Source organism: Aegilops tauschii, chromosome 7 (genome assembly GCF_002575655.3).
Source record: "Aegilops tauschii subsp. strangulata cultivar AL8/78 chromosome 7, Aet v6.0, whole genome shotgun sequence".
In the NCBI taxonomy this organism is placed as follows: domain Eukaryota; kingdom Viridiplantae; phylum Streptophyta; class Magnoliopsida; order Poales; family Poaceae; genus Aegilops; species Aegilops tauschii.
Window position 1 is genome coordinate 613,794,808 of NC_053041.3, and position 72,089 is coordinate 613,866,896.

Genomic DNA, 72,089 nt, shown 5'->3' on the forward strand with positions numbered 1-72,089 from the left:
AGGTGCCGTGCGTTCGGTACTTGATCGGTCGGATCGTGAAGACGTACGACTACATCAACCGCGTTGCGATAAACGCTTCCGCTTTCGGTCTACGAGGGTACGTGGACATACTCTCCCCTCTCGTTGCTATGCATCACCATGATCTTGCGTGTGCGTAGGAATTTTTTTGAAATTACTACGTTCCCCAACACACATCACTATAAGCCTTGCAAGCAATGTGACTAATGAGTTAGTTATGGGATGATGCACTACGGAACGAGTAAAGAGACTTGCCGGTAACAAGATTGAACTAGGTATTGAGATACCGACGATCGAATCTCGGGCAAGTAACATACCGATGACAAAGGGAACAACATATGTTGTTATGCGGTTCGACCGATAAAGATCTTCGTAGAATATGTAGGAGCCAATATGGGCATCCAGGTTCCGCTATTGGTTATTGACCAGAGAAGTGTCTCGGTCATGTCTACATAGTTCTCGAACCCGTAGGGTCCACACGCTTAACGTTCGTTGACGATATAGTATTATATGAGTTATGTATGTTGGTGACCGAATGTTGTTCGGAGTTCCGGATAAGATCACGGACATGACGAGGAATTCCGGAATGGTCCGGAGATAAAGATTGATATATGGGATAATAGTGTTTGGTCTCCGGAAGGGTTCCGGATGTTTCCCGAAATGTTTGGGTACGAGAACACTTTATTTGGGCCAAAGGGGAAAGCCCACAAGGTTTTTGGAAAGCGCAAAAGGAAGTTTTGCGGAGTCCAGGGGCCAGACGCCAGGGTCCCTGGCGTCTGGGTCCAGACGCCAGGAACCCTTGCGTCTGGGTCCAGACGCCAGGAACCCTTGCGTCTGGGTCCAGACGCCAGGAACCCTTGCGTCTGGTCCTGGAGTCTGAGAAGGACTCTTGCCTTTCGGGTGAAACCGACTTTGTGGAGGCTTTTACTCCAAGTTTCAATCCCAAGGCTCAACATATAAATAGAGGGGCAGGGCTAGCACCAAAGATACATCAATAAACACCAAGCCGTGTGCCAGCAACCCCGTCCCCTCTAGTTTATCCTCCGTCATAGTTTTCTTAGTGCTTAGGCGAAACCCTGCGGAGATTGTTCTTCACCAACACCGTCACCACGCCGTTGTGCTGCCGGAACTCATCTACTACTTCGCCCCTCTTGCTGGATTGAGAAGGCGAGGACGTCATCGAGCTGAACGTGTGCTGAACGCGGAGGTGCCGTATGTTCGGTATTGATCGGGACGGATCGTGAAGGTGTACGACTACATCAACCGCGTTGATAAACGCTTCCGATTACGGTCTACAAGGGTACGTAGACAACACTCCCCTCTCTCGTTGCTATGCATCACCATGATCCTGCGTGTGCGTAGGAATTTTTTTGAAATTACTATGTTCCCCAACAATCGCAACACCTCTTATGCGTGAGTTTGCAGAAATAATATGGATCAGCCCAGCTTGGGGCGCTGCAGGCGCCCGTTTGCAAAATACACAGTAAGGGGCGCCTGCAGCGCCAAATAGGATTCGCCCACATCACCCTGCACGCAGCAGGTCGTGTGCTCGAATCCCCTAGGGCTCCATTTTTGTACATAAATTTTGGGTCGTTGACAGATGGACCGACTCACGTTAGGTGCTTTTTTGAAACAAAAAAAAATCAAGGGGTTTTCGACAAAATAACAGACCAAACGCCCTATCTCTTTCATTTCGTGGCTGAGAGCAGGGTCCCGCACTACGCGGCGTGCCTAGTCAGCATCATGCATGTATACAAATGTGTTGTGCACCATATATGCACGTTAAAGCCAAGTTGTAGCACCAGTTCAATGTATGCCGCAAGTTTTGAAACTAAAGTGATTTTTCGTGCCAAGTTCTAGCACCAGTGGTGTAATTGAGTCATATTATTAACTGAAATGTATGGGGAATTTCATTGTGACAAGAACTATAAAACATGGGAATAGTTTCGAACTCTCCATGTTCAACACAATCTGCCTGGGTGGTGATTCGGGATTTTAATGAAATCTGGTATAATCATGAGAAAGAAGAAGAAAATCCTATACCTCAATCATATTTGAATGCTTTTGGAGATACTTTGGGTTTTTGTGATTTACATTATCTCGGTTATGAAGGAGAAGCGTTTACATGTCCGCGGGGGAAAAACGGAGAGTGACTTGATAGAGCAGTGGCAAATTCGCAATGGACACATGATGACTTGATGCTGCTCACACTAATCTCCCGATAGCCATTCGAATCATCGGCCAATGCTGCTGATGTTGGAGAACGTAGTATTTCAAAAATATTTCCTACGATCACGCAAGATCTATCTAGGAGAAGCATAGCAACAAGCGGGGAGAGTGTGTCCACGTACCCTCGTAGACCGAAAGCGGAAGCGTTAAGTAACGCGGTTGATGTAGTCGAACGTCTTTGCGATCCAATCGATCAAGTACCGAACGCACGGTACCTCCGCGATCTGCACACGTTCAGCAAGGGGACGTCCCTCGAACTCTAGATCCAACTGAGACCGAGGAAGAGTTACGTCAGCACGACGGCATGGTGACGGTGATGATGAAGTTACTGGCGCAGGGCTTCGCCTAAGCACTACGACGATATGACCGAGGTGGAAAACTATGGAGGGGGGCACCGCACACGGCTAAAGATCAACTTGTGTGTCTATGGGGTGCCCCCTGCCCCCGTATATAAAGGATCAAGGGGGAGGCCGGCCGTCCCTCATAGGGCGCGCCCAAGGGGGGCAATCCTACTCCAAGTAGGAGTTGGACCCCCCCCCCCCCCCGTTTCCTAGTCCAACTAGGAGAAGAAGGAAGGAGAGGGGAAAGAGAAGGAAGGAGGGGGCGCCGCCCCTCCCTGAAGGAAATATGCCCTAGAGGCAATAATAAAGTTATTATTTATTTCCTTATATCATGATAAATGTTTATTATTCATGCTAGAATTGTATTAACCGGAAACATAATACATGTGTGAATACATAGACAAACAGAGTGTCACTAGTATGCCTCTACTTGACTAGCTCGTTGATCAAAGATGGTTATGTTTCCTAGCCATAGACATGAGTTGTCATTTGATCAACGGGATCACATCATTAGGAGAATGATGTGATTGACTTGACCCATTCTGTTAGCTTAGCACTCGATCGTTTAGTATGTTGCTATTTCTTTCTTCATGACTTATACATGTTCCTATGACTATGAGATTATGCAACTCCCGTTTACCGGAGGAACACTTTGTGTGCTACCAAACGTCACAACGTAACTGGGTGATTATAAAGGTGCTCTACAGGTGTCTCCAAAGGTACTTGTTGGGTTGGCGTATTTTGAGATTAGGATTTGTCACTCCGATTGTCGGAGAGGTATCTCTGGGCCCACTCAGTAATACACATCACTATAAGCCTTGCAAGCATTGTGACTAATGAGTTAGTTGCAGGATGATGTATTACGGAACGAGTAAAGAGACTTGCCGGTAACGAGATTGAACTAGGTATCGAGATACCGACGATCGAATCTCGGGCAAGTAACATACCGATGACAAAGGGAACAACGTATGTTGTTATGCGGTCTGACCGATAAAGATCTTCGTAGAATATGTGGGAACCAATATGAGCATCCAGGTTCCGCTATTGGTTATTGACCGGAGAGGTGTCTCGGTCATGTCTACATAGTTCTCGAACCCGTAGGGTCCGCACGCTTAACGTTACGATGACAGTTATATTATGAGTTTATATGTTTTGATGTACCAAAGGTTTTTCGGAGTCCCGGAGGACGTGACGAGGAGTCTCGAAATGGTCGAGACATAAAGATTGATATATTGGAAGCTTATGTTTGGACATCGGAAGTGTTCCGGGTGAAATCGGGATTTTTCCGGAGTACCGGGAGGTTACCGGAACCCCCCGGTAACTTAATGGGCCTTATTGGGCCTAGATGGAAGAGAGGAGACGAGGCCATGGCAGGGCCGCGCGCCCCTTGCCCCCCAGTCCGAATAGGACAAGGAGAGGGGGGCGGCGCCCCCCTTTCCTTCCTCCCCTCCACCTCTTCCCCCTTCCTCTCCTAGTCCAACATGGAAAGGGGGGAGTCCTACTCCCGGTAGGAGTAGGACTCCTCCTGGCGCGCCGCTCCTCCCTTGGCCGCCGGCCTCTCCCTTGCTCCTTTATATACGGGGGCAGGGGGGCACCTCTCGACACACAATTGATCAACGATCTTTTAGCCGTGTGCGGTGCCCCCCTCCACCATATTACACCTTGATAATATCGTAGCGGTGCTTAGGCGAAGCCCTGCGTCGGTAGAACATCATCATCGTCACCACGCCGTCGTGCTGACGAAACTCTCCCTCAACACTCGGCTGGATCGGAGTTCGAGGGACGTCATCGAGCTGAACGTGTGCTGAACTCGGAGGTGAAGTGCGTTCGGTACTTGATCGGTCGGATCGTGAAGACGTACGACTACATCAACCGCGTTGTTATAACGCTTCCGCTGTCGGTCTACGAGGGTACGTGGATAACACTCTTCCCTCTCGTTGCTATGCATCACCATGATCTTGCGTGTGCGTAGGAATTTTTTTGAAATTACTACGTTCCCCAACAGTGGTATCAGAGCCTGGTTTTATGCGTTGATGCTATGCACGAGTAGAACACAAGTGAGTTGTGGGCGATATAAGTCATACTGCTTACCAGCATGTCATACTTTGGTTCGGCGGTATTGTGAGATGAAGCGGCCCGGACCGACATTACGCGTACGCTTACACGAGACTGGTTTCATCGTTGCGAGCACTCGTTGCTTAAAGGTGACTGGCGGGTGTCTGTCTCTCTCACTTTAGTTGAACCGAGTATGGCTACGCCCGGTCCTTGCGAAGGTTAAAACAGCACCAACTTGACAAACTATCGTTGTGGTTTTGATGCGTAGGTAAGAACGGTTCTTGCTAAGCCCGTAGCAGCCACGTAAAACTTGCAAACAAAGTAGAGGACGTCTAACTTGTTTTTGCAGGGCATGTTGTGATGTGATATGGTCAAAACGTGATGCTATATTTTATTGTATGAGATGATCATGTTTTGTAACCGAGTTATCGGCAACTGGCAGGAGCCATATGGTTGTCGCTTTATTGTATGCAATGCAATCGCCATGTAATTGTTTTACTTTATCACTAAGCGGTAGCGATAGTCGTAAAAGCAATAATTGGCGAGACGACAACGATGCTACGATGGAGATCAAGGTGTCGCGCCGGTGACGATGGTGATCATGACGGTGCTTCGGAGATGGAGATCACAAGCACAAGATGATGATGGCCATACCATATCACTTATATTGATTGCATGTGATGTTTATCTTTTATGCATCTTATCTTGCTTTGATTGACGGTAGCATTATAAGATGATCTCTCACTAAAATTTCAAGATAAAAAGTGTTCTCCCTGAGTATGCACCGTTGCGAAAGTTCTTCGTGCTAAGACACCACGTGATGATCGGGTGTGATAGGCTCTACGTTCAAATACAACGGGTGCAAAACAGTTGCACACGCGGAATACTCAGGTTAAACTTGACGAGCCTAGCATATGCAGATATGGCCTCGGAACACTGAGACCGAAAGGTCGAGCGTGAATCATATAGTAGATATGATCAACATAGTGATGTTCACCGTTGAAACTACTCCATCTCACGTGATGATCGGACATGGTTTAGTTGATATGGATCACGTGATCACTTAGAGGATTAGAGGGATGTCTATCTAAGTGGGAGTTCTTAAGTAATTTGATTAATTGAACTTAAATTTATCATGAACTTAGTCCTGATAGTATTTTGCAAATTATGTTGTAGATCAATAGCTCGCGTTGTTGCTTCCCTCTGTTTATTTTGATATGTTCCTAGAGAAAAATTATGTTGAAAGATGATAGTAGCAATGATGTGGATTGGATCCATGATCTGAGGATTATCCTCATTGCTGCACAGAAGAATTATGTCCTTGATGCACCGCTAGGTGACAGACCTATTGCAGGAGCAGATGCAGACGTTATGAACGTTTGGCTAGCTCAATATGATGACTACTTGATAGTTTAGTGCACCATGCTTAACGGCTTAGAATCGGGACTTCAAAGACGTTTTGAATGTCATGGACCATATGAGATGTTCCAGGAGTTGAAGTTAATATTTCAAGAAAATACCCGAGTTGAGAGATATGAAGTCTCCAACAAGTTCTATAGCTAAAAGATGGAGGAGAATAGCTCAAGCAGTGAGCATGTGCTCAGATTGTCTGGGTACTACAATCGCTTGAATCAAGTGGGAGTTAATCTTCCAGATAAAATAGTGATTGACAGAATTCTCTAGTCACCATCACCAAGTTAGTAGAACTTCGTGATGAACTATAGTATGCAAGGGATGACGAAGGTAATTCCCGAGCTCTTCGTGATGCTGAAATCGACGAAGGTAGAAATCAAGAAAAACATCAAGTGTTGATGGTTGACGAGACCACTAGTTTCAAGAAAAGGGCAAAGGGAAGAAGGGGAACTTCAAGAAGAACGGCAACCAAGTTGCTGCTCAAGTGAAGAAGCCTAAGTCTGGTCGTAAGCCTGAGACTAAGTGTTTCTACTGCAAAGGGACTGGTCACTGGAAGTGGAACTACCCCAAGTATTTGGTGGATAAGAAGGATGGCAAAGTGAACAAAGGTATATTGGATATACATGTTATTGATGTGTACTTTACTAGTGTTTATAGCAACCCCTCAGCATTTGATACTGGTTCAGTTACTAAGAGTAGTAACTCGAAACGGGAGCTGCAGAATAAACAGAGACTAGTAAAAGGCGAGGTGACGATGTGTTGGAAGTAGTTCCAAGATTGATATGATCATCATCGCACACTCCCTATACTTTCGGGATTAGTGTTGAAACTAAATAAGTGTTATTTGGTGTTTGCGTTGAGCATGAATATGATTTGATCATGTTTGTTGCAATATGTTTATTCATTTAAATTAGAGAATAATTGTTGTTCTGTTTACATGAATAAAACCTTCTATGGTCATACACCCAATAAAATGGTTTGTTGGATCTCGATCGTAGTGATACACATATTCATAATAATGAAGCCAAAGGATGCAAAGTTAATAATGGTAGTGCAACTTATTTGTGGCACTGCCGTTTAGGTCATATTGGTGTAAAGCGCATGAAGAAACTCCATACTGATGGGATTTTGGAATCACTTGATTATGAATCACTTGATGCTTGCGAACCGTGCCTCATGGGCAAGATGACTAAAACGCCGTTCTCCGGAACTATGGAGAGAGCAACAGATTTGTTGGAAATCATACATACAGATGTATGTGGTCCGATGAATATTGAGGCTCGTAGCAGGTATCATTATTTTCTGACCTTCATAGATGATTTGAGCAGATATGGGTATATCTACTTAATGAAACAGAAGTCTGAAACATTTGAAAAGTTCATATAATTTCATAGTGAAGTGGAAAATCATCGTAACAAGAAAATAAAGTTTCTACGATCTGATCGTGGAGAAGAGTATTTGAGTTACGAGTTTGGCCTTCAGTTAAAACAATGTGAAATAGTTTCGCTACTCACGCCACCTGGAACACCACAGTGTAATGGTGTGTCCGAACATCGTAACCGTACTTTATTAGATATGGTGCGATATATGATGTCTCTTACCGATCTACCACTATCGTTTTGGGGTTATGCATTAGAGACAGCTGCATTCACGTTAAATAGGGTACCATCTAAATCAGTTGAGACGACATCTTATGAACTGTGGTTTGGCAATAAACCAAAGTTGTCGTTTCTTAAAGTTTGGGGTTGCGATGCTTATGTGAAAAGGTTTCATCCTGATAAAGCTCAAACCCAAATCGGAGAAATGTGTATTCATAGGATACCCAAAGGAGACAGTTGGGTACACCTTCTATCATAGATCCGAAGGCAAGACATTCGTTGCTAAGAATGGATCCTTTCTAGAGAAGGAGTTTCTCTCGAAAGAAGTGAGTGGGAGGAAAGTAGAACTTGATGAGGTAACTGTACCTCATCACTTATTGGAAAGTAGTTCATCACAGAAATCGGTTCTTGTGACACCTACACCAATTAGTGAGGAAGTTAATGATGATGATCATGAAACTTCAGATCAAGTTGTTACTGAACCTTGTAGGTCAACCAGAGTAAGATCCGCACCAGAGTGGTACGGTAATCCTATTCTGGAAGTTATGTTACTAGACCATGACGAACCTACGAACTATGAAGAAGCGATGGTGAGCCCAGATTCCGCAAAATGGCTTGAGGCCATGAAATCTGAGATGGGATCCATGTATGAGAACAAAGTATGGACTTTGATTGACTTGCCCAATGATCGGCGAGCCATAAAAAATAAATGGATCTTCAAGAGGAAGACGGACGCTGATAGTAGTGTTACTATCTACAAAGCTACACTTGTCAGAATAAGGTTTTTGACAAAGTTCAAAGTGTTGAATACGATGAGATTTTCTCACTCGCAACGATGCTTAAGTCTGTCCGAATCATGTTAGCAATTGCCGCATTTTATGAAATCTGGCAAATGGATAAACAAAACTGCATTCCTTAATGGTTTCATTAAAGAAGAGTTGTATATGATGCAACCAGAAGGTTTTGTCAATCCTAAAGGTGCTAACAAAATATGCAAAATCCAGCGATCCATCTATGGACTGGTGCAAGCATCTCGGAGTTGGAATATACGCTTTGATAAGTTGATCAAAGCATATAGTTTTATACTGACTTGCGGTGAAGCCTGTATTTACAAGAAAGTGAGTGGGAGCACTACAACATTTCTGATAAGTATATGTGAATAACATATTGTTGATCGAAAATAATGTAGAATTATTCTGCAAAGCATAAAGGAGTGTTTGAAAGGAGTTTTTTCAAAGAAAGACCTCGGAGAAGCTGCTTACATATTGAGCATCAAGATCTATAGAGATAGATCAAGACGCTTGATAAGTTTTTTCAATGAGTACATACCTTAACAAGATTTTGAAGTAGTTCAAAATGGAACAGTCAAAGAAAGAGTTTCTTGCCTGTGTTACAAGGTGTGAAATTGAGTAAGACTCAAAGCCCGACCACGGCAGAAGATAGAAAGAGAATGAAAGTCATTCCCTATGCCTTGGCCATAGGTTCTATAAAGTATGCCATGCTGTGTACCAGATCTATTGTATACCCTACACTGATGTTGGCAAGGGAGTACAATAGTGATCTAGGAGTAGATCACTGGACAGCAGTCAAAATTATCCTTAGTGGAATAAGGATATGTTTCTCGATTATGGAAGTGACAAAAGGTTAGTCGTAAAGGGTTACGTCGATGCAAGTTTTGACACTAAAACTAGATGACTCTAAGTCTCGGTCTAGATACATATTGAAAGAGGGAGCAATTAGCTAGAGTAGCTCCGTGCAGAGCATTGTAGACTTAGAAATTTGCAAAATACTTACGGATCTGAATGTGACAGACCCGTTGACTAAAATTATCTCACAAGCAAAACATGATCACACCTTAGTACTCTTTGGGTGTTAATCACATAGCAATGTGAACTAGATTATTGACTCTAGTAAAACCCTTTGAGTGTTGGTCACATAGAGATGTGAACTATGGGTGTTAATCACATGGTGATGTGAATTATTGATGTTAAATCACATGGCGATGTGAACTAGATTATTGACTCTAGTGCAAGTGGGAGACTGAAGGAAATATGCCCTAGAGGCAATAATAAAGTTATTATTTATTTCCTTATATCATGATAAATGTTTATTATTTGCTAGAATTGTATTAACCGGAAACATAATACATGTGTGAATACATAGACAAACAGAGTGTCACTAGTATGCCTCTACTTAACTAGCTCGTTAATCAAAGATGGTTATGTTTCCTAGCCATAGACATGAGTTGCCATGTGACCAACACCCAAAGGGTTTACTAGAGTCAATAATCTAGTTCACATCGCTATGTGATTAACACCCAAAGAGTACTTAGGTGTGATCATGTTTTGCTTGTGAGAGAAGTATAGTTAATGGGTCTGCCATATTCAGATCTGTATGTATTTCGCAAATTTATATGTCTACAATGCTATGCACAGAGCTACTCTAGCTAATTGCTCCCTCTTTCAATATGTATCCAGATTGAGACTTAGAGTCATCCGGATCAGTGTCAAAGCTTGCATCGACGTAACCCTTTACGACGAACCTTTTTGTCACTTCCATAACCGAGAAACATATCCTTATTCCACTGAGGATAATTTTGACCGCTGTCCAGTGATCCACTCCTGGATTACTATTGTACCCTCTTGCCAAACTCATGATGAGGTACACAATAGGTCTAGTACACGACATAGCATACTTTATACAACCTATGATTGAGGAATAGGGAATGACTTTCATTCTCTTTCTATTTTCTGCCGTGGTCAAGTTTTGAGTCTTACTCAACTTCACACCTTGCAACACAGGCAAGAACTCCTTCTTTCACTGTTCCATTTTGAACTACTTCAAAATCTTGTCAAGGCATGTACTCATTGAAAAATCTTATCAAGCGTCTTAATCTATCTCTATAGATCTTGATACTCAATGTGTAAGCAGCTTCGCCGAGGTCTTTCTTTGAAAAACTCCTTTCAAACACTCCTTTATGCTTTCCAGAAAATTCTACATCATTTCCGATCTACAATATGTCACTCACATATACTTATCAGAAAGGCTGTAGTGCTCCCACTCACTTTCTTGTAAATACAGGCTTCATCGCAAGTCTGTATAAAACTATATGCTTTGGTCAACTCATCAAAGTGTATATTCCAACTCCGAGATGCTTGCACCAGTCCATAGATGGATCGCTGGAGCTTGCACACTTTGTTAGCACCTTTAGGATTAACAAAAACTTCTTGTTGTATCATATACAACTCTTCTTTAAGAAATCCATTAAGGAATGCAGTTTTGACATCCATTTGCCAGATTTCATCAAATGTGGCAATTGCTAACATGATTCGGACAGACTTTAAGCATTGATACGAGTGAGAAAATCTTATCGTAGTCAACACCTTGAACTTGTCGAAAACATTTTGCGACATTCGAGCTTTGTAGATAGTAACACTACTATCAGCGTCCATCTTCCTCTTGAAGATCCATTTATTCTCAATGGCTTGCCGATCATCGGGCAAGTCAACCAAAGTCCATACTTTGTTCTCATACATGGATCCCATCTCAGATTTCATGGCGTCAAGCCATTTTGAGGAATCTGGGCTCATCATCACTTCCTCATAGTTCGTAGGTTCATCATGGTCTATTAACATGACTTCCAGAACATGATTACCGTACCACTCTGGTGCGGATCGTACTCTGGTTAACCTACGAGGTTCGGTAGTAACTTGATCTGAAGTTTCATGATCATCATCATTAACTTCCTCACTAATTGGTGTAGGCATCACTGGAACTGATTTCAGTGATGAGCTACTTTCCAATTTGAGAGAAGGTACAATTACCTCATCAAGTTCTACTTTCCTCCAAATCACTTCTTTTGAGAGAAACTTCTTCTCTAGAAAGGATCCATTCTTAGCAACAAAGATCTTGCCTTCGAATCTGTGATAGAAGGTGTACCCAACAGTTTCTTTTGGGTATCCTATGAACACGCACTTCTCCGATTTGGGTTTGAGCTTATCAGGATGGAACTTTTTCACATAAGCATCGCAACCCCAAACTTTAAGAAACGACAACTTTGGTTTATTGCCAAACCACAGTTCATAAGATGTCGTCTCAACGGATTTAGATGGTACCCTATTTAACGTGAATGCAGCTGTCTCTAATGCATAACCCCAAAACGATAGTGGTAGATCGGTAAGAGATGTCATAGATTGCACCATATCTAATAAAGTACGGTTATGACGTTCGGACACACCATTACGCTGTGATGTTCCAGGTGGCGTGAGTTGTGAAACTATTCCACATTGTTTTAAATGAAGACCAAACTCATAACTCAAATATTCACCTCTACGATCAGATCGTAGAAACTTTTTTTCTTGTTACGATGATTTTCTACTTCACTCTGAAATTCTTTGAACTTTTCAAATGTTTCAGACTTATGTTTCATCAAGTAGATATACCCATATTAGCTCAAATCATCTGTGAAGTTCAGAAATTAACGATACATGCCGCAAGCCTTAACACTCATCGGATCGTATACATCAATATGTATTATTTCCAACAAGTCTGTTGCTTGCTCCATTGTTCTAGAGAACGAAGTCTTAGTCATCTTGCCCATGAGGCATGATTCACAAGCATCAAGTGATTCATAATCAAGTGATTCCAAAAACCCATCAGCATGGAGTTTCTTCACGCGCTTTACACCAATATGACCTAAATGGTAGTGCCACAAATAAGTTGCACTATCATTATTAACTTTGCATCTTTTGGCTTCAATATTATGAATATGTGTATCACTACGATCGAGATCCAACAAACCATTTTCATTGGGTGTATGACCATCGAAGGTTTTATTCATGTAAACAGAACAACAATTATTCTCTGACTTTAAATAAATGAACGTTTTGCAATAAACATGATCAAATCATATTCATGCTCAACGCAAACACCAAATAACATTTATTTAGGTTCAACACTAATCCTGAAAGTATAGGGAGTGTGCGATGATGATCATATCAATCTTGGAACCACTTCCAACACACATCATCACTTCACCCTTAACTAGTCTTTGTTCATTCTGCAACTCCCGTTTCGAGTTACTACTCTTAGCAACTGAACCAGTATCAAATACCAAGGGGTTGCTATAAACACTAGTAAAGTACACATCAATGTATATCAAATATAGCTTTGTTCACTTTTCCATCCTTCTTATCCACCAAGTATCTAGGGTAGTTCCACTTCCAGCGACCATTTCCTTTGCAGTAGAAGGACTCAGTTTCAGGCTTGGGTCTAGCTTTGGGTTTCTTCATGGGAGTGCCAACTTGCTTGCCATTCTTCTTGAAGTTCCCTTTCTTTTCCTTTGCCCTTTTTCTTGAAACTAGTGGTCTTGTCAACCATCAACACTTGATGCTTTTTCTTGATTTCTACCTTCGTCGATTTCAGCATCGCGAAGAGCTCGGGAATTACTTTCGTCATCCCTTGCATACTATAGTTCATCACGAAGTTCTAGTAACTTGGAGATAGTGACTAGAGAACTTTGTCAATTACTATCTTATCTGGAAGATTAACTCCCACTTGATTCAAGCAATTGTAGTACCCAGACAATCTGAGCACATGCTCACTGGTTGAGCTATTCTCCTCCATCTTGTAAGCAAAGTACTGTCAGAGGTCTCATACCTATTGATACGGGCATGAGTATGAAATACCAATTTCAACTCTTGGAACATCTTATATGCTCTGTGGCGTTCAAAACATTTTTGAAGTCCCGGTTCTAAGCCGTAAAGCATGGTGCACTAAACTATCAAGTAGTCATCATACCGAGCTTTTGTCAAAACGTTCATAACGTCGGCATCTGCTCCTGCAATAGGTCTGTCACCTAGCGGTGCATCAAGGACATAATTCTTCTGTGTAGCAATGAGGAAAATCCTCAGATCACGGACCAAGTCCGCATCATTGCTACTATCATCTTTCAACTTATATTTCTCTAGGAACATATAAAAATAAACGGGGAGCTACATCGCGAGCTATTGATCTACAACATAGATATGCTAACACTACCAGGACTAAGTTCATGATAAATTAAAGTTCAATTAATCATATTACTTAAGAACTCCCACTTAGATAGACATCCCTCTAATCATCTAAGTGATCACGTGATCCATATCAACTAAACCATGTGCGATCATCACGTGAAATGGAGTAGTTTTCAATGGTGAACATCACTATGTTGATCATATCTACTATATGATTCACGCTCGACCTTTCGGTCTCAGTGTTCCGAGGCCATATCTACATATGCTAGGCTCGTCAAGTTTAACCCGAGTATTCTGCGTGTGCAAAACTGGCTTGCACCCATTGTATGTGAACGTAGAGCTTATCACACCCGATCATCACGTGGTGTCTCGGCACGACGAACTGTAGCAACGATGCATACTCAGGGAGAACACTTGTACCTTGAAATTTAGTGAGAGATCATCTTATAATGCTACCGCCGTACTAAGCAAAATAAGATGTATAAAGGATAAACATCACATGCAATCAATATAAGTGATATGATATGGCCATCATCATCTTGTGCCTTTGATCTCCATCTCCAAACCACCGTCATGATCACCATCGTCACCGGCTTGACACCTTGATCTCCATCGAAGCATCGTTGTCGTCTCGCCAACTATTGCTTCCGCTTAGTGATAAAGTAAAGCAATTACATGGCGATTGCATTTCATACAATAAAGCGACAACCATATGGCTCCTCCAGTTGCCAATAAATTTTACAAAACATGATCATCTCATACAACAATTTATATATAATCACGTCTTGACCATATCACATCACAGCAAGCCTTGCAAAAACAAGTTAGACGTCCTCTACTTTGTTGTTGCAAGTTTTACGTGGCTGCTATGGGCTTTGCAAGAACCGTTCTTACCTACGCATCAAAACCACAACGATTTTTCGTCAAGTGTGTTGTTTTAACCTTCAACAAGGACCGGGCGTAGTCACACTCGATTCAACTAAAGCTGGAGAAACAGACACCCACTAGCCACCTGTGCGAAGCACGTCGGTAGAACCAGTCTCATGAACACGGTCATGTAATGTCGGTCTGGGCCGCTTCATCCAACAATACCGCCGAATCAAAATATGACATGCTGGTAAGCAGTATGACTATTATCGCCCACAACTCTTTGTGTTCTACTCATGCATATAACATCTACGCATAGACCTGGCTCTGATACCACTGTTGGGGAACGTAGTATTTCAAAAAAAATTCTACGATCACGCAAGATCTATCTAGGAGAAGCATAGCAACGAGCGGGAAGAGTGTGTCCATGTACCCTCGTAGACCGAAAGGAGAAGTGTTAAGTAACGCGGTTGATGTAGTCGAACGTCTTCGCGATCCAACCGATCAAGTACCAAACTCACGGTACCTCTGCGATCTGCACACGTTCAGCTTGGTGACGTCCCTCGAACTCTAGATCCAGCTGAGGCCGAGGGAGAGTTCCGTCAGCACGACGGCGTGGTGACAGTGATGATGAAGTTACCGGCGCAGGGCTTCGCCTAAGCACTACGACGATATGACCGAGGTGGAAAACTGTGGAGGGGGGCACCGCACACGGCTAAAGATCAACTTGTGTGTCTATGGGGTGCCCCCTGCCCCCGTATATAAAGGAGCAAGGGGGAGGCCGGCCAGCCCTCATAGGGCGCGCCCAAGGGGGGGCAATCCTACTCCAAGTAGGAGTTGGACCCCCCCTTTCTTAGTCCAACTAGGAGAAGAAGGAAGGAGAGGGGAAAGAGAAGGAAGGAGGGGGCGCCACACCTCCCCCTAGTCCAATTCGGACTATGCCCATGGGGGGCGCGCGGCCAGCCCTTGGCTGCCCCTCTCTCTCTCCCCTAGGCCCAATAAGGCCCATTACTTCTCCGGTGGTTCCGATAACTCTTTCGCCACTCCGATATTTATCCGGTGACCCCCGGAACTCATCCGGTGTCCGAATAACATCGTCCAATGTATCATTCTTTATGTCTCGACCATTTCGAGACTCCTCGTCATGTCTGTGATCTCATCCGAGACTCCGAACAACCTGCAGTACATCAAATCACATAAACTCATAATACCAATCGTCATCGAACGTTAAGCGTGCGGACCCTACGGGTTCGAGAACTATGTAGACATGACCGAGACTCATCTCCGGTCAATAACCAATAGCGGAACCTGGATGCTCGTATTGGCTCCTACATATTCTACGAAGATCTTTATCGGTCAAACCGCATAACAACATACATTGTTCCCTTTGTCATCGGTATGTTACTTGCCCGAGATTCGACCGTTGGTATCATCATACCTAGTTCAATATCGTTACTGGCAAGTCTCTTTACTCATTCCGTAATGCATCATCCCATGACTAACTCATTAGTCACATTGCTTGCAAGGCTTATAGTGATGTGCATTACCGAGAGGGCCCAGAGATACCTCTCCGAAACACTGAGTGACAAATCCTAATCTCGATCTATGACAACCCAACAAACACCATCAGAGACACTTGTAGATCATCTTTATAATCACCCAGTTACGTTGTGACGTTTGATAGCACACTAATTAAGCGTTCCTCCGCTATTCGGGAGTTGCATAATCTCATAGTCATAGGAACATGTATAAGTCATGAAGAAAGCAATAGCAATAAAACTGTAACGATCATAATACTAAGCTAACGAATGGGTCTTGTCCATCACATCATTCTCCTAATGATGTGATCATGTTCATCAAATGACAACACATGTCTATGGTTAGGAAACATAACCATCTTTGATAAACGAGCTAGTTAAGTAGAGGCATACTAGGGACACTTATGTTTTGTCTATGTATTCACACATGTACTAAGTTTCCGGTTAATACAATTCTAGCATGAATAATAAACATTTATCATGAAGTAAGGAAATAAATAATAACTTTATTATTGCCTATAGGGCATATTTCCTTCAGCTGAGTACCGATCAAGCTAGCCAGATTAATCAAAATACCCAACGGATGAAATGGTTTGAGGCGAGCTGGCATGTTGAGAAGAACTTCAACGATGTGGTATGTGATATATGGCAAGATGTGTTGGCACATGCTGTTGGGGAACGTAGTAATTTCAAAAAAAATTCTACGCACACGCAAGATCATGGTGATGCATAGCAACGAGATGGGAGAGTGTTGTCCACGTACCCTCGTAGACCGACAGCGGAAGCGTTATAACAACGCGGTTGATGTAGTCGTACGTCTTCACGATCCGACCGATCAAGTACCGAACGCACGGCACCTCCGAGTTCTACACACGTTCAGCTCGATGACGTCCCTCGAACTCCGATCCAGCCGAGTGTTGAGGGAGAGTTTCGTCAGCACGACGGCGTGGTGACGATGATGATGTTCCACCGACGCAGGGCTTCGCCTAAGCTCCGCAACGGTATTATCGAGGTGTAATATGGTGGAGGGGGGCACCGCACACGGCTAAGAGATCAATAGATCAATTGTTGTGTCTCTGGGGTGCCCCCCTGCCCCCGTATATAAAGGAGCAAGGGGGAGAGGGCCGGCCAAGGGGAGATGGCGCGCCCAAGGGGGGAGTCCTACTCCCACCGGGAGTAGGACTCCTCCTTTCCTTGTGCGAGTAGGAGAAGGGAAGGGGGAAGGAGAAAGAAGGAACGGGGCGCCCCTCCTCCCTAGTCCAATTCGGACTAGCCCATGGGGAGGGGTACGGCCACCCTTTGGGGTCTTTCCCTCCTTTCCCGTATGGCCCATTAAGGCCCAATACGAATTCCCGTAACTCTCCGGTACTCCGAAAAATACCCGAATCACTCGGAACCTTTCCGAAGTCCGAATATAGTCGTCCAATATATCAATCTTTACGTCTCGGCCATTTTGAGACTCCTCGTCATGTCCCCGATCTCATCCGGGACTCCGAACTCCTTCGGTACATCAAAACTCAATAAAACTGTCATCGTAACGTTAAGCGTGCGGACCCTTCGGGTTCGAGAACTATGTAGACATGACCGAGACACCTCTCCGGTCAATAACCAATAGCGGGACCTGGATGCCCATATTGGCTCCCACATATTCTACGAAGATCTTTATCGGTCAGACCGCATAACAACATACGTTGTTCCCTTTGTCATTGGTATGTTACTTGCCCGAGATTCGATCGTCGGTATCTCGATACCTAGTTCAATCTCGTTACCGGCAAGTCTCTTTACTCGTTCCGTAATACATCATTCCGCAACTAACTCATTAGTCACAATGCTTGCAAGGCTTATAGTGATGTCCATTACCGAGTGGGCCCAGAGATACCTCTCCGACAATCGGAGTGACAAATCCTAATCTCGAAATACGCCAACCCAACAAGTACCTTTGGAGACACCTGTAGAGCACCTTTATAATCACCCATTTACGTTGTGACGTTTGGTAGCACACATAGTGTTCCTCCGGTAAACGGGAGTTGCATAATCTCATAGTCATAGGAACATGTATAAGTCATGAAGAAAGCAATAGCAACATACTAAACGATCGGGTGCTAAGCTAACGGAATGGGTCAAGTCAATCACGTCATTCTCCTAATGAGGTGATCTCGTTAATCAAATGACAACTCATGTCTATGGCTAGGAAACATAACCATCTTTGATTAACGAGCTAGTCAAGTAGAGGCATACTAGTGACACTCTGTTTGTCTATGTATTCACACATGTATTATGTTCCCGGTTAATACAATTCTAGCATGAATAATAATCATTTATCATGATATAAGGAAATATATAATACTTTATTATTGCCTCTAGGGCATATTTCCTTCAGTCTCCCACTTGCACTAGAGTCAATAATCTAGTTCACATCGCCATGTGATTTAACATCAATAATTCACATCACCATGTGATTAACACCCATAGTTCACATCTCTATGTGACCAACACTCAAAGGGTTTTACTAGAGTCAATAATCTAGTTCACATCGCTATGTGATTAACACCCAAAGAGTACTAAGGTGTGATCATGTTTTGATTGTGAGATAATTTTAGTCAACGGGTCTGTCACATTCAGATCCGTAAGTATTTTGCAAATTTCTATGTCTACAATACTCTGCACGGAGCTACTCTAGCTAATTGCTCCCACTTTCAATATGTATCTAGACCGAGACTTAGAGTCATCTAGTTTTAGTGTCAAAACTTGCATCGACGTAACCCTTTACGACGAACCTTTTGTCACTTCCATAATCGAGAAACATATCCTTATTCCACTAAGGATAATTTTGACCGCTGTCCAGTGATCTACTCCTAGATCACTATTGTACTCCCTTGCCAACATCAGTGTAGGGTATACAATAGATCTGGTACACAGCATGGCATACTTTATAGAACCTATGGCCAAGGCATAGGGAATGACTTTCATTCTCTTTCTATCTTCTGCCGTGGTCGGGCTTTGAGTCTTACTCAATTTCACACCTTGTAACACAGGCAAGAACTCTTTCTTTGACTGTTCTATTTTGAACTACTTCAAATTCTTGTTAAGGTATGTACTCATTGAAAAAACTTATCAAGCGTCTTGATCTATCTCTATAGATCTTGATGCTCAATATGTAAGCAGCTTCTCTGAGGTCTTTCTTTGAAAAAACTCCTTTCAAACACTCCTTTATGCTTTGCAGAATAATTCTACATTATTTTCGATCAACAATATGTCATTCACATATACTTATCAGAAATGTTGTAGTGCTCCCACTCACTTTCTTGTAAATACAGGCTTCACCGCAAGTCTGTATAACTTCTATATCCTTTGATCAACTTATCAAAGTGTATATTCCAACTCCGAGATGCTTGCACCAGTCCATAGATGGATCGCTGGAGCTTGCATATTTTGTTAGCACTTTTAGGATTGACAAAATCTCCTGGTTGCATCATATACAACTCTTCTTTAATAAATCCATTAAGGAATGTAGTTTTGTTTATCCATTTGCCAGATTTCATAAAATGCGGCAATTGCTAACATGATTCAGACAGACTTAAGCATAGATACGAGTGAGAAACTCTCGTCGTAGTCAACATCTTGAACTTGTCGAAAACCTTTTTGCGACAATTCTAGCTTTGTAGATAGTGACACTACTATCAGCGTCCGTCTTCCTCTTGAAGATCCATTTAATCTCAATGGCTCGCCGATCATTGGGCAAGTCAATCAAAGTCCATACTTTGTTCTCATACATGGATCTCATCTCAGATTTCATGGCCTCAAGCCATTTTGCGGAATCTGGGCTCACCATCGCTTCTTCATAGTTCGTAGGTTCGTCATGGTCTAGTAACATAACCTCCAGAACAGGATTACCGTACCACTCTGGTGCGGATCTAACTCTGGTTTACCTACGAGGTTTGGTAGTAACTTGATCTGAAGTTACATGATCATCATCATTAACTTCCTCACTAATTGGTGTAGGATTCACAGGAACAGATTTCTGTGATGAACTTCTTTCCAATAAGGGAGCAGGTACAGTTACCTCATCAAGTTCTACTTTCCTCCCACTCACTTCTTTCGAGAGAAACTCCTTCTCTAGAAAGGATCCATTTTTAGCAACGAATGTCTTGCCTTCGGATCTGTGATAGAAGGTGTACCCAACTGTCTCCTTTGGATATCCTATGAAGACACATTTCTCCGATTTGGGTTTGAGCTTATCAGGATGAAACTTTTTCACATAAGCATCGCAACCCCAAATTTTTTAAGAAACGACAACTTTGGTTTCTTGCTAAACCTCAGTTCATAAGGCGTCGTCTCAACGGATTTTGATGGTGCCCTATTTAACGTGAATGCAGTTGTCTCTAATGCATAACCCCAAAACGATAGTGGTAGATCGGTAAGATACATCATATATCGCACCATATCTAATAAAGCACGATTATGACATTCGGACACACCATTACACCGTGGTGTTCCAGGTGGCGTGAGTAGTGAAACTATTTCACATTGTTTTAACTGAAGGCCAAACTCGTAACTTAAATACTCTTCTCTACGATCAGATCGTAGAAACTTTATTTTTCTTGTTACGATGATTTTCCACTTCACTCTGAAATTATATGAACTTTTCAAATGTTTCAGACTTATGTTTCATTAAGTAGATATACCCATATCTGCTCAAATCATCTGTGAAGGTCAGAAAATAATGATACCTGCTACGAGCCTCAATATTCATCGGACCACATACATCTGTATGTATGATTTTCAACAAATCTGTTGCTCTTTCCATAGTTCCGGAGAACGGCGTTTTAGTCATCTTGCCCATGAGGCACGGTTCGCAAGCATCAAGTGATTCATAATCAAGTGATTCCAAAATCCCATCAATATGGAGTTTCTTCATGCGCTTTACACCAATATGACCTAAACGGCAGTGCCACAAATAAGTTGCACTATCATTATTAACTTTGCATCTTTTGGCTTCATTATTATGAATATGTGTATCACTACGATCGAGATCCAACAAACCATTTTCGTTGGTGTGTATGACCATAGAAGGTTTTTATTCATGTAAACAGAACAACAATTGTTCTCTAACTTAAATGAATAACCGTATTGCAAAAAACATGATCAAATCATATTCATGCTCAACGCAAACACCAAATAACACTTATTTAGTTTCAACACTAATCCCGAAAGTACAGGGAGTGTGCGATGATGATCATATCAATCTTGGAACTATTTCCAACACACATCGTCACCTCGCCTTTTACTAGTCTCTGTTTATTCTGCAACTCCCGTTTCGAGTTACTACTCTTAGCAACTGAACCAGTATCAAATACCGAGGGGTTGCTATAAACACTAGTAAAGTACACATCAATAACATGTATATCCAATATACCTTTGTTCACTTTGCCATCCTTCTTATCCACCAAATACTTGGGGTAGTTCCGCTTCCAGTGACCAGTCCCTTTGCAGTAGAAGCACTTAGTCTCAGGCTTAGGTACAGACTTGGGCTTCTTCACTTGAGTAGCAACTTGCTTGCCGTTCTTTTTGAAGTTCCCCTTCTTCCCTTTGCCCTTTTCTTGAAACTAGTGGTCTCGTCAACCATCAACACTTGATGTTTTTCTTGATTTCGACCTTCGTCGATTTCAGCATCACGAAGAGCTCGGGAATTACTTTCGTCATCCCTTGCATACTATAGTTCATCACGAAGTTCTACTAACTTGGTGATGGTGACTAGAGAATTCTGTCAATCACTATTTTATCTGGAAGATAAACTCCCACTTGATTCAAGCGATTGTAGTACCCAGACAATCTGAGCACATGCTCACTAGTTGAGCGATTCTCCTCCATCTTTTAGCTATAGAACTTGTTGGAGACTTCATATCTCTCAACTTGGGTATTTGCTTGAAATATTAACTTCAACTCCTGGAACATCTCATATGGTCCATGACGTTCAAAACGTCTTTGAAGTCCCGATTCTAAGCCGTTAAGCATGGTGCACTAAACTATCAAGTAGTCATCATATTGAGCTAGCCAAACGTTCATAACGTCTGCATCTGCTCCTGCAATAGGTCTGTCACCTAGTGGTGCATCAAGGACATAATTCTTCTGTGCAGCAATGAGGATAATCCTCAGATCATGGATCCAATCCACATCATTGCTACTATCATCTTTCAACATAATTTTTCTCTAGGAACATATCAAAATAAACAGAGGGAAGCAACAACGCGAGCTATTGATCTACAACATAATTTGCAAAATACTATCAGGACTAAGTTCATGATAAATTTAAGTTCAATTAATCAAATTACTTAAGAACTCCCACTTAGATAGACATCCCTCTAATCCTCTAAGTGATCACGTGATCCATATCAACTAAACCATGTCCGATCATCACGTGAGATGGAGTAGTTTCAACGGTGAACATCACTATGTTGATCATATCTACTATATGATTCACGCTCGACCTTTCGGTCTCAGTGTTCCGAGGCCATATCTGCATATGCTAGGCTCGTCAAGTTTAACCTGAGTATTCCGCGTGTGCAACTGTTTTGCACCCGTTGTATTTGAACGTAGAGCCTATCACACCCGATCATCACGTGGTGTCTTAGCACGAAGAACTTTCGCAACGGTGCATACTCAGGGAGAACACTTTTTATCTTGAAATTTTAGTGAGAGATCATCTTATAATGCTACCGTCAATCAAAGCAAGATAAGATGCATAAAAGATAAACATCACATGCAATCAATATAAGTGATATGATATGGCCATCATCATCTTGTGCTTGTGATCTCCATCTCCGAAGCACCGTGCTCGTGATCTCCATCTCCGAAGCACCGTCATGATCACCATCGTCACCGGCTCGACACCTTGATCTCCATCGTAGTATCGTTGTCGTCTCGCCAACTTATTGCTTTTACGACTATCGCTACCGCTTAGTGATAAAGTAAAACTATTACATGGCGATTGCATCTCATACAATAAAGCGACAACCATATGGCTCCTGCCAGTTGCCGATAACTCGGTTACAAAACATGATCATCTCATACAACACATTATATCACATCATGTCTTGACCATATCACATCACAACATGCCCTGCAAAAACAAGTTAGACGTCCTCTACTTTGTTGTTGCATGTTTTACGTGGCTGCTACGGGCTTAGCAAGAACCGTTCTTACCTACGCATCAAAACCACAACGATAGTTTGTCAAGTTGGTGCTGTTTTAACCTTCGCAAGGACCGGGCATAGCCACACTCGGTTCAACTAAAGTGAGAGAGACAGACACCCGCCGGTCACCTTTAAGCAACGAGTGCTTGCAACGGTGAAACCAGTCTCGCGTAAGCGTACGCGTAATGTCGGTCCGGGCCGCTTCATCTCACAATACCGCTGAACCAAAGTATGACATGCTGGTAAGCAGTATGACTTATATCGCCCACAACTCACTTGTGTTCTACTCGTGAATAGCATCAACGCATAAAACCAGGCTCGGATGCCACTGTTGGGGAACGTAGTAATTTCAAAAAAATTCCTACGCACACGCAAGATCATGGTGATGCATAACAACGAGATGGGAGAGTGTTGTCCACGTACCCTCGTAGACCGACAGCGGAAGCGTTATAACAACGCGGTTGATGTAGTCGTACGTCTTCACGATCCGACCGATCAAGTACCGAACGCACGGCACCTCCGAGTTCTACACACGTTCAGCTCGATGACGTCCCTCGAACTCCGATCCAGCCGAGTGTTGAGGGAGAGTTTCGTCAGCACGACGGCGTGGTGACGATGATGATGTTCCACCGACGCAGGGCTTCGCCTAAGCTCCGCAACGGTATTATCGAGGTGTAATATGGTGGAGGGGGGCACCGCACACGGCTAAGAGATCAATAGATCAATTGTGTGTCTCTGGGGTGCCCCCTGCCCCCGTATATAAAGGAGCAAGGGGGAGAGGGCCGGCCAAGGGGAGATGGCGCGCCCAAGGGGGGAGTCCTACTCCCACCGGGAGTAGGACTCCTCCTTTCCTTGTGCGAGTAGGAGAAGGGAAGGGGGAAGGAGAAAGAAGGAAGGGGGCACCCCCCCTCCCTAGTCCAATTCGGACTAGCCCATGGGGAGGGGTACGGCCACCCTTTGGGGTCTTTCCCTCCTTTCCCGTATGGCCCATTAAGGCCCAATACGAATTCCCGTAACTCTCCGGTACTCCGAAAAATACCCGAATCACTCGGAACCTTTCCGAAGTCCGAATATAGTCGTCCAATATATCGATCTTTACGTCTCGGCCATTTCGAGACTCCTCGTCATGTCCCCGATCTCATCCGGGACTCCGAACTCCTTCGGTACATCAAAACTCAATAAAACTGTCATCGTAACGTTAAGCGTGCGGACCCTTCGGGTTCGAGAACTATGTAGACATGACCGAGACACCTCTCCGGTCAATAACCAATAGCGGGACCTGATGCCCATATTGGATCCCACATATTCTACGAAGATCTTTATCGGTCAGACCGCATAACAACATACGTTGTTCCCTTTGTCATTGGTATGTTACTTGCCCGAGATTCGATCGTCGGTATCTCGATACCTAGTTCAATCTCGTTACTGGCAAGTCTCTTTACTCGTTCCGTAATACATCATTCCGCAACTAACTCATTAGTCACAATGCTTGCAAGGCTTATAGTGATGTGCATTACCGAGTGGGCTCAGAGATACCTCTCCGACAATCGGAGTGACAAATCCTAATCTCGAAATACGCCAACCCAACAAGTACCTTTGGAGACACCTGTAGAGCACCTTTATAATCACCCATTTACGTTGTGACGTTTGGTAGCACACATAGTGTTCCTCCGGTAAACGGGAGTTGCATAATCTCATAGTCATAGGAACATGTATAAGTCATGAAGAAAGCAATAGCAACATACTAAACGATCGGGTGCTAAGCTAACGGAATGGGTCAAGTCAATCACGTCATTCTCCTAATGAGGTGATCTCGTTAATCAAATGACAACTCATGTCTATGGCTAGGAAACATAACCATCTTTGATTAACGAGCTAGTCAAGTAGAGGCATACTAGTGACACTCTGTTTGTCTATGTATTCACACATGTATTATGTTTCCGGTTAATACAATTCTAGCATGAATAATAATCATTTATCATGATATAAGGAAATATATAATACTTTATTATTGCCTCTAGGGCATATTTCCTTCACATGCACCAGCAACAGATGTTAAAAGCAGGTTAGTCTACATGCATGCAAAGCTTGGTGAGTGGCATAGCAAACACGAAGTATTAGAAAAACAAATAACGGGCTGAGAAAAGCACATCGTGAACTTGACCAGGTGATGTCAGGCCCCATGATCGATTTGCAGCCGACAAAGTACACAGGAAGAGCTTTCCATGTCTTTGTCGAGCAGCTTTGGGAGCAAGAGGAAGCACATTGGGTGCAGAGGGCTAGAGCCAACTGGCTTCGCATGGAGAGAGGCACATTGAATTTCTTTAGGCTCATAGTTTGTAATATAGGATTTTAGTGGACCCAAGATCCAAATTGAGTTTAAAGGCAACCCCCACTATCCAAAGGGGCACATACAAAATAGAGTGATGAACTATATCTCAAGATCCGCAGTCAAATCCCCAGGCTTTCTTAGTTTTCCATCCTTTGATTCTTGTGAGAGGGAGATCCTACAGGTTCTTAGGAGAGTTGATCGAATATCTTTTGAGGAGTTCATCCAAGTGACTTTTGCTTTGCTTCTTACTATTGGAGGTTGTGCGTCTCCTATGCGGTTAGGAGTCAATTGAGAGCCTTTAGGAAGGTAAACCTTGATTTCACCTTTGCGGTATGAAGGCATGGTGAGATAGGTGGCCAATAGGCTTAGTGGGCTACTTTTGGGTGACCTTGCCGAGACCTCTGTGACTTAGGACTTTATGCCTGAACCTTCACCATGAGGAGTATCATTGCACCAATTATCTGAATACCGGGAAAACATCGTCGCATTTGTGATGTTTCGCTCCCACACTCTCTTTACCCTCTCTTTTACTTACTTGCAAGTTTCGCTTCTAGACTCTATTTTGTTGTTGATTTGCATGCGTAGGTTTCTTTTAGGGAACCATGGTAGAAGATCTTAAAACTTTGCCACTAATAATGGAGTAGACTTTAATTAATTCTATCCACTCCCACTAGACCATAACATGGTCCCATTCATCCTCACATTATGATTACCATTACTACGCTTTAAGTGTTACGGCTTCATGTGCTCTGGTGGTGCCATCGCTCCTTGTTGATATCAACAAATGACACGTGGAGGTCGTGGACTTCTAAACGACATATGTTTATCCACGTAGGACTTTAGATCATGTTGCCCAAGCCCTTTACATAACACACATTGGATGCTGAATAGGTAACCAACCACGCGACTGATATTCAAAGCAAACAAAATTGTCTTACTTAAAAACGTGAAAGGTACTATCGTCCACTCGTCCTTCATCCAACCTCTTGTACAAACGCCCCTCCTTTTCCAATTTTATTCCCCCTACCATCTCTGTTGTTCCCATCAATTTTCCGTAAAAGCACCCTCAACTACCCAACTCTTGGCTCACCATAAAGTTATGTTTTCTTTGGTAATTCAATAAGTGTTTATAAAAAAAATCCCTGTTTATGCAATCACATTAACAATAAAAGGGCACGTTAATCATGGGCTAATCTACTAGGATATTTATGTCACCACTGCAACACACATGCAAATATCTATTATATATCAAATATGCATTTATCAGTTATACACCATACCAATGCCCCACATCTCCCATGCTCGAGGCGGACTCCTTGCACATGGGACACGAGGGAAAAAATTAAGAGATGATGTTAAATAAAGAGAAATCATTCTAATATATTATAAATCATCAAGACCAAGTGAATGATTAGCCAGTTTCAGACCTCTGAAATAGGGTTTGAAATGGAAACTGCAAAAAAATCCAACTCTAATGTAGGCGGCTATCTCATGGTGTAGATATCCGGTGGTGTGGCAGATCTTCTTCTCATTCGTGTGGGTCTAGATGAAGCCTTCCCCTATGGATTTTCTTTCTTATTCTTCTCTGGTTCTAGGTTGCTATGTTCGTTTGTGTGTCACTCCCTTCATGAATGTTGTTGGGTTTTAAGTGGTACTCGTGACACCGCATGGTACGACCATGGTGTGGTCTTCGTATTTGCCTTCAAAAGAAAGTTACCGAAAATACTATTTCCTATACAATCCTAGTTCTAGAATCCTTTCAATAATAATAGTTAGTTAAGCCAAAAAAGGTAATCGTCAGATAAAAAAATCAAATATGAGCAATGTGAAAACTCCATGAAAAAAACGATGCACTCTAGAGACATCTCTTCCACACGTAGCCTTAGTTGATCGGGTTTGACTAAGTGAGGTGACGTCACTAGACACGCAGCCGCCATGTATGATGCCATTTGCGAAAAACAACAACATAACCGAAACATTGTAACATGTCGAATGACGAACAAACATCATAGCATAAAAGGAATAAAGCAAATCAACAAAACACATGGGAACATAAACATAAAAGAGAACAGAAAAATAGCGACATGCAACGAGGACGGTACACTGGTAACCATCCCATGCGACACACATACAACACTGTCATTCTGCCGTTGTGTTTTGGCATCGGTTGTTTTGCGCGCTCGCGCCCATAAATAAAAGGGCGAGACAAGGTCAACTGAGCATCGAGGGAATAAAATGGGGCCCAAGTCGAATGATGAATGATTTAGGATGCACCCACCCTATAAATAAGGTGCAAGGAAACGCCATCCCGTGAGTCGGCGCCCCTCGGTGAAGCCTATAAGTTCACGAGGGCACCCTATACATGGACATAGATGCTGCGACTCATGATACAATACAAATGGAGCTTGTGCTAGTACCACGCAGAAGCCACCCTTCAACACGTCGGCCATGCCTACTACTAGCGCATGCAGACACGATCGCACCACCGCCATCGGCGACACGAGGGCCCACAACTAGCTTACTGAAAGCATGCATGACAACCTTCCAGGTGATGGGACCATCAGCCACTCCACCTACATCTGCTAGGACGTGGCACTATAACTAGGACTTAGAGGGGCCACACACAACTTTATATCGACACAGAGCAAATCTAGTAGAATCAGCAAAGCGACAACCTCCAAACCAGTTTTGGAGTGCGCTCCATAGTTTACGCTGTCGCTTTGCCATTAATGATGGCTAGCTTTACCGATGGAAACCGTCTGAGTGAGTGGTACGGACGACATCATCATTAATCGATGGAGGAAGACAAGGCTGAAGTGTCCCTCCCGCCATCACGGTTGGTTTTGGATTGCCGTCTAAAAAAGCCGCGTCAACCTCCAAATATGGAGGCTAGACTACAACCCAATTTTTAAAATGCACTCATGGTCTTGAGGTTGAGGCGAATTTGCCGAATCTACTAAAATATGTTTTTTTTCATAATTTTTATATGTTGGAGCTAGTGATACAAGACGGCACTCATTCAGGCTTTTTGGAGGATCACACGTCAAGGTGGTGGGAGGAGCCAAGTTGGTCACACAAACACACACGCGTGGGTTTTGCGCAGCGCACACCAACTAATCGGGCTGGCTTAGCCCAACACGGCCACGCCTCTCTCCTCTCCCCTCCCCTTCCCACCTCTCGCTCTCTCCCCCCCGCACGCGGCGCACGCTCCTCCCGTCCCGATCCCCCTCTGCCGCCGCCGTCGCCGGCCGATTCCGGCCAGCTCCGGCGCCTCCCCGCGCCGCGGCTCACCGGCCCGGCTCCCCCTCGTCCCCCTCCACCGATTCGCCGCCTCCGCCCCGGCCTCCCGCCCCCGCGCGCGTCCCCCGAGGCAAACCCTAGCTCGCCGGCGCGGCGGTGCGGTGCCCGTCTTCCGCGCGCCTTCTGCTCCTCCTCCGGGCTCCGGCGCCCCTCGGCTACTCGGCGCGGGCTTCCTCGTCCACGACGCCTTCTGGTCCCACGGCGGTGGCGGTGGTCGTTCCCACTTCCTCTCCGTCTCGGTAATCTCTACGTTCTTCCTCCCCTTCTCGCTGTCGTGTTCTGGGTGACACGGCCAACGAGCCGTGGCTGATTGTGCGGCCATTCCTTGGCTACTAGCCCCATGGTCGTCGAATGGTTGCGCAATTCCTGCGCTAGCTTGTTTGTAGTATTACTGCTGGATGTGGTTCTATTAATGAGATGGTCCTCTGGCCTCCATTTCTAGGCGTTCCTAGAGTTTCCGGTTGTAAGTAATGGCTGTGTCCATGGATATTATTTAGCTACTGATGCCGTGTGTTACTGGGTTCCTAGAGCTTCCGATGGTACTTCTATTCTGTGGTTAGCTATAGATCATGTAGAGCTGTCTTATTGTTAGCTATTGTACTTCTATGCTTCTGTTCTATGGTTTCTAATGGTAGCTAAATTTCTACTTAATGGGATTGGCCACTATGGCTTAGTTGTTACATGCTAGGTGGTCATTATCCATGGCCTAGACTAGCTAGTGCACTCCATGGATGGATGGATTGGATGAAAAAACTTTAGCACTCCCTCCGTTTGCAAATATAAGATGTTTTGGATATTCCAATATGGACTAGTACCTTCGTCCAGGATTTTTGGTCCGCTGAGCAACGTAAGCACGTCCGTTAATATTTCCCATGCACAATTAATGGCGCCTTCAGCTATCCCATTGGCCGGGCACGAGCCACGCTGCCGTGATCCACACGTGGGAAAGGATGCCTGCATGCGCGCAGGAGGCCAGCCAGTTATGGCCAAAAGGGTATCCAGCCAATTACGGTTAAACACATGCATGTAGCAACATAAATCAGTGCACTTAATTATTTCCTAAACGTGTGCATGCAGTTGCCTTGGTACTGGTGTTTCGGTCAGTCAGACCAAAAAACCCAGACGGAGGTAGTACATACGGACTGATATGAGTGAACAAACACACTTAAATGTGTCTATTCAGAAGAAAGTTAGAACGTCTTCTGATAGTGAACGGGGGAGTAGTTCCTTCTTCATAGTCAGCGTGCTGTTTGAATTTCCCCAAAAATTGCAGGCAGGTGCTTCGAATTGTGGAAGGTTTCCTCCTCATTCTCCTTTCCTGAGAGAAGCATATGTTCTTTACCTATACAAAAAATCAACCAACTTCCTTAGAACAGCAGCTGATTCTCATCTGTCATTATTATTATTATTAGATACTACTGCTGCTGTTTGGGAATTGAGCTTTATCGTCTTATATTGTTTATTATTATTACCACGCAAGGAACAGCTCGTTGCTCACTCTGATATTGTGCATACAGAACGATAAGCTCACACTCTTCTGGAGCTGGAAAATAGCCGGGAAGTCTTTGCGAGACAGGATCAACATTTTGCTTGCAGTATTTTAAGCGCCTTGATGCTACCCCCAATGGTGCAGGTATATAGCTCTTACAAGTTATATTGGTGAATTCTTTAATTACATCCATGGCAGTCGAGCAGAATTAACATCAGCATAACCTGTAAATCAATACGGAGGATTAGCTAGCATGGAGTGAAACAATAGTAGCGTCTTCTTAGTTCTTACCATGCATGGAATCGATTATGTTTAGTTTATTTTCAAAATAGACTAAATATAGTTGTAAACCATTGATTAGGTGATCAGATGACGATTTAAGTATTTTGTTACTATCCAGTATACTAGTGATGTCTTGGATGCTTTTAAATATTCGTAGAGATTGATGGAGGCTGTTGCTAATTGTCATGGCATGCTTTGTATTGTCTATGTTATGATTGATACCTGCGCTACTTCTGTTGACCACCCTGCTTTATATATATTTCAGGGAAATTAGGAACTCTGAAGGTGAATCTCTGACTAAATAGGATTTAGTCCGACACTACTGCAGGAAGATAAGAGCAGGACACACAATGCTTGAGGATTTCTTTACTCTGACTGAGATGAAGGATGGCATTTCAACTACGGCAAGAATAGCAGAGCTGGTTTCCGGGATCCAAAAGCTGAGAGATGCTGCTGATTTTAGTACAGCTGATTTCATAAGGCAGTGTTCAACAGCTGCAAAAACACTTGGATCTACCAACGATGAAAAATGTCTTCAGCATTTTGTTCAGCTAAATGGTATTGGTTATCTCAATCAGTGGCTTCAGGATGCTCAAAACTGCAGCAAGGAAGTCAGCAGTTCAGCTGAAGGTTTGATAAATGCAATATTAACTGCATTGGAGCAGCTACCAGTTGATGATATACATAAAGCTCCTTGTGGTTTAATTCCCACTGTTCATCAGCTACTTTCTCATGAAAATACAGAGATCAGTCAAAAGGCAAGATTACTTTGCCAGAAATGGAGCAGTGCACCAAATTGTGGGGAAAATGACCGACAAATAGATGCAAAAGAAGCATACCAGGCTGCTGATCTTAAGCCCCCAGAAGCTAGCCAGGAAATGGAAAATAATAAACACGACGGAGCAAATGAAGCTGCAACTGCAGAAGCTAAATCGAACCATGATACGTTAACTTCCTCGGTTGTTCCTTTGCAGGATCTGTCCCTTGTCAATAGTAACACAGACATGACAAAGCTGCCTCCAATGCCAGCATCCCCAAATTCCTCGGATGGACATGAGGTTTTAGTGCAGGTGAACTCCTCAGTTTCATCTCTTGCATCTCAGGGCGGCCTACCGAATGCGTCTGTTACCGAGGAGACTTCTTCCTCCAATGACGTAGGTTTAGTCACCAATTGCAAGTTGTCAGATACTCTCAACCTAAAGAGTGACCCTGGGCATGTTACTCAAGTAATAGGTTCAACCATAGATGCCAAGTCTCTTGAGAATGTCAACTCAGAGAACTCATTTGACAGTATAAAAATTGATTTGGGGGACCAAAATGTTTCAAGTAGCTTGGATATCAAAAAAGGCAATTCCTTTGCAGCAGGTCAGTCATGCTCTGATAATAATGCAATTGAAGCTTTGAACCATCTTGCAAATGCAAGCGGTAGTTTGCAATATTCGTCGGAGGACAGCATGGGCAAAGAAGAAGGGCCTACATCATCATCAGGTACAGATGATAAAGACACTGGCAGTGAATTTTGGTTGACGAGATCTGCAAAGAGCTTTGGTGATTCCTCAAAGGCAGCAGAGACAAAGTTGAATGCAGTAGAGGGAGATAAGTCACCACCATTGACAGAGTATGATGATACCGATGCACTGGAAGTAGCGCGTCTCGTTGCAATTGAGGTGGAGCGGGAAGTAATTGACTACAGGGGAGACTATTGCAGTTCTCCTGACATTAGTTCCGAAAATGTAGATAGTCCTCATGTGGAAGCAAGGCAGCACACTGAACCCCCTGTTCATGAATCAAATGAGAATAAATCCTCCACTACGGTGGTGGATTCAGGAAATTCCTCGTCTCTTAAGGAGGATGGTGTGGGCATCACAGATGACAGCGGTCCTATTAACAGTAGAAAGAACACACAGGGTGTGGATATGGTAGACTTTGATCTTAATGCAAATCAGTACCATGAGGAAACCGATTATCATCCAAAGTCCAGTGCTAATAATTCTGTAAATTTATCAACCCCTATAGCTGTGGCTGCTTCTAGAGGCTCACTTGTATTTCCAGCTCGCCTCCAATTCGAAGGTGCACTGGGGTGGAAAGGCTCTGCTGCAACCAGTGCTTTTCGGCCAGCTTCTGTTCCGCGTACTCCTGACAGAGAGAAGTCAATGTCAGCCTCTTCACAGAAAACAAGAAATGTGATGTTTGACTTGAATGTAGATGAAAGTGAAAATACTATTGCTGGCGAGTCACTTTCAACAGCCTTCTGGCTTCGTTCTTCTGACATAGCTCCCAAGGATATCTCTGGAGCTGATGGTGCTAGTACGGGGCTTGAACTTGACCTTAATAACCCATGTGAAGAGGAGGAAGCTGCTACCACCTCACCTGCTGTACCATCATTCTGGAGTCATGAACAATGTCATGGCAGATGGAGCCAGCCCTCTTCCTCTTCATCTTCAAGGCAACCTACTGCAAAGAACTTTGACTTGAATGACAATGTATCCTTCTTTGATGCCTCTTCCCGAGGCAAGGGGGAGTCCTATGTCAAGACTTCCACGAACAATACATCAGACCATTCTGAAGTCATGATTATGGGCAAGAGAGTCACACTTGGACAGAAGGAGCACCGCAGCCCAAACCAGTATAACTTTCTGGGGCCAAGTATGGAATCTAGTCTCCCTGTGAGGTCAACGCAGTCATATGCACACACGCCTCCTGATTTCAGTGTTTTCGGCTATCCTTCTCAACCAGCTGCCATGTCTTTGCCTCCTCCTCTCTATGCACCTGGAGGTGCTCCTTACATGGTTGATGCTAGGGGTGCAGCAGTGGTGCCTCCATTGCCGGGCCTAGGTGTTGGCATTTCTCATCCATCTTTCACCAGCAGAACAATTCAACCTGTGCCTAGTGAATTTGGCTACATGAATGCAAGCATGGATTTCAACTATGCTCTCTCATCTGAAGGTGCACGAAGGGAAGCTGGCGGCTATTGGCCTGTGCCATTCCAAGGTCATACCGTCTTTCTTGATGAACGTATGAGAAGTACATCACAAGGTGGCAGCTCTGGTACTGGGTTGGTATCGAAGCGGAAAGAACCTGACTCAGGTTGGGATATCTACCCCCGGCACTGAGTGTCCAATGTTAGTTGCAGTTGTATTTCTTCGGTTAATTCAATGTTCGATCTGCCTGGGGCCTTGCACAATCTGGAAGAAGTTTCGCACATGGAAAATGGAAGATGCGTGAAACTGAATATGTTTCAGCTATGAGTGGTTTTCAGACACGCAGGCTTCTGGATATCATTGCTTTGGTACAACATGTAGATTTAGTTCCCGTGAGCACAACTTCTTTTTGTTAACCTAATATAGCCAAAGCTGAATTGTGTACATCATTGTTATCTTGAAAGTTATAATTAATGGATGAAATAAACTCTTTTATGCTGTGTTTTTTCTTTAGTTCTATCATCAGTTGTATATAGTGGTTCTCTTTTGACATATTTTTTGTATTTATCGTGCTAGTAGCATAGCATATGCTCCCTTTTTGCTATAACTTTCCTCCCTTGTCTTCACTCATATATTTGTTTCTTTGCATGATGGAACAATTTAGTATCTTTCTTACGAGTTGTTCACATGGTTTACTCTCTCCACATTTTAGCTGCCTATTGCTCATAGATCATGCATTTAACTTGAAAAGACCAAACTGGTGGCAAAACTTGTAATTTCCTATGAAGGAGCCAGCTGCAACTTGTCGGGGAAAGAATCAACTAAACCCTTGAGATCAGGTCAGCAATAACAACCTTTCAAAAATATTTTTCCTGTATTGATCAACTAGACTACGCATATGTACAATCCCTGTTTGATATGTACTGTACAAAATATCAAAACGCTGAGCGAAATTGCCCTTCTCTAAGGTGCACCCACCTATGTATTCCAGATTTTTGATCAAATGCACTTAAACAAATGAGAAGATAAGTTTAACACAAATAATATGCATATAATGAAATTTATACATCCTTGATTTTTGGAAAGACGAACCTAATTTTAAACCTTTCAGAATAGTTGTCGACTACCCTGAAAACCTCCTCTGAATTGGTTCAGTAGTTCAACCAGCCAACCGTGTTTAATTAACTTTTTTTAGTCAAAGCAAAGTGATCCGCTGTGTATGGAGGATGTTTTACATAACAATTAGACACTGTATCTGCCCTCTGCTAATTAACATAATCTTTGTTGGGCATGATAACTAGATGATTACCTTCTTGGCCCTTAAATTTAATTGAAAAACTTTGTTCTGTATGAACTGCCCTTCTTGTCTTCTTTATTTCTAATTCCTTTGTGTGAAAATATCTCTACCATTCTATTCTACTTAAAGGACATGCACTCCTGACCATTTTTACAAGAAACTGACAAAGTTCGGTAATTCCGGTCATGTAAATCCTTAAGAAGAAAAAAAGTGAGTGCACTGCTTAAGTAAGTTGGCTCTCTTGAAAGTACACACAACGAACATATAAAATACTAAGTACAAAGTAGCTCTAAAATTACTAAGAAATAAAAGAAAATAACTGAAATGTCACTAGTGCTACCAAATTTCATCAAGGCTGTGAAAATAATTTATTTTCAAGTGGCCATCTACACCACCAGCCCACCAAGTGATTCTGATACTTGCGCTTCCCAAATGTCATTAAAATATTTTTTCTTTGTTTGTTTTTTCTCATACTGCTGCCTTCTGTCTAAAGGTAATATACATGGCCTTGCAAATCATAATACTGCCATTGTTAATTTGTTATACTATCCATTGTTTATAAAGCCGGTAAGGCGACCTAAGGCGAGCACCAACTGCTTTGACGCCTAAGCGCTTAAAGCGGGCATAATGTCAAGGCGCTGCCAGGGTGCCTTGCCGCCTAAGCGTCCAAGGCAGGACGCCTTATATACAGTGATACTAACTAAGCAACTTGTATGGACATATCTGATACTAACAAATAACAATGGAAGCAACTTGCATGGACGGGCCACAGAAGATGTCATCAAACAGAGGATGATGTTTCATTTCGAGATAGATTATTTAAAACTATCCTTAGTCATCAAACATAGTAGGAACTTTGACTTTCATGAGGTAAACTGAGATTGGATCTAAAGATCTGCTGACCAAAAGTGGATAATGGAATGAAATGCATAACGACTTTCTGACCTGATGAAATTGTTATAGAAGAGCATCACATTTGGACCTTGATCACTATAACACTATTCTCTAGCAGCTGTCAGTTCTTCTTGAACCTCCTCTTTTGGGTTTGCTACTATGCAGCGTTATTTTGCGCAAAAGAAAAAAGATCTTGAAGCACTATACCAAATAGCATTGAGGTATTTTTTTCCCCTTTGATTCCTGTAGTCACATTTCATTATACAAGTGACTGGCTTCTGTTGTAGCACTTAGCACTCATGCACTGCCATGTTGCTTTTTTGATCCGTAATTTTCTCGGTAGTGTTAGCAATTGGCTGGACGTCCACGCCTTAACACTGTTTGTAGTGTTAGTAATTTTCTCGTAGTGTTAGTAATTTTCTCGTAGTGTTAGCACTCATGATCTTATTCCGTAATTTTCTCGTAGTGTTAGTAATTTTCTCGTAGTGTTAGCACTCATGATCTTATTCCCTGCAGGTTAGATAGGTAGTTTGCCTGTTACTCCAAAGACCTTGGACATATTATCTAAAGAACTCCCTGTTTGTGGAAAGCTTGCTGTATCTTGTATCATTATCTCAAGCAGGCCCTCAGTTTACACAAGTGAGTTTAATCGCTGCCCTCTTTTGGTGTCATTCTGTTGTCTTTCCTTCAGCTAATACTCCCTCATAATTTGTGTTAGTTCCTGCAATTATGTAATCAAAAGCTCTTTGCTTCTCTGATGCTCTGTCTATTTTGAAAATGGGAAATGGCAAGAAGATATTCAGGCACTTTCAGAAAAACCTTATGTCTGTAAACCAGCTTCATCATTTGCCTTCAAGGGCTATGGGACTTGGAAGTTTGCTCTTTGTTTGATTTTTTGTGTGAAGTTGATTCTTCTTTGTAGATCATCTCCCTTCTCTTTAGAAAAATAGACCATGTTTTTGGGTAATTATCCAAGGGAACAAAATACTGTGTCCTTGAGAAAACAACTTCGAATTTACGGCAACTTAAGCTTGGCTTCTTTCCTTTTGTGTTTGAATATGTTCTTAGGAGGAAATAGCATTTTCTTTTCTTCTAAGATGTGGGGCTTACATACATAGATACTCTAGAGATTATCTTGAAACTGGAGACCTCAATGTGTTCCCTGACTCGGCTTTATCATATTCCACATTGGTATTCCACACAGAATCCATGCGTGTTAATTTTGTGCTCGACTCTGGTGGGCATGCTGGTCCAGTGCAACACAAGCCAGCCTTTTATAACTTCTGTAGTCAATGCAAACTGATCCGTTGTGTAGGGATGCTTTTTTTTTTACATAGCAATTAGATGATGTGCATGCCCTTTGCTAGTTAACATAATATTGGACAAACCACTGTTTTCTATGAATCGCTCTTTCTGTTTTCCTTATTTCTGGTTTGCTGGGTTCGGAAATCTCTCAACCGCTCTATTTTCTCGTCAAAGGACATTTATGTGTACACGATTAAGAGCATGAACATTCCATACGTTTTTTTTTCAGGTATGGTCAGTTTGACAGCGCAGTAGAAACATTCGAGGTTACTGCAGATCATGAGAGCATGCTGGATCCGTTTATATATGTCATCTGAACCCCGGTGTCCTGTGACACTTGGTGCAATAAAGATCAAAGACAGAGAAGTCTGGTAAAGATCGAATCTGAGCTGAGGTGTCATCATCTGAACTGGATGGACGCAGCCTCGCCAGAGCATCCTGGAAGTTGGAACGTAGAAGACCGACTTGAAGCTTAACGAGAACTGTACTTGATCAGCATTCAGCATCAGCATGATGATTAGTTGCAGAATCCGGTGCGGAGCCGTCCTGACCAGAGTCTTGTTGCAGGAACTTTACCTGCAAGAAAGAAATTTGAAGGATGCATGCACTCCTGAAAGGAGTTGACAGCTTCACGCCGAGGCAAGAAATTGCCTGGACATTCAGATCGGTAACAATTGTAGCATTAGCATTATAGAGATGTAGTACACCCAAGGTATGTAGCCCCCGAAGGCTACATCGATCAACGTAGCACCCATATCTTCTTTTTTCGAGAGGAAGAGCTGAAGAGGCATATATAACATTAGGTTGTGGTACTAGTTGTAGTAGAGATAGCAGAGCAAAGCATCTGTGTAGAGTTGTGTCATGGCTCCACCAAAAAGAGTCTAGCATTGTGGTACGCACGTACCAGGATTTGACGAAAGTAGATGTATAACTGGAAACAGTACTTGGAAGTTGGAACTCAGAACAGAGGATGATATATATTCTGCCTAGCTTGGGGTTGTTCATACACTCATACGAACCCCTAACTCTGACGGCGTCGTGTCGAGCGGGCCAATCAGCAGTCCATGATAAGTTGATGTACAATGATGATGACGGTACATGTCAGGCGCTGATCGGCTGCTTGTCAAAAGCTTCCATCTGAACAAACATAGAAAAAATCCAAATGCTTCCACCGTGAGCAGGAGCACTTTTGAGCAATTAGCAAAGAGATATCCAAGTGAACTACTAATTCCTGATCAAGATGTACAAGCACAAAAATAATCTTAAAAAGTTGGTGTAATTAGCAAAGAAAAGGCACCACATTTTCACTAACGCGCTAGGTTGCATACTAATTTTCTTTTGTATTCATATAAATGAGTTAATAACTTGATATGGTCCTTCACCAATCATTCTATGTTTTTTTGGCCTCTACTATTTCTAAAAAAAGAAGGTTCAACTAGAATGTAAGCACAATGTTTCTTGAACCAACCAAGTGAGAATATGTGAACTGGTATCCTTTTTCCTATAGGTAGCAGTCAAAGCATTTCTTTTTACCCTGAAAAAAAGATCATATTTTCTGAGAGCAAAATAGGTCAGGAAAAAAAAGTGGTGGTTTGTTGGAGTAGGCTGCGAGGCCCAAGCGGCCCAGTTGTGCAGCAGCCCGTTATCCTTCCACCGTTGGAAGCGGGCAGTTGTCGCTGCTCTGTGAAGCAAAATAGGTCAGGAAAAAAAAGTGGTGGTTTGTTGGAGTAGGCTGCGAGGCCCAAGCGGCCCAGTTGTGCAGCAGCCCGTTATCCTTCCACCGTTGGAAGCGGGCAGTTGTCGCTGCTCTGTGAAGCCAGCCTCACGCTGTGCCTGCCACATTACGGCCCGTGAGGCCCAGCTTTCGCACAGGCCCCAGCGGTCCACTACTCAACTTGGAACCAACCAAGTGAGAATATGTGAACTGGTATCCTTTTTCCTATAGGTAGCAGTCAAAGCATTTCTTTTTACCCTGAAAAAAAGATCATATTTTCTGAGAGCAAAATAGGTCAGGAAAAAAAAGTGGTGGTTTGTTGGAGTAGGCTGCGAGGCCCAAGCGGCCCAGTTGTGCAGCAGCCCGTTATCCTTCCACCGTTGGAAGCGGGCAGTTGTCGCTGCTCTGTGAAGCCAGCCTCACGCTGTGCCTGCCACATTACGGCCCGTGAGGCCCAGCTTTCGCACAGGCCCCAGCGGTCCACTACTCAACTTGGAACGGGCGGGCCAGCAGCAGCACGACCGGACCAGGCCCACAGCGCCACGGCAACATCCACACCACCTTAAAGCCCCCGCTCGGGTTACAAGCTCGCGCTACTGAACTCGGCATTGCGTGGTGCGGAGCGTGGTATTTAAGCTGGTCGTTTGCTCTCCCGGTAGGCGAGGTGGGACTAAACGAAACGAGGGGGAGCGCTGCGCCCTGCTGGTGGAATGAATATGTGGCGACCTGCGTGGGCCTTTGTTTCTCTCGCTTTTGGGCTTTACAAACAACGCCGTGCAGATTACGCTGTGCCAGTTCTCAAAAAAAAAAAAAACGTATTACGCTGTGCCTGATCTCAAAAATAAATAGAAAATAAAATTGCTGCAGCCACGGACCGTCTTACAAAGACCAATCACTATACGAACAGATTGATTTTTATATACTCCTGACCGCTCCATTAACAACGAGTTCATACAAACAAAATTATTTCAGTGTTCGTATGGGCATATGACACATCCCTAAAATATTAAGAAACTTGAATTTCAAAAACAAAAAAAAGGAGAAGCGCACATTTTAACCCCGAATTCCTGCCCTAGTTTAATTTATACAGCTCTAAACTTCAAAACCGGTTAATTAGGACACCCCCCTAAACTCTTGATACCACTTCTAGCAAAAAAAAAAAAACAAAAAACAAAAAAAAATCCTTGATACCATTTATTTTATCCCATCGACTTCGTCACAAGGCGGTTTTGGTGTGGTGACCTCCCCATTGGCGATTGTTAGTTGATGTGGGTCGTTCAGTCTCATATGTCATGCAAACATTAGGTACTAATATATAGTTACTCTTTCTTTGAGGGATGAACTACGAAAACTTTGAAATGACAAGGATTCTACCCGACGCTTCACCAAACAGCTGATGAGTCCTGGTGCCCCTTTGTGGGTGTCCTGCCCCTTCTTCGGGGCCCTCCTCACGCCATCTTGCTCATGGTGACCACTCCGACAACGACGAAGACGACATGGGTGCTGCCGACCAGCCCGACATGGCGTACAAGATCACCTTCAAGAGTATATGGTAGCTTAGTTTTTTTTTCTCTTCGGTTTGGGTTTTTAGTTCACCGGACGTCCGGTTTTATGTAAAAATTATCCAAGTTTCAATGAAAACCGTTGGATTTGTTTAAGTTAAATCAAATTTGTTTACTTTATTTAAATTTCATTTAAAATATAACCAGATATTTGCGGCTAGCTTTGAATGGCCGGCTCCCACAAGGCCGCAACAGTGTCCGTGGACCGGTCCCCATCGGTCGGCGGACGGATAGTGGGGGGGGGGGGGGGGGTGAGAGTTGGAGATGCCTTAAGAGCAACTCTAGCAAATGTGCTATATCCTTCCCTACCGGTATAATCCCGACGGTTTTATAGGTTTTCCACATTTTGCGGCCCGAACAAGTCCGCTAAAGTCCGCCGACCCATTAAAATTATACTTGCAAAATCTGCTCGTTCGCCGTTATATGTACGAGGTTAGGGCGTTTCAGGGTTCACATACTGGATAAGTTCCGCCGCAATCCGCCCCCTCCGCCGTCTCCTTTCCTTTCTCCGGTGGGCAATTAGGCGCGTGTTTCTTTTCCTTTATCGCGGCTCCATGGCCGGCGGTGCTCACGGGCGTGGTGGCCGTGGCGAGTCGTCCGCCATGATGCAGAAGCTGACAGCTCCAGCTGGCCCGCCGTTGCGCCATGGAGGTCGAAGCAGGCTATGAGCAGTGAGCGCGGCCGCCTCTCCCGCAGCGGCGGGCATATGATCTCCAGCTGGGTTGATGAATGTGTTAGCGCGAACTAGTTGGTCGACAATCATGGATTTAGAAAAAGTTCAATTTTTTAAAAAGAAGTTCACAAATTTTCAAAAGAAAAGTTCACGGATTTTGGAAGAAAGTTGTAACAAGAAAAACATTTCGTGGATTTCAAAAAAGTTCACGGATTCAAAAAAGTCCACGAGTTTTCTAAAAAGTTTCATGCATTAGATAAAGACAAAAAAAACTAAGAAATTGGAATAAATTATTCACAAGAGGTGAGGCGGTGTGGTTGGTAAGGACAGTTTTTGCACCAAAAAAGGGAGGTTGCGAGTTCAAAACACCTTATGCGCACCTTTTTTTAGCAGTGTAACAGAAAAAAGACATTTTTGTTAGAAGGAAGAGAGGGAGATTGGTGGAATATATCATTGTATTGCTTGAGCCTGGTACGCATATATATAGGAGTACATGATCTATTAGGAGTACAAGACAAGCCAGAATACTTCCTAGTTTATCCTATGTTTTCTAATACAATCACGTTAATCAACATCCCCCCGCAGTCATAACGGTAGCGACGCAGACGGTGAGACTGGAGAAGAATCCGAAGGCAAGCCGACGGACACCCCCCCACAGTCGTAACGGTCGACGCATCGCGGAAGTCGTGGCTGGAGTGGAAACCGACGAGGTTGCTCAAGCAAGGCGGTAGCCCTTTGTGCCGATGTCGATGTAGCCGAGAGCGTAGGGTGGTGTAGCCGTGGTCGAGGTAGCCGTGCAAAGAATGCCGTGGTCGATGTCAAGTCGGGGTAGCCAGTGTCGAGGAAGTCGCCGTGGAGCCGCGGGCGCAAGGAGGTGCCGAGTTAGCATGGGCGCAGTGGTGTCGAAGTAGTGGTGCGCCGGGAAGAAGTTGTTGTTGACGATGCATCGCGGCGGGTTTGCCAAGCCCGGGGACACATCGTAGACGAAGGCACGCACCGGTGTTGCCAGCACCGGGCATGCGTAGACGGACGAAGACGAAGTTGACGGAGCGCCGCACCAGGCTTGCCAGGCCCGGGGACACGTCATGGACGAAGGCACGCATCGGTGTTGCCAGCACCAGGCATGCGTAGATGAGAGACCTGCACGAGCTGTACGCCATGTCGGAGAAGTCGGAGGGGTCAGCAGAGAAGAACTCGACGACGGTTGCGGTGCCAATCGGCGCGGGGCCGATGTCGCCCGCGGTTGTCGGAGTAGAAGAAGTGGTCGGGGTAGATGACGGCGACGCTGGTGACGGGCTGGTGCAGGACGAAGACGAAGGAGGTGGACGGGCGGCGGCGGCTACGGGGGTAGCGACGACGGCGGCCAAAGAAGAGCGGCGGCGGCGGCCTTACGGCGGCAGCGACGGTGCTCGAAGTAGGCGAAGAACCCTGATAGCGTGACGAAGACCAGCGCGGACGGTGGCGTTCCCGCGCCAAGGAAGACGACGCGGCGCATACCACGGGAGGTCGACGCGCGGTGACGGCAGAGTGGACCGCGGGCCGCGACGCTACGACCCGAAGGTACGACGCAGTGGCGGCGGGCAGGTCAGGGCGACGGCGGGAAGACCTCGGGGCGGCGGCTGGGACCGCGGGCCGTTGCGCTGCGGCCCGAAGGTGCGACGCAACGGCGGCGCGCGAGTCGGTGCAGCCACGGGGACGGCCTCGGGCGGCGGCAGAGACCGCGTATCGCAGCACTACGGCTTGTAGGGGCGACGCATGAGTCGATGCAGCCGCGAGGAGAACCACGGGGCGGCGGCGCTGCGGCCCGACGGGGCGACGCAGCGGCAGCCCGTTGCTCGATCGGTGGAGGGGCGCGCTGAACTCGGGGACGATCTTCACGGGACATGCGGAGGCGCGCGTAACCAACGGGCCAGGTCGGTCACGCGGCGTAGATGAGGCGGATCGCGGCGGGGAGCAGGTGATCAAGCCGATCGCGCGCGAGGTCGGGGACGCCGCTCGGTGGAGGCGGGGTGGCGGCGGAGTCCGCGATGAGGCCGGCGACGACGGGCGGCAGGGCGGCTATGATTGGCCGTCGCATGGCGCGAGGCCGCCGGGTCGGGGTGATGCAGGTGTTCCGGTCGGAGCAGGGCAGTGACGGCCGACGCAGGGCGACGGGCGGACCGACGCGCGGACGGCGGCTGGACCGGACAGGCCGCCGCGGCGCGCGTGGCCGCCGGGTCGAAGGAGAGGCCGGCTGGTCGTGCCGGGGTCGGAGTCGAGGCGCACGGGGGTCGACGGCGGCGGCGGGCGACGCAAACCGATCAAGATTAGATCGAAAAACCAAGAAAAAACGCCGATCAAAACGACCGGCGAGAGAGCGAAAAAACCCGGAGCAAGGGCTCGGGAAAAAGACTCTCTAGGGCAGCCGGTCAACACGACCGGCGTACGAACCCTAGGTACGGGCTGCGCGTCCCCCGGCAGCGATCATGGAGACCGACCGCCCCGGGGGCGGCGCGGAGCGGAAGCGACGGCGCGGCTAGGGTTTGGATCGGTTAGGCTGATACCATGTTAGAAGGAAGAGAGGAAGATTGGTGGAATATATCATTGTATTGCTTGAGCCTCGTAGGCATATATATATAGGAGTACATGATCTACTTGGAGTACAAGACAAGCCAGAATACTTCCTAATTTATCCTATGTTTCCTAATACAATTAGGTTAATCAACAATTTTTAATAGACAAAAAAATACAAATGGGTTTGCTGGGAAACTCAGCTCCGGCAGCTTAAGACTTGATGCAAAAACCAATGGACCGAGAATACTTTGCTGATTACAATCCGAAAATAGTTCTATTTAACAATCATTTTAGTACAAAACATTAACATATATTCTTTTCTTGATGATCCATTAACATATATTCTATACATATAAATCATTTGAAAAAATAAAAACTTGAAATTGGGAAAATCATAGAGTTGCTATAAAAAAGGTTCCCCTGTATGACAAAATAGTTCAAAATTTTGAAAAAGTTCATGGAATTAAAAAAATATTAAAAGTTCACCAAATTCTGGAAAAGTTTCTTGAATTTGAAAAAAAGTTCATTGATTTTTAGGAAAGTTCACAAATTTGAAGAAATTTTCATCAAAGTTAGAAAAAGTTCATCGAATTTGACAAAATGTTAACCGACTTGAAAAGTTCATAAAATTTGGAAGCATTTCATCCTTTTGAAAACAAGTTCATTGAATTTGAAAAAAGTTCACGAATTCAAAATTTTTTGAAAAAAGTTCACGCAAAACGAAAAAAGTTCATAAACTCGAGAAAAGTTCACAAAATTTGAAAAAGAAGAAAAGCAGAAGAAAACCGGCCAAAAAAAAACCAAACAAGCTGGAATCTAGCACAGAAAATTTATCGTTATTAAAAGAAGAATAAAAGAAGTAAACTATCATGAAGCGGATGTTGTCCCGGATGGTTAGCGCGCTCGTACATTACCCGTGAGGTGTCGGGTTTGAAACGTCACGGCTCACATTTTTTGAAAGGTTTTGCAGAAGAACGTTAAAAAAGAGAGTATGATGGGCCGGCCCAGTGCACGCCGTAGTCAACATTGCCGCTCCTTGGCCCGCGAGCCAGACGAATCCCTGCCACGTCAGCGTTTTTATGCCTCAAATAGTCCTGGCCATGGGCAGCCCGGCCCGAACGACCTAGCCCGAAAAAGCTCTACCCGGCCTGGCCCGGACCGAAGGATAGCCAGGTATAGCCTCAAATGATGTCGAGGTTCGATTTAGATCGGGATTGCATAGTTCAGGGTGCAATCGACCTGGATTTCGATTTGAGGGTTCATTTCGTCAAACCTCTACGAGTTCAGGGTTTAAAATGAACCTTTTCCATTTATAATAGAAAAAAAAAGTGTCGCTCTCGTACCATTCCAACCCCTGGGCGCCCGTACTCTCCTCCCCTTGGATTCCACTCCTCGGAGCAGCAGAACAGAAGCAGAACTGGACCAGGAGCCTGCGCGCGTCTCTCGTCCCCACCACCACCCACAGCGAGGGCCTCTCCCGCCGGGCCTCCTCGCCGCCACCCTCCGCAAGGCACCACCGGCCCTTTCCTCCGTGCGCCGCCCGCCGCCGTGGCCCCGGCTTCCCGCGCCCGTGCCGTTCGCCCAATGCCGGGCCACACCATGCCCGGGATCAGAGTTCTTGGCCCGGAGCTCGCTTTGATTTTCTAAGATTAGAGTAAGGAGGATAAGAAAAAGGTTCTTGGTCTTGGGGCCGGAGAGGTTTTTGGGGGGCGGCGCGGAGATCGTGCTCGCTTGCGTTGCGTGTTGCTGTCCCCTGCTTTGGTCGGGCTCGCCCCCGTGGAGAGAAATTGGCGAAAAGTTTGAAATTTGGAGCCGGGAGATCGGGCCGGGCGAGAATGGCTTCAATGGCCGGGGCGCCGAGGGTCAGGTCCCTCAACATCGCGGCGCCGGAGGCGGACGCGAGGCCGGTGCTGGTGCCGGGGGGCAACAAGGCCCCGGCCGCTGCGCGGAAGCCTTCTCCCAAGCCGCTGCGGAAGGCGCCGGAGGCCACGCCGGAGAAGCCTCTGCCCCCCGCCGCGACCAAGGGGGATGGGGATGGCGCAAAGAAGGACGCCGCGGCCGCCACTGCCGGCGGCGACGGCGGCGCGAGGCGGACCCCGCCGAGGAAGCCGCACAATGCGCCGGCGGTGGTCCTCAACGCGTCCTGCTCCTCGGAGGCCTCCGTGGAGTCGCTCCGCGGCCGGGCCCCAGGCGGAAGGACGGAGAGGGGCTGGTCCCGGCCGGCCGCGCCCAAGCGTGGTAAGGCTGCTTATAAGGTGGTGGAGAAGCATGCCGATGTCGCGGAGGTTGTCGCTCCGGTGACGCCGGAGGCCGTCCAAGGGAAGCGGAGGTGCGCCTGGGTGACTCCGACCACCGGTGAGTTCTTGCTTCCTGATGGCTCGTTGTTTATTTGATCATTTATGTAGAATATACCTATGCAATTTGTGCTTGTTCAGAATTCTTGCTAGAAACACTGAAATTTGCAGTGTCCAATCATGTGTTGAAATTTTCAGTCACTCACTCACCCACTCACTCAGGAATCAGGATACTAATTCATAAATTTTCGTGAAGATGCACAAAAGCTCTGTTTTGGAAACTTAATGCTGGCTTCTGGACCAAGAAAAATCAGAATTTGAATATGTGAGCATGTATACTAGTGTTCCTTTTTGTTGAGAGGTTTTGACACTAGTTATTGGACACAGTGAGCATGTTCTCCTTCAGATTTCCTTTCTGTTCTTACTTGCTTGAAGGGATTGGGTGATCCTCAACATTAGCATCTGATCATCTTACCATTATTGCTCCAAGTTCCAAACAGAGCTGGGTATGCAATTTGTTAAATGTACCCTACTTTTGACTAACTGTGTGAAGTGTGAACAATTCGAGTTTTCAACAGAGATATTAGTGTGTTACTCTTGCACAGCCATCGCCCTGAGAACCCATTTCTACTGACCTGCAGAACGTGCGCACTGTTAGTCATCCTTCTACAGAAACATGTCATAATCATTTGCTCATCAGTTGGAACTGTAAAACTGGCCCGTGAAAAGGGCACTTTACCAACAAGAAAAAATAAATAAATAAGGGATATAAGTATGCTTTGCTTCATATATACCCCAAGAAAACCGTAGCTTCAGTCCCAATTCTTGCTTTAGATGATGTTGTGTTGTCACATGATATGGTAGTATGGTTGCCCAGTGCTTTTCATTTGCCTTACGGATGAAGTATTCTTACTCTCTGAATCATTTGTCATGAAGAAAGCTGACTTGTCAAACTTCTACTGCCCATTCATTATCTGATCAGATCCTCACTATGTCACTTTCCATGATGAGGAATGGGGGGTTCCAGTTCACGACGACAGGTACGCAAAATGTGAATTAGTGTATCCCTTCATCTTTATTATTTATATTGTGCAAACTTAGAATAAAATGAACAGTTCAGTATCTGTAATAATAACCATGAATTCCACAGGAGATTATTCGAGCTACTTGTATTATCTGGTGCATTAGCAGAACTATCATGGCCTGAAATTCTCAAGAAGAGACAAATTTTCAGGTATTGGTTCTCTAACATTACAAGTAAATAAAGCAACTGTATGTATAATTTGTTTCCTGATGTTTGTGCCATATATTCTAGAGAAATTTTCACGAACTTCGATTTGATTGCTGTCTCCAATATAAATGAAAAGAAGCTGGTAGCGTCAGGAAGCATTGCCAGGTCACTTTTGTCAGAGCAAAAGCTGCGAGCAGTCCTCGAAAATGCTCGCCAGATAGTTAAGGTTCGGAATCGCTGCTGCATCACCATTAACTGATGCTCCTCTGATCTATGTCTTTTGTCTGGGAACTTGTTTGTTACATGGCTTATTTATACTGATGCAGAAATTTTTCAAACAAAATGCCCATGCAGATTGCAGATGAATTTGGATCCTTCAGTCAATACTGCTGGGGTTTTCTGAACCACAAACCGATAGTAAGCAAAATCCGATATCCAAGGCAAGTCCCTGTCAAGAGCCCCAAGGCAGACATGATGAGCAAGGACATGGTGCGAAGGGGACTCCGAGGCGTGGGCCCAACGGTCATATATTCCTTCATGCAGGCGGCAGGGCTAACCAATGATCACCTGGTCAGTTGCTTCCGTTTCAAAGAATGCAAGCCGTCTCCAACCCTTGGCACGAGCGACGCCAACAGGGTGAAGACAGAGGCAGAACGAAAAACGGAGGAGCCGAGAACAAAAGCCCACGGGGAGGAGATGACCGTAAACTCGGACCCGTCGATGGCGATCGACACGCTCACCATTTCGTAGCGTTACGAGGAGCAGCGGCTTTGTGAGCCGGCATTGTGTTCGTGTTACTTACCTCTGTAGATTTTGTGCTAGGTTGCCCCTTGAAATGAGTTTAGGGATTGTGTATAGATCATTTGTGTCAGCAATGCGACTCGGTCTGTAAGTATATATTACTACGGGGGCGAAGGATCATTATCTTTTGTGATGATGCAGAAGTTGTGAAAACCTTCTCATGCTATGATGTGGGGGCTGCATTCTGCATCATTACCTGCATTCCCTGTGGCGCTTGCTTGAGGGCACATTGAAGCAAGCAGATGGATGGACCTGAAATTGCCTGTGAGGCCCAGTCACCTAACAGCAGAGGCAGTTATGCATATGCTGAACTGCAGGAAGGCTGCCTCTGTGTGAGGACAGCAACAACTATACTTGGTCGGTCTGTCTGGTTCATGCCAAGGACCTGTAAACTATTTTAAACATGACAAACACAGAATGCATCTTCACAACAGAGTTGCGGTTGCAGGATGAACATGCAAACATGCAAACGTATAATTTGATTATGTTATATCCAGTCGATGAATTGTACTCCCTCCGTTCCTAAATATAAGTCTTTTTAGAGATTCCACTAGGGGCTACATACGGATGTATATAGACATATTCTAGAGTGTAGATTCACTCATTTTGCTCCGTATGTAGTCCATATTGAAATCTCTAAAAGGACTTATATTTAGGAACGGAGGTAGTACTATCTAACAAAAAAACTCCTAGAATAGGATAAAAAGAGGATGAAAAATACTGGGTACTTGAGCGGTGTAAATGTAGGCAACGCGTGGCATGGACCATCTCCACCAAACCAGGCATCTCATCATGATCAAGAACATCAGACAAACGGAAATGCAGGTCCGTTTCGTCAGCAACAACCAGAAATCGGTTGAAAGCTTTGGCCCATCAGTGGACAGCCTCCAGCCCTTTTCCAGGCCTGATTCGGCCTTATTTGCTCTAGTAACTGTGGTGAAAGTTTGTAAGAAAACTTTTGGGCTTGTTTTTCAATCTATTTAACGGGTAATAACATTCTATCTAGGGTGGAGGATGGTGAAAGTCCGTACCAAAACTTTTGTCCGAAACAAGATGCATTCTTGTGGACAGGCTTCTTTTTTGGCACATTTTTGTTGTATTCAGGTGATTGCATAACCCACAATATATAATTTGGCATGTCCGCCCATTTAGAAGTTTACAAAGCATCGTATTCGTTTACCATTCTACAAGCATGAACTTATCATTCTTGACATGCAATTGCTCACTGCTAGCTACAACTACTTAACAAAATCCAACAAAGTTTCACACTGCAACTATGCAACATCAGAAGGATTTTAGCTACACACGGTTACAAGCACAAGCATCCACTCCGCCAGGCCTCCCCCCTCAGCGCATTTTCGACTGGTACATGTGTTCTACTATGGTCTCCTTTCATTTTGTGGCCTTTGGTCGTGGCCTATCCGGCGATTGTTAGCTCTCAAGCCAACTGATATCTCTTTTATCTTTCTTTGCCACTTCTAGCAGCCCTATTGCTTAAAATTAACCTGCTTTGGGATTACATGCAAGAAATTAACTTAAATTTTGCAATTATAAGTTATTACAAGATCTAATGAATAATTTATTTTTTGTAATTGCAAACTATGAGATGGGTCAAAATAACTATAAAGTAACTCAAAGGCACGGTTTTCAACAGCTCATATCCACTTCTAACTCTCAATGTTGCGGGTTCCGAGCAATTCATGTGTCCCGCCTAAAATAAAAGATGAAGAAGTTGGGGAGCTTTGGTTATTATATTCTGGTTTCCCCCCATCTCTCAAATTTGAATCAGACTTTGTTCTCATACCTTTGTACAACTACAATTGGACATTCCATATACTCCATGGTCTTAACTGCCAGGCATGCAAAGAGCTATCCTGTATGTACATATCTTATATAGAACTTACAAGAGCTTTAAACCGCAGCAAAGTTCCCCTTCCATTTGTGCCGGACCATCACATTTTTCCAGCCTGTACCTTGTATCATAAAATATTCATGTTGCACATTTTCAATTGTTTAGACCAATGTGTAGATTGAAATCAATTATTTTTCTGTCATGCATTGTGCGTATTGGAGGCATGTTTATATGGTGTCTTTTCTCTCGGGTTGGACCTGAACTGGATACACATCTGAGACAAAGTTAGGATGGCTATTTTCTCATAGCTAGTCATGCTGACTTTATGTGGCGAGCAATTTTGTGATGTACTCATACAATTCAGTCTTCATCATGCACTACAAAAAAATACACTTCCGTGATGATACATGTTTGTCACAGTAGGTCGCGTTTTTTGTCATGCATATATATCCATGACAAATTTATGACAGAATCAAGATAGTCATACATGTGCTGTCGTAGAAGTGTTCCATGACATTACCAAAATTATCATCACGGAAGTGTCCACTTCCATGACGATAAATCGCGCGTCACAGAAGTGCTTTCGTCAAGGGTGACCGACACGTGGCATCCACCGTAACGGAACGCCGTTAAGCTATCGGGTCGGGTTTTGGATCCGATAACCCGTTAACAGCCCCGACCAATGGGGATTTTCCACGTGTAAAATCATCATTGGCTAGAGGAAACACGTGTCGGCTCATCGTTGGGACAGATGTCATCCACTCACTGGACAGAAGGCGCCTATGATACGTCGACACGTGGCACGGCCCAACAGTGGCCCATTCCTGTGAAAAGGCCGGCCCATTTGACTTGGTCAAAAGCTGGCGGGCCGGCCCATGGAAAGCCTATTAACGGCCTGTTCGCATATAGCCCATTTACAACCCGCTAACCCAAGACCCGTTACGCCCTATCCGAATTAGGTCCAGTAGCGTCATCTGGGCCATCCAATATGATTCCAGTCCGTTTTCACTTCTGGCCCATGTATAGCCCATGCCGTCTTTCGGCCCATATGAGGCCCTTTGTAACTCTTGGCCCATTAGCGGCCCGTGCTGAAACTGGCCCGTAATGAACAGTGTATTACTTTACACCCATTAACGACCCGTGGTGAAACTGACCCGTAATGAACAGTGTATCACTTTATACCCATTAACGGCCCGTTATTCCGTCGGGCCGTTTCTAGCCCAAGTTAATTTTTGGCCTTCTGAGGGCCCATTTATTCTTGGGCTCATTTGCAGCATTCGGTTACTTACGGCCCGTTACTGTCATTTTCTGCTTGTGGGCCAAATTCAGCCCATCATTACAGTCGGCCCATTTGTGGACCGTTAGTCCGTTGGACCATTTTCATAGCATCACCAAATACGGCCTATTAACGGCCCGTTATGGTCAGCCCATAAAACGTACGATTTCCATTAAAGGCCCGTCTACGGCCCATCAAAGGCCCGTCTACGGCCCATTAAAGGCCCGTACAAGACCCATAAATGAGTCGGCGGCCCATGGATCCTACGAGACGTAGAAGGCCCATGGATTCTACGAGGCGTAGAAGGCCCATGGATCCTACGAGACGTACAAGGCCCATGGATCCTACGAGACGTAGAAGACCCATGGATCCTACGAGACGTAGAAGGCCTATGGATCCTACGAGACGTAGAAGGCCCATGGATCCGACGACCCGTGAAGGGCCATGGTCGGGCGAGTTGGCCCCCGTTTGAACGATATAGCATATTCAAAGAATTATCCTACTCAATACTATACAACAAAGAGATCAAGGCATAGAAAGGTAGAATAATCCTACACTATACAATAAAGAAATTACAGCCGATTATACCCACTGGGCATTATGGTTCGGCATAGGTGATAATAAAGCATACACAAACAACAAATTACATACAGTGGGCAAATACAACTCATATATCATGGACGCGCATCAACTTAACTTCATTTGAACTATAATCTCTTCAGAAAATAGGATTGGCCGGATTCAGATAGCACAAATTTCAGTCTGCAAAATCTCCAATTCCTTCATGGTTACCTCAGTGTCTTGTTTCATTTTTTTGACTCCTGCATCTAATACCTGCATGTCCAGTCTCAACTTGTTGATTATACGTTGACAATCATGTACACGTTGTCTTGCCACCTCTAGTTGATGCTCGAGAACATCAGCACATTCCAATTCCAATCCATAATCATTTGGTAACGACCATGCCGCACTGCTCGCAGATCTTTGTGTTGATGTCACTTCATCCTGAAATGTTTCTGTAAGTACACATGACTAGGGCAAAAATATAGTTACAACAGTGAAGCGAACAAGACACTATTTTGTACTACATGGCACAACAGGACTAACAATAATGTTACACGTCACTTTTAAAAAAAATGTTACACGTCATGAAGCATAAGCAGGTGATATTTTAAAAATTATAAAAAAGATAGTCTGTGCAGCCTGCATACAGAAATCCCTCTTAGCTCACCAGAGGAGCATGATGTTGGGGCCCAATCGAAAACACAGACAAGTTACAAATTTAGACAGCACGTTGCGTATAAGTAAGCAAGCAGTTGGCCATTCTGTGCCTCAATTAAAGTCTTAGGGAGCATAATGAACAGCAGAGGGTTTCATACAAACATACTACAGCAGGCAAAACTATGCAATCATTAGCGTAGTATAAACTAGATTGTGAGCCTCATGCAATAATAGTTGGTTAATAGACTTCAAAGCTTCAGGCACACTTCGGCAGAGTAATTAAATGGTAAGGCCTTTAATTATGTCAACTAATAGTGATACAAGTACCGAACATCAGGCATGATTATTTGGGCATCTCATTAACTGAGGACAAATAAAGCAATTGAAAAGAGAAAATTAATTATGCCTGAAACAAACAAGGAATTGAACTGTTGAGTTGCATACAGTGACTTACCTTAGCAGGTTGAAGAGGCTCAGCGCAGCTCCTACTTCTCTTGCAAGGCTCCTTCCTAACATCTTGTACATGGAAATCCTCAATCTTATCTTCATTGCACCCCCTCTGCAAGGTTACACAAACTAGTTACTCGTCTCCTTGGAAGATAAATATGCATACTTTCCAGTCTGTGAACACAAAAGGATGAGATTATAACAAAACAACACCACATAATGAAACATGTCGCATCTCTTGCACTTACACATAATGAAATGAGCATTTACTATGTCTGCACTATGTAAAAACTAGGCATACCTTCGAACTGGATCTCCAGGTACTCTTGGAGAGCCTACTGTAGTGTACAGCCAAACCTTTATGTCACCTATGAGTTAGACAAGGCCCCACTACAGTAGCCCTTAGTGTTTAAATCGTTGACAAGCTCTGTTAGAGTGTTAGGTCAAGAACAACAAGTAATCAAAGCAAACAGTCCTAGTATGGCTGGCTGATGCAAACAAGCAATTGAACAGATGTGTGAGCAAATCTTACATATCAAGAAAAGAAGCAAAGAAGGAGGCTTAAAGACCATCACTTGACTGACCAGATTTAAGGGGCATTTAAACATCATGTGCAACGTATGAACTAACATAAACATTGCATATTCCAGATTCTACAATGGAATGCACATGTATTAGGTTATGCCATGTATGATGATGCCTAAATGTACAGATAGCAGGCAGGAGTGATTCATCATTGCACGCACAATTGAATTGCAGGTTAAGGGCCAGTTCGATTCCGCCTTTTCAGGGCATATTGTCAAAATAAGCCATAAAATATGTAAAGAAGTCATTTTTGAGTTATGGGCTTGGGCTTAACTAATTTCGCTTTGGAGGGGGGTGTTTCGGGTAGAACCTCACTAAAAATTGAAGGGAAGGGGAATAGTGAAATGACTCTATTGTCTGCCTATATTACACTCAAAATGCAACTGCTGACGCCCGTGTCACACCTGACCCTCAAGTAAAAACAAACACGCAAGTATTCATTGCCCTGCCCGCTTGCATCTTCTCTCCCCTTTCCCTCTACCTCGATCCCCTGCCTGCAGCACTAGGGTTCCTCCAGCGAGCCGTCGCCACTGGTCCCATCTGGCCTGGTCCTCGACGATGCTATGTCCAGCTACGCTACATGGCCGGCAGGTAGGGGCAAATCTCCCTGGCTGCTCCTCCCTCTGGCGCCGCCCCTCATTCTCATGGTCTCCAGCAGCTGCTCCACTGTGGTTCGTCCAACGCACTACTCCGGCGGGCGCTGCACAACTACGGCTGATGCTACACTGCGGCAGAAGGCACCTTATCCCCCCTCCTCCCAGGCCATGGCCTTGAGGTGCTGTTGAAGGATGAGCTCATCCAACAAGGTGAGGATCTCCTCTGATTTTTGCCAAATTTTCATTCTGATCCACTATACGATGAATTGCTATGAGCCGCTTCTGCTGCTGCTATATGATGCATTGCTATGAGCTGCTCCTACTGCTGCTATATGATGAATTGCTATGAGCTGCTCCTGCTGCTGCTATATGATGAATTGCTATGAGCTGCTGCTGGTATATGATGAATTGCAGACTGCTGCTGCTGTATGATGTGTTGCTATGAGCTGCTGCTGCAGCTATATGATGCTTTCAGGTGGTGCTGCTATACGATAATAACCAGCCACTTAGACCATCGAATTTCAATAAATAATTGTTCTTCATTTAAATGTGGGTCATGCTTTCTTCGTTTAAATTAGGCAATGGGATCTCTATGGAAAACATTGACCAAAATAGACTGTGCCAAGTAGATGGTATCTTTGTATTTGCATTTTGAGCAAATAGTGATGGTCTGTTTTCCTACCATATTAATTACTGCACTGGGTTCAATTTGTGATGTTTGCAAGTCAAATTAATTTCCATATGGGCAGCAAAATGAAAAAAATGTAATGCAATCTAGAATTTCCACTGATCATACCAAAGATAAGCTGAAAACGCAATGAAAAGAACTGGTTGGCTTATTACATGGAGCTTATATTCATAGGTGCTTATTTTCTTAGGATAACTCGTAATAACTGTCCCTAAGAAACTTGGATAATAGAACTGGCATACAAATAACATGTCACGATGATTGCAATGGAGGAGTGACGTACCATAGCACACTGTATAGGCTCACCGCTGCCTCTCCTTTTTTTGCGATGTTCCATGAAATTGCCATATACATCTTGTACTTTTTCATTGTGTAACCCTATCTGCAAGTTGACACAGCTAATTTCAGACATCTCTACATGATACTACATTGCATATCCCTTGCGCATATTTAAACCACCAATTAACGATTGTGTGCGTACCATAAACTAGCCATGACTCTGTATGCTGGACTAGCAGACACTCTAAGGGAGCCTAATGTAGTGCACTGGAATTCTTACATGCCACCTACGATTTTGTGTAATGTACTGCCCCTGTTCCTAAATATATGTCTTTGTAGAGATTCCAGTATGGACCACATACAGATGTATATAGATGCATTTTCGAGTGTAGATTCACTCATTTTGCTCCGTATGTAGCCTATAGTGGAATCTCTAGAAAGACTTATATTTAGGAACGGAGGTACGAGGTAGTATCATGTATGACATCTACATATCTAATTTAGCAGCCAGTAGTAGAAATCATTGTCTGCACAAAGGGCTTACTGGTCGAAAATCCTAGCAAAGCACACTGGCAGGCACAGAACAATACAAGAGGGAGAGACGCGCTTACAAGATCATAGCAATGCCTCAGTCCAGGATCTTGGTTGGCCAAGCTGTTAGATCCAGAAGAAACATCGTCCTTGTAGTTTTTGCCAGCTACATAACAGGTAACAGCGACCGGTTAGTATATTTGAAGTACATCGGGCAGGTGATGCTGGACGGGTTTAAAGGTGACAAGTACCTAGGCCGTGGCGGGTGCTTGGCATCTCTCCAGACGGTGGGAATCAGGTTAGAAACATCGAGGGTGATGACGCTGCGCTGGCTGTCGGGGTCCGGTAAGGAGATCTAGAACCGTCGAGTAGGGTGTTTGTGGAGCGGCTCCGGTAGGGTGGACTATGGTGTGGGCGAAGCGGATCTGTGGTCCTGGACGAGGGCGTAGGTGAAGCTACTCCGGTGGTTGGGTTAAGGATGGTGTCGACGACGCGGATCTGCGGCCGTGGACGGGGCGTCAGAAGCTGCTCCGGTGGTTGGGTTAAGGATGGTGTCGACGATGCGGATCTGCGGCCGTGGACGGGGCGTCAGAAGCTGCTCCGATGGTTGGGTTAAGGATGGTGTCGACGATGCGGATCTGCGGCCGTGGACGGGGTGTCAGAAGCTGCTCCGGTGGTTGGTTAAGGGTGGTGTCGACGATGCGGATCTGCGGCCGTGGACGGGGCGTCAGAAGCTGCTTCGGTAGGTTGGATGAGGGTGCGAGGAAGCGGATCTGAGGCCGTGGACTTGTGAGTTGGCAAAGCGGCCCCGGTAGGGTTGAGAATGGTATAGGCGAAGCTACTCCGGTAGGGTTGACGATGGTGTCGGCGAAGCGGCTCCGGTACGGTTGAGGAAGGTGTCGGCGAAGCGGCTCCGGTAGGGTTGAGGAAGGTGTCGGCGAAGAGGATCAGAGGCCGTCGACAGGGGCATCGGTGGGGCGGCTCCGGGGGGTGTGGACGAAGCGTCTCCGATGGGGAGTACGAATGAGCCGCTGCAGATGCGCGGCGGTTGACGAGAGTACCGGCGAAGTAGATCCGGTGCCGTGGACAAGGCCGACACTGAATGGGCTGTGGTACAGTGGTGGATGAGCAGTCTACTTGTTTCTAGGGGAGGTGGGAGGGGTAGATGCGGCCACAGAAGCAGATCCGGCGAGGTGGACGCCGCTGGCAGTGAATGGGCTATGGTACGCCGGTGGATGAGCAGTCTAGGGTTTCGAGAGGGGAGGGGAGAAAGGGCGATGAAGTACGGACGGCGTGACGTAAGATGCTCTGGTGCTGTGGAGTTAGTCGTTTTTGCGGGAGGGGGAGAGGAAATGGGGGTGCCATGTAGTGGGGGAACCGGAAGTTACCAAAGCAGCCCCGACCTATCATGTAGATGAGGGCGGTATTGTAACCGTGCACCAAGGACAAAAGGGGGATTTCGCATGCTAAAGACTAAGGTGGCGGAAATTTTAGAAGGAGGCGGGAGATTTTGCCGCCCGCGGGATCGTTCGTATCCAGTTTCAACTAATTTTGGACCGTTCTAGCGGGAAGGTCATGCTAGACTGTGTACACGGGGCACGCGTCAGCAGTTAATAACTGGTGTGAAGTCCACCCCAGAAAAAAAGACAATAACTCGGGATGATGCGCCGATAACTTGGACGTTCACACGGGCGCGGCCAATCGTACGGGTGTAGTGGCGCGTTCACAAAAAAAGGGATCAAACGCTCAGCCTATGTATTTCTCGTGTAAATAGATAATTTAGTGCCATTGGTTATTTACTTTAAACATAATGCATTGACGTGTTAGTGTAGAGGCGCACAAAAAGAAATGGATATTGTAGTCAGCTACTTAAAAGTGTTACCTCATATGATTACATAGCCTCCATTTCATAAATTGTGTACCCGTTGAATTCATATATGAATATTACATATATTACTTCAAAATAGAAACTTAAATCATCCAAGACTAATGAATTTGAATGCAAGAGTAACAATGGTGCATATACATGATAGCTACATTGGTTGTTTGAAGAAACATCACTGTAACTTTGGCATGCACAACTGAAAAGGTTTATTTAAATAGAAAAAAATGTGATATGTGAGTGTCCAATCTTTATAGCGTTGAATCGATATTGTACCTTTGGCCACGATACGAAGTAGATATTGACTTATGTTCAAGCGATGCACGTCCACGATCGCTAGATAGTGATACGTGAATGAATTGTGCAATCTCTCTCACACGCATACATATCTCATTTCCCTGTGGACATCGGAATCACACACGCGCACTTCGTGTATTTCTCTCCCTCTGTCGGGGATATACCCCGCGGTATGACCCGGCCGGAAGTATGACCCGGCCGGACTTGGCATTTCACCGATGACCCGGCGGAGGACTAGCGACTCATGGGTCTGGCGGCTCATTGCTCAGACAGCTCATGAACCAGACGACTCATGGATGGCCCCGACGGCGGGTCAGACAGAAGACTAGGCCCAAGGCCCAGAAGGCCGGCTCATGTTATGGTGGGCCGACTTAAGAGGAAAGCGTAAGGAATATTCCCTTACAAGGAAAGCAAGACTAGGACTCCACTTGTAATTGAGCAATCCTAATCCTACTAGGACTAGTCATGTAACCCGCCCCTTCAACTTATATAAGGAGGGGCAGGGCACCCCAAAGAGGGACGAGTAACAAGAAACAATCTCTAGGGCTAGACACCGAGAGCCGGTTCCCGGCGACTCTCCCGTGATCATAATGAGACCTAGCCTCAAACAGCATGTAGTGCTATTACCGGATGATGTTTCCCGGGGCCCGAAGCTGTCTAAATCCTTGTCTTGTGTTGCGTCTCTTGATTCCGCTCAACCCCTCTCAAGCTACCACATAGATGCGTTGGCCTCGCGACTAAGTCCTCATACTAGGACATCTGCCGTGACAATTCCACGACAGTTGGCGCCCCCGTGGGGCGTGACGCACGGTGGTGTTGAGTTCTTGGAGGGATCTCTTTCTGGGATCGAGAAACTCGCGATTGATCGATGAAAAGATCCGGCACGGAATAATCGCGTGAGCCACCAGATAACCTTGGGAGTGCCGGCAAGTTTGTCATTTGGAAATCACAATTATGGATAATTTTTGGAGATGACAGATGCGAGATTCATCACAGACGGAGAGATTTTTTAGGGTTTCTCGTGTAGGGTGGTACACGGACTCCCAAGAAACTTGCCTTTTGTACACATGACGTGGAGGAGGGAAGACAAGCTACGGCCGACTCATACCTTTACTACTAGTCTGACTCCAATTGGACACAGTTTACCAAAACCGTCAAGGATTTCTACTGCAGATTTAATCTGTGTGGCGGACGTGTGTGATTGCTGCTATTCCCTCCCGTCCACATGCGGTTGTCCGAGTCCTGAGGGGGCTGAGATCTGTACTTCTCACGTCGGCTGAGTACTATTTGGCGTTTTGATGAAAAACAATCAAGTACAAAAACGTGGAAGGAAGGGGCTCAAGACCAACTCCCAAGGCGACCTGGGCCCTGACGAATTTATCACAGTCGCTCAATGCCAGGTCATGTGATTGTGCAACCTCGAGTGACCTGCTGCATGACGCCAGGGTATTGATCAATTATAAACAGCCGCTGCTTCGCCGCGCCTCTGCTGCCTCCTCCATCGACGCGCCATGCCTCTGCCTCATTGCACGGGCTCCAGGCACGCTGAGCCACTGTACCTGACGCCGTGGCCGCGTCACCTCACCACAGCAATCGCCGTCATCGCTGCCGGATCAACAACGCGCCTCCACCTCGCTCTCCCCGCCCGCTCGCCAAGTTAAATCACCGGCGCGTCGAGCCACCCCGGCCACGCCGCCTCGCCTTGTTTCCAAATTGCTCTGTAGATATCTGTGGATATAATCAGGTGCACTCGTCTCTGTTAAATTACTCCGCGTATTAAGTGCATATTATACAAAACATATGTTGTCTGCTCGTGCTATTTTATGCTCGCAGATCTATTCAGCTCAAGAGTTTTTTGCTGGCGTTTTTTATTGCGTCACTTCCAACAATCTTTTGAGTCGCCATGACGCGTGATTCAGATAGCAAACGCGCGCTTCAGACAGCTTGCAACGTGGAGGAGAACTCGCTCGTCCGTGACAATTCCACGATACCCTCCGCCAGGGTTAAATTCGTCTTTCTACCCCGTCCTACAAGTCTCTCATACAGAAACACACACGCTCTCTATGTCTAACACGCCCACCCCTTTAATTCCGCCCACCCACAACCACTAATGTCTCAAAGTATAATAATGACTCTCACACATATGCTATCTACCTATCCCTTAATATAGCTAGATATGTGTCACACAAACTCCTTCTCCCTACTAGCAAGATGCCCATGCGTTGCACGGAACATCAAGATGCATTTGTATGAGAAGTTTATCTTGTGGGAGAAAAGGATGAACGAGGGAATGCCTTATTTGCAAATGCGGAGAGGGGTGTGGGTATCTTTTTGCAAAATTGCCATAGTTTCCTTCCTGTCCGTCGGATATAAATCGGATGGCCTATATTGCAGGATGGCAGGAACACCATCATCACCAACTCTGTTTTTTTATAAGAGTAGAGATATGTGAGTGTCACTGCCCCCCCACACACACCCACACTTCCCAACACCGAAGGAGTAGGGTGACACCTTGATCTTGATACTAATCTATCGACTGGCTTCTCTCTCAAACATACACACACACACACTACCCGGCACCGAAGGAGTAGGGTGGCACATCGATCTTGATAATAATCTATCTACTCCTCTTTCAAACACACACACACACACACACACACACACACACTCGCTAGTTGTGCCTCTGTGCCTACCGCGCACACTCTCAATACGTCTTTCTCTCCCTCCCCCCAACAATGACAGCAGAAGGGTGACAACTCGATCTGATCATAATCTGTCAATTGATTTCTCTCTCAAACATTGTGTCTCGGTGCCTCGCTCGGTAGCCCCCTCGATATGTAGACTTCTCGCGCGCGCACAGCTGTAGTGACGATGACGCTGAACCCAGTGTGCCTTGTTTTTACCGGCCTCATGTGATAGTTTTCACCCTGTTTTCTGTTAATTAACAAGGCAACCTTTTCTTTGTTACTACTAGTGAATCTGAAATCATTCGGGGCAGACATAAAATATATCACTTCAACCCAATTATCGCAGCAACTATTTTAAAAGAAATTAGCTAGCTGCCCGTGCGTTGCACGGAACATCAAGATGCATTTGTATGAGTAGTTTATCTTGTGAGAGAAAAGGTTGAACGAGGGAAGGCCTTATTTGCGAACGTGGAGAGACGTGTGGGTATATTTTTGCAAAATTGCCATAGTTTCTTTCCTATCCGTTAGATATAAATCCGACGGCCTATATTGCAGGACGGCACGCACACCATCATCACCAACTCTGTTTTCTACTCCCTCCGTCCGAAAATACTTGTCATCAAAATGGATAAAAAGAGATGTATCTAAAACTAAAATACGTCTAGATACATTTCCTTTTATCCATTTTGATGACAAGTATTTCCGGACGGAGGGAGTATTTGTCTTTTTAGAGATTTCAACAAGTGACTATGACCGGACCTTACCAACATACTCAAAAAAGTAGTCCATAATTTTGATGTTACCCTCTTTTCTTGGCGGTGCAGTGCCATCTAGATACCTCATAAATAAATCAAGGACAAATCTGACCCCTTCCTGAAAAGACATACGGAGCAAAATGAGTGAATCTACACTCTAAAATATGTCTACATACACATCCGTATGTGGTAGTCCATTTGAAATCTGAAAAAGACAAATATTTAGGAACGAATGGAGTATATATAAGAGTAGACATGGAGATATATCTCCAGCATGGTCTACAACAAAAATGTGCTGGGCTGGTTAGCGCCGGATGCTCGCAACGCGATGACATGAGTTCGAATTCTGTCTTTTAACTTTATATTTTTATATTATATATTACTCTACTTATTTAATATATACTTCTTTCGCTACTGTACTGACAGTGGAACCCACAGAGTATTTAGAATACAAGATTAAGGATGGACTTGTTTCTTTTTAACTTTCTGTACGAAGCTGTAGCCACCCTGCAAGTCACGTGTACACTGTACATGCAATTAACTTTTTATAGAGGGACAATCATACAGGCAATTAACTCAAATGGATTGGATGTCACTCTATTATTTCCAGCATAAAGAGCATCTCCAACGGCAGCCGGCAAATTTCCTCCCGCTTCCTTAAGCGGAGGACGACATCAAACGCCAGCGGCATACATTTTTACAACTCTAACCAACCAGATGAAATTCGTGCGAACACGGACTGATTTCATATAAGCTTGAAGGATTTCGTATAAAAAAGCCGGATCTTCATATAAACATGATGGATTTCATTACATTTACATGAACTAAGAGGTGCCAATCCGGCTCTCTTGTATAATTAATACTCCCTCCGTCCGGAAATACTTGTCCTAAAAATGGATGTATCTAGACTTATTTTAGTTCTAAATGGCCGCCCGCGGATCCCTTTGTCTTCCTCATGTCCGTCAGACACTTGTGGGGTCGACGAAGGTCCTCGGAAGAGACGAAGCAGCAAAGAAACCACCTGAATCCGCGGTCGTCGCCTCGACGGTGGCCTTCATGGGTTCGAAGTGGCGGCGGCCTCCCGTGTTCTACTTCTCCTCGATGATGGCGGCGGACACGGAGAAGCTGGCCACCGACTCGTCGCTCTCCAAGCACCCGGCTTCTGTCTCTGCCTGCATGGCGCTGCCGCAGGCACGGGAGGCGCGGCCACCGCAGACACTGGTGGCGCGGTACGACGCGGCAGCGACGGCGCCCGTACCGGCGTGCTAGCTGCCGTGCCGGCGTGGAGCAACTCGCCACTCCTCATCGAGCTGAACTGGAGTGGCGAGTTGCTGAACCACGCGCCTGCTTGGGGCGGCAACTGGCTCCGTCGGGCCAAGCGAGGTTGGTGAAGCACCGAGCGGCCTCGCCCGTATCCGGAGGGCTCGGCGGGCCACCCAGCCGGGTAATATGCCGGAGAACGGCTCATCGGAAGCCATCGGAAGAGTGGAGAAAATGGTGAAGGAGGAGATGGGGGAGCGGCGGAGGGGTGCGATTCTTGCCCGCTGTCTATCTGGCCTCGTGTAAATAGAGGGCGGACGGTAGGAGCTTGGCCGGCGTCTGGCCTCGTTTAAACGGAGGGCGGACGGGAGGAGCTCGGCCGGTGTTGAGTTTAATTCCGGCCCGCTCATGAACGGACATGTGGCAGGAGTAGGATTCTCGGTTTGCATGCGGGTTTAACGGAGGGGTTTAATGGAGGCGCCGGGCGTGCAGCGGGCGGCGCAGTACTATTCGATTTGACAGCAGTAATGAGCCGTCAAATCACAAAGGCACTCGCCTCTCGTGAAACCGACCGAGCTAGACTGCCCCGCCCTCTAGCCTTTAAAAAAATGTATATACTCCACTTTTGTACAATAGTAGTATCGATGGATTGCGCCATGGAGCAAAACTTGAAATTAAAAAAAAGGTGGTACATATAGAGAGCGCTCGTCGCCAAATTATGCATATAGTACTATTAAAAAGGCTTGTCATAATAATGGCGTCCAGCACAAGTGCACAACCCACCCCTCAAATAAAACTAAGCACCCTGAAATTCTTTGACAAAACTAAGCACCCTGAAATTCTTTGACAACTAAACTGCCGGCTATATGATGTTGGCCATATATATTGTACGTATATAATGTGAAGAAACGAGTGGTAGTACTATACCAACTAAAAGATGAAATATAAGAAATACTAGTATGTACGTACTGAAGAGTTAAAGTAACAAGAAAAAACATAACATAGTTCTGCTGGGGGCTCAGCACAACACACCCCTCAAATTAAATTAAGCACACCTGAAATTAAACTTTGCAACTATTCCGGTAGACACTGCATTAGAACCACCATGAGCAACGACACTGCTACCTTACTCGGAGTCCTCGTCCACGTCCTCGACTTCGTCCTTGTCCCTCTTCCTCTTGGCCGATACTTCTTTGCTTGAACCGCACACTTGGCTGTTGCTCTTCATCCAACCCTTGTAGATATTGAAGCAAAGGTAGCCATCCATTGCAGCGTAGTGGATGTGGTCTATATCTAGTACATTCCGCTGCCATGCATGACGATGAAACGTGTATGGAGGTTTATCCAGTTTACCGTACGAAGGATGAACCATGGCTCCTGCCAGGGTCAGCATTGAAGGCTGACGAGAGGACACCAGCCGATTCTTCTGGAGGTCGAAGGTGTTGCCTACAACGAGGCCTATCCGACGCAGGACTTCTTTGTCGTTACCAAAGTCTACAGTAACGAATTTGACTAGGTTGCTCTCGAGGAAGTCCTTAAAATCCTGGCACTCAACGTGTGGTACACCAAGCATAAGTCATGCACGCAAACCTGGATCACGGCGGGCTTCTTCCTCTCTTCGTCCTTTAGATCCTTCTCTCGTCCCAGGACTGTGGTGTACTCAACATCTAGCCCAGCGACCCACTCATCATCTGAGTCTTTGAACATGCGTCTGAAGCGAGAAAGGCATCCTTTCACCGTCGCGGAAGAACGGGTGTAGATGACGTCGAACTCATCGCCGGTGATGGTTCTAACCTTGTACTCACCGCCGATCGGGGAGATTTGGGACTCCATGGATTTGGGAGGAGGGTTAGGATTAGTGGAACTGCCGTAATGTGAATGGACGGGATGACTAGGAGCGAACCGCCGTAGTATTGAAGGACGTGCGGGGACGAGTAGGAGCGAACTGCCAGCGTGCGAACGGCAGGGTAGTGGCTTTCCATTCTCCCATGATACGGGCTTCCGAGAGCCTTTGGATCTGAGATCGAACGGTTGCATGGCGTGATTCTAGACCTATGGGTGAATATCCTATCCTGGAGGGTTATTCTGCAAATTTTCAGCAACTTAGCATGCGACCGTTTGATCTCAGATCCAAGGGCTGCCAGCAGCCCGTATTGTGGTCGCACCTACCACGACCGTCGCGTCGCTCGTGCGGTCGCGCCCTTGGAGATTTAACACGGTGCGTTAGGCTATCTGATGTTGGCATGTCATACATAGTCATCACTTAGTCACTCATACTACAACAAGGTTTTGGCTATAAGTGTATTTTTTTTACTTCTCTCTATCTCTTTCTTCGTACTCCCTCCGTCCCATAATATAAGAACTTTTTTGACACTAGTGTAGTGCCAAAAACGTTCTTATATTATGGGACACAGGGAGTACTAGTATTTATTGCATTGCCAAGGAGTGAGCTCTTCCAATGAAATGGTGTTGCTAAGTTTGCTTCATTTAATTAGCTATAGACTCAAAATTGTCTTTTCACCTAGGTACACGTGCTTAGCACCGTTTCTTCCTTGGGTCACCAAACTAGTCTCTCTCTCTTCTTGATTAACTTGCCACATCAGACTTTATGCCTATGTGGCAAGCTTAAGCACCTGTAGGAGCAAGTAAGTACAATAGTGCGCTTTATATGGCATTTTTGCATATGTGGAGGAAAGAGAGGCAAGGAAAAAGTGGAGAAGTGGGCTCTCATGCAAGAGCCAGCCTCTACTACATGGTGGAGCATTGGGAGAGGCACCTATATGGAAGTGGTCAGGAATCGGGAGACTCACGCCGGTCGTAGCGCCGCAGTTAAAATGATAATGGCAAGTCAAATCACGGGGCCCCACCTGTCCAGCAGTAACTCGCTGTCAAATCACACAGCCCTACGTTTGCAGTAGCCTACTCCCTCGTCTTCTCGCGTCTCTGTCGAACCGACTAGGCGGAACTGCCCCGCCTACCACGCAGGAAAAGCCCACGCAGTATACTCCCTCCGTCTAGGTGACCAAGGTGGAGAGGAAAACGAGAGAACTTAATGTTTAGTATTTCCTAAGGCTGGTTGTAATGGTACTAGCCTTAGCAATTTTGATGAGGTGTCATAGAATTAAATGAAGAAAGAGAGAGAGTTGAGTACTATGTGTCATACATGGCAATAAATAAAGTACTACATGATACTAATATATGATACATGGCGCAGGAGTACTAAGTATTATTAATACAGTTTTGCTAGAACTCATCTAGATGAGATATAATTTGGTCTCATTCATCTTTTATAGCCATTGGATGTGATGCTATATAAGATGCGTGTGTGCTGACGTGGGTTGTATTTGTTCTTGTGCAACGAACTGACCACTGCATGTCATGTTTGATAGTCTCAAGTCATTAAAAGCATACAAGCCCCACATCTCTTCTTGGTTGATTCCTCTATTTATGTCAAAAAATAAGAAACAACGTGAGAGTTAATGCACCACGCCTATGTGTTTACTATTTGGTTTTCGTAAGATGACTTAATACTCACCTAGACGGAGGGAGTATTCGATTTCACAGCGGGCGGCGCAGTTGTCGATACGGCTTTAATGCAGACGAGGGAGGGAGTAGCGGTTCCCGATATGTTGAACGGCCAATGCATCCTCCTTCAATTAATGCATGAGGGAAGTAATGGGAGGAGGTCCGGGAAAAGAGGCTGCACGATGTGAATGCAACACAGTTTGCCCTCATTGCCCTCATATAAAGGCGCCCCTCCATTCCAATGCATCTACCACATCGTACGCACCTAAGCATTTGCCTAAGCACCTACACTAAGCGCAAAAGAGCTCACTCCAGACCCATGGCGGCGATGCGCGTGAGTGGCCAGAGGCTGCGCCAGATGGTCCACGACGCCGGCCTGCGGCATGGCGCCGAGGATCGTCTCCAGACGGTGTTGGAGACCGGCCGGTGGATGGCCGCCGTCGACGCCAACTACGACTCTCAGTTGGACCAGATGATCGTTGCCACCACCAACAAGTTCACCGTCCTCAAGAAGCTCGCAGACGACATCGCCGTACTCCTCCAGCCCGCGCGCCCGGGCTCCTCATTGCCTGCCACCCTAATCGGCCTCCATGGCCGGAACCTCTTTCAAGCACTGGTGGCCCTGCGACTGCCCGCCGACGCCACGAAGAATGTCCACCTGGAGGTCGCGCTCGCCGCGAGGTGCCTCGCCCTGCAAGAATTCGTCGACCTACACATCCACGTGTACGAGCAAATCGTGTACATAGGTATCTACAAGGCCAGTGAGGACGCTACGACGTTGGCCTTCCTCAACCGGCTGGAAGCCTTGGATGCCTTTGCTGAGAAGCACCTCGACCTCGCCACAAAAGCCGCCGCTCCTTAGCCGCCGGTCGGTGGCCCGGCGCACTAAGTTGAGGAGGAGGAGGTCGTACGTTCGTGGATCCATCTTTCTTCTTGCCTTCTGTAACCACCACTGCGATCGCATCATCATGGCCTTAATTCTTATTGTGCTGTTGCATTCTCGTTCCAGTCAATACCGACATGTGCGATCCCTTTGCTTAATTATATGCATCACTGTAACTAGTACTCCATCCGTCAATTTATAAGTTGTGCTTACCTTTTCCATCAACTTCGTGCAACGCGCGGGCATCTTGCTAGAAACACTAGAATATGTCTATATAATCCGTATGTGATAGTCCATTTGAAATATCAAAAAAGACAAATATTTAGGTACGGAGGGAGTAATATATTAGGAGTATATCAAAACAATAGTGATTTCTTTCAAGTTTGTGAACAAATACTACTATTCTACTACTTTGGATCCGTCGCAACGCACGGGCACATTGCTGGTAAAAGGAAAAGGCCTGCCGCGTTCGTGTCGCACCCCCACACGCCCGGGAATCGGGAGTACAACACGGCCCGTCCGGCACGACACATAGCTTAGGGAAGGCGTGCTGCCTAGCATTTTCACTTTCATGTGGGACCGCCTTGAGCAAACCGACACCCCGCCCGCCGCCGGGTTGGAAAACAGAAACGAGGGGAAGATGTAGCTGTAGCACGGAAGCCAAGAAATTTGGTGTCAGACGGGGCTCGTTGATAGAGTAGGAGCATTCCGTACTAGTACTACTCCTACTAGTACCAAGTTTGTACTCCTAATACTATATTACTAGTACTACCACTATACAACTAGTAGGTACGTGCACGTCACAACATCGTAGGAACAAAAAACGGGAAGATCTTGTTTTGGGTGATTTATCTTTTTTTCAATCAACGTAGTATGAATAATATGATGTGGGGGGCACCCATGAAGCTTATGTGGCTTGGTTGCATGGCTACGGAAGGTTAGAGAAAAATAAATAGATAATGTGTTTAGAGTGCACTCCACTAAATAGATATACTTTGGATCCATTGCAACGGACCGGCACATCTATATCTATACCCCCTATATAGTGTGTGAAAAACTTTGAAAGTTGGTCGTTGGATGAAGCCAATCCGACAGTACAAAGATGGCAAATCCGAGCACTACTGGCCATTGGATATCATCCACCAGATTCTGCCACATGTATAATCTAGAAGACTCCATGGTTGAACTTAATTCATGACTAACTTTGCCACAACTAAGCTTAGGCAAAGTTATTAGTTCTTCAAAATGAGAGCCACAAGTTGGCAAGCCTAAGGGAATCTTGCCACATTTTGTGTGTGTATCTCATGTGGGGCCTTAGTGTGGCTTGCCTAAGGTGTGGCTTGAACCAAACACTCACCTAAGTTAATCAAACTTGCCTAACCTTCAGATTTTGCCACATGTTAGAATCCAGAAAGCTCCACATGTAGAAGCATAATGCACAACCACCGGAATCTCATGCGTGCAATGCACGTGTACCTTACTAGTACTAGTTGGTAGTAGTAAGAAACAAATTCCAGTTTTGGCACGAGCTCGTACTGCGGGAGCACCACAAGGCCTGCCGCAGGAGTTACATTTCCCTCTCGGGGCCCACGGGACCGAACTTCAGTGGCTTAGTGCCCGATCTATGAGTCAATGACATGCGGACCTTAAATGCGGCTGGCCCACATGTCATTCTCATGGTGGTGGCGTGGTTCGCGACTCACTCGTTCGAGATGAACCGGCCGGTGGTGGCGTGGCCGTGGCGAGGGTGCCACAGCTGGGCGTCGGGGCGTTACGAGGCGTAGATGGCCACACCGGCGGGTACTACCTGTAGTACATAAGTACTCCAGCTAAGGATTGATGACCGGGACGAAATGTGTCACAGCTGCTGGATGAAAATTCGATGGTGCGGGAGTACGGATTGGAGCACAGCAGCGGAGCAGGCAAACCGCGTCCAATCGGGTGTGTCTGTGGTAGAAAGTTGATGGTCGCCGCAGTTCAGCTGGCCCGCATGTCATGCACACAAAGGCAGAGGAGCAGTGGGGCCGAGAGGGATGAGGGGCACGTCGGGGGGATGAGGATCCCCTGACGCGAACAATCCTACCATTCTGTCACTGACATGTGGGACCCATAAGCATGGGTCCCACCTGTCAGCGAAGGAATGGCAGGGCAAGGCAGTGATAGCCACGTCAGAGGATCCATGTCCACGTCGGGGGACGTTGTGCCGTGGGTTGGAGCGGCGTCGTGGGAATCGCGTGTGGGTGTGGCAGTGGTAGAAACAAGAAACGTGATGGTCGCCGTGGTTCAACTTCCATGGACAAGCTGTCATGTCTGCTGACACATGTATATCAAAACTAGAGTGTTTATTTCTACTACTTTGGATCCATTGCAACGCACGGGCCAGCACATTGGTAGTAGTAGTGTCCATCTCTATCTCTAGAGGCCTTCCCTCGTTCATCCTTTTCTCTCACAAGATAAACTACTCATACAAATGCATCTTGATGTTCCGTGGAACGCACGAGGATGTTTCCTTGGGGGTCTCTCCAGCGCGGTGTGGCCGTAGTTGCAAGTTGACGCCCCTTGAGATGCCGACGTTGAGGGGCACTCGGATTTCCTCCGATGAGCAGGTAAGATGAGTTTGATCACGTAGTAAATGCATTCTAAAGACTACTTCCGTGTCCATTTCCTAATTCTCCCCCTGCCCACTGTTTCACGGGTTAGGCTCGGTGCGAGTGGAGATTGGCTTGCATATGTACGGGAGGGTACCAACATCAATTTGCACAACATTTACAACGGTGACACCGTTATCGTAGAACCTTCGTCCAACATTGGGATCAGCCATGCAATGGGCCACCGCATGAATTGGTACGATGGAACCACAGTGAGATTGAATAAGATAGCACGAACCTTGCACATGGAGGTCAAAGGCGGACCATGCTGTCTGCGGCCGATTTGTTGCCGTACGAGTAGGAAGACGCTGTGCTCCTTTCTAACCGCATCTTCGCGGTGACAAACCAGGGGACTTATTTTGTATGGGACACATCCTACGATATACTCCCTCTCTCCCAATTTATTTGTTTTGAATCTTTTCATTTTATAAGTTTCAAATTCAAATTTAGAGCTCCCCATCACATGTTGAGATTACAATGTCCATTAAATCGTTGCGTGCATGTATAGTAAAGAAACAAATCTCGAGTTTGGCACGAGTTCGTGCTGCGGGAGCACCACAAGCCCTGGCGCAGGAGTTACATTTCCCTCTCAGGGCCGTCGGGACTGAGCTTCAGCGCCTTACTACACCTACCTTTGAGTCAATAACATGTGGACCCGATAGGTGACTGGTCCACATGTAATGCTCCCGTAGGCAGAGGGGCAGTGGGGCCAAGAGGGGTGAGCCGCAGGTCGGGGGACGTGTGGTTTCATGGGTTCGAGCGGCGTCGTGGGAATCGCGGGTGGCTGTGGTAGAAACTTGATGCTCGCCACATTTTAGGTGGCCCACATGTCATGCACACAAAGGCAGAGGGGCGGTGCGGCCGAGAGGGGTGAGGCGCACGTCGGGGGGCGTGGTGCCGTGGGTTGGAGAGGCGTCGTGGGAATCGTGAGATGAAACGTGATGGTTGCCGTAGTTGAACTTCCATGGACAAGCTGTCATGTCTACGGACACATGCACTGCATACCGATCACTGGAAGGAGTAGCAGAGAAAGCTATATATGCGGATAAATAGTTCCTTATAGTCAAGCGGACCCACGCTACTACTCTGTTCCAAAGACATGCACACCATCGAAATAGTCCATCTATATCAATATACACCGAGAGGGAATAATTTTTTTTACAAGAGAGGAAATAGTTCATCCATCCATAATGCCCTCCTGCTGGTGCAGCCTTTTCTTCTTCTTCTTCTTCTTCTTCTTCTTCTTCTTCTTCTTCTTCTTCTTCTTCTTGTTCTCATTCTCTGTGGGAGACGGCTTGGCAACAAGCTCTTTGGACCTTGCAGCTATCTCGAAACTCACACGGGCATCGAGGGCAGCATATTTTATCCGCTCACACTTCAAGGGATAATTCTCCCATCCAGACGACCTTAATGCCACCGTCTCGTCACCCTTCTGAAGACTTGTACCGAGCACAAAATTTTCTACGTCGAATAGGGATGGTGTCTGTTTATCACAATCTTCTACAGGAATTTTGATTCTGGTTTGTAGGTCAGCGATGCTTTTCAAATCAAGGTTGTACGGCTCCAGCTTCTGTTTGTCCCCTTCGATGGCTGCCCCACAGAAGTATACGTCCTCCCGAGACAAGAAATCGTGAAGCTCACCAGGTATGGAGGGCGAGTGTATGATGTGGTACACCAAAACATCATCTTCGAGGCACAGCTGAAGGACGGCGGCACGCTGGATCTTCCCAGGGGCACGCTCCGTGTACTCTGCGTCGAGACCGATGACCCTCGTCTCTACCTTTTCTAGGGAGTTGGATACATTGTTGATCCACTGCCGAACAACCCTTGGGTGGACGGTGACGGTGGCAACTATGCGCATCGAGCCTTCGACGAGGACATGTTGGACGCTAAAAACCTGCATCTCGATCTCTTTCGCCATTTGGAACCGCTGGAACGGAGGGCTATGGTTTGGAGAATTAGGATTAGATGGCTAGTCTAACTGAAGTAGTAGATGATTATTTAAAGAGGTTAAAACAATGTGAACGCAGTGGTCAACGTGGTCAAGAAACGACTTCCATTGGACGTGGACTGTACGTGGAGAGGCTGACAGCTGGGTCCACGGCCGCAGCAAGGAAGTGCCTCCTTATTATGCGGAAAATAATGATTCCTCCACCTGACAGCGGGGACCCACCGGACGGGCCACCGTATTTCATGAAAAAAACGTTTCCCCCTGACTGCGGGGACCCACCAGCTACATCTTCGCACGCAAGGAAGTGCGTCCGGGCAAAAAAAAAATGATTCACCCCCTGACTGCTGGGACCCACCAGCTACATCTTCGCAGGCAAGGAAGTGCCTGACAGTCGGGACCCACCTGGTCGAAGCGTACGTAGCATTGTCATTCTGGTCGCGAACGTGTACGTACATACTGGTCGATGTAGAGGCGCGCACGTGTCGTAGTAGAGGCGCGCACGTAGCATGTACACGTACGTACAACGGCCAATGTGCAAGAAAGAAAATACGACCACGTACGTACATACGGGCAGGGTCTCGAACGCCTACTCGCGCATACGTACGGCCAGGGCTTGTGTACATGGCTGGGTCGGAACGGAGAAACAACGTCGTCGTCGTGTTCATGGGGAGCCAACCAGCTGGGTCGGAACGGAATGCGTCGTCGTGTTCATCGGGAGGACTTGGACGGAACAGCTGATGGAAACGAGGCCTGGCGTACCGCAGAACGGAGGAAACGGCCTTGTGTTCGACCGGCCACGTTTGAAACGGGAT

The 72,089-nt window shown here is 45.6% G+C and overlaps 2 protein-coding genes and 1 long non-coding RNA gene across 3 annotated transcripts; all 3 read left to right on the forward strand.

Moving 5' to 3' along the window:
* The first annotated feature begins 28,674 nt into the window (after positions 1–28,674).
* Positions 28,675–34,103, forward strand: LOC109747650 (uncharacterized). The gene is made up of 3 exons (XM_020306682.4): positions 28,675–29,137; positions 30,416–30,531; positions 30,935–34,103. The coding sequence occupies exon 3, from the start codon at positions 31,020–31,022 to the stop codon at positions 33,780–33,782; it is 2,763 nt and encodes a 920-aa protein (XP_020162271.1). The 5' UTR covers positions 28,675–29,137; positions 30,416–30,531; positions 30,935–31,019; the 3' UTR covers positions 33,783–34,103.
* A 15-nt stretch (positions 34,104–34,118) lies between these two features.
* LOC141027859 (uncharacterized) lies at positions 34,119–38,073 on the forward strand. The gene is made up of 3 exons (XR_012189853.1): positions 34,119–36,002; positions 36,298–36,420; positions 37,316–38,073. It is a non-coding gene; the product is annotated as an uncharacterized lncRNA (long non-coding RNA).
* A 6,875-nt stretch (positions 38,074–44,948) lies between these two features.
* On the forward strand, positions 44,949–48,073 carry LOC109747644 (uncharacterized). The gene is made up of 5 exons (XM_020306675.4): positions 44,949–45,943; positions 46,865–46,922; positions 47,033–47,116; positions 47,198–47,339; positions 47,468–48,073. Exons 1-5 carry the CDS (start codon positions 45,424–45,426, stop codon positions 47,861–47,863), a joined length of 1,200 nt encoding a protein of 399 aa, XP_020162264.1. The 5' UTR covers positions 44,949–45,423; the 3' UTR covers positions 47,864–48,073.
* The last annotated feature ends 24,016 nt before the right edge of the window (positions 48,074–72,089 follow it).

Bases quoted from the DNA above. Each gene is read 5' to 3' on its own strand.
- LOC109747644 (XM_020306675.4), top strand. From the start codon at position 45,424: ATGGCTTCAATGGCCGGGGCGCCGAGGGTCAGGTCCCTCAACATCGCG. The intron at 45,944-46,864 runs GTGAGTTCTTGC...TTATCTGATCAG, and splicing joins CTGGGTGACTCCGACCACCG to ATCCTCACTATGTCACTTTC. The intron at 47,340-47,467 runs GTTCGGAATCGC...ATGCCCATGCAG, and splicing joins ATGCTCGCCAGATAGTTAAG to ATTGCAGATGAATTTGGATC.
- LOC109747650 (XM_020306682.4), top strand. From the start codon at position 31,020: ATGCTTGAGGATTTCTTTACTCTGACTGAGATGAAGGATGGCATTTCA.